The 72,089-nt window shown below is 45.9% G+C and overlaps 1 protein-coding gene across 2 annotated transcripts; it reads left to right on the top strand.

Annotated features, from left to right (window-relative positions):
• The first annotated feature begins 43,521 nt into the window (after window positions 1-43,521).
• Window positions 43,522-66,738, top strand: OCIAD2 (OCIA domain containing 2). 2 transcript variants are annotated; one of them, XM_073583514.1, is made up of 7 exons: window positions 43,522-43,717; window positions 54,786-54,873; window positions 56,433-56,486; window positions 56,937-56,984; window positions 57,108-57,258; window positions 58,596-58,693; window positions 66,651-66,738. In XM_073583514.1, exons 1-6 carry the CDS (start codon window positions 43,634-43,636, stop codon window positions 58,687-58,689), a joined length of 519 nt encoding a protein of 172 aa, XP_073439615.1. In that variant the 5' UTR covers window positions 43,522-43,633; the 3' UTR covers window positions 58,690-58,693; window positions 66,651-66,738. The 2 variants fall into 2 exon arrangements, with proteins under 2 accessions (XP_073439615.1, XP_073439616.1); XM_073583515.1 differs by lacking the exon at window positions 43,522-43,717 and adding an exon at window positions 47,814-47,947.
• Window positions 66,739-72,089: the final 5,351 nt, after the last annotated feature.

Here is a 72,089-nt window from a genome sequence, read left to right as displayed (position 1 = left end):
ACGCACAGAACACTTTTATTGGATGTTAAATTGCGTGAATTTTATTCCAAATCTCATTATTATTATTTCATTCAGTGTCTGAAATTTAGAATCAGCCAATTACTATGAAAAAGACACTCAATATTGCACAACCCCCGACTCACGAAGAATCATCCTCCAGCACTCAGGAGAGGAAAAACCCCCTGTGGTGGAAACCTCTAGGGACCATGGCTGGAGGACTGCCCTTCCCTTGGGCTTAGAAGGTTAATGCCAACATGTAACAGCAAATTGTACCAGAATTTGTACATTGTGTCATATTTGTTATGGAGAAGCCTCTCCAGGCCGTATACATAAAGGTGAAGGCGGCGAGTACCGGACGTGAGGGAGATCTGGCTGCAACATCTGTCACCCCATTGATCTGGCTGGCTAGGCGCTATGGCTGATCTGGCTGGCTAGGCGGTATGGCTGATCTGGCTGGCTAGGCGCTATGGCTGATCTGGCTGGCTAGGCGGTATGGCTGATCTGGCTGGCTAGGCGGTATGGCTGATCTGGCTGGCTAGGCGGTGTCCCCTTCCTCCCATTGTGGAGTGATGAAGCTCCAGGTCTCCAGACACATCAAGCACGGCTCCTCATACGGCTGAATGATCTGTGGTTCCGGAATCTTCTCCTGTAGTATAGATGTATGTGTTTATGACATCAGCACAGTTGCCTTAGTAACCACAGGTGTTTATTACTGATGTTTCATTGGCTAGAAGGTCCCTCTCAGTGTTCCAATGAATTAACCCTTGAATGACTGGCCCTGTGCCTTTCTCCAGAAGGCTGTAAAATATACAAGCTGTTATAAAAGCCAGAGGTGGTGCAACAAAATACTAGTGATGTGTTGGAGGGTTTTTTTGCTTGTTTGTTTTTCATGATTCCATAATTTTTTCCTCAGAATTGAGTGACTCCATAAGTTTTCCCCTATGCTTGGTTTAAAAAGTGACCATTACTGTCTACCACATTTTTTGTTTTAGATTTCTTTTAGTGTTTCTTAAAGCCAGAAAGTTGCCATTTGAAATGACTTTAGTTTTGTGCCATGTCTGTGATCTGCTTTTTTTCTACAAAATTAAACAACTGAATGAACATCCGCCAAGGCCGGTGATTCCATAATATTTGCCAGAGGCTGTACACAGTAGGTGCCGTCAGATCTTTGCAGAGAGCAGGGCTGCATATAATTACTTTTATGTACAAAGCTGTCCTCTAAATAACTACAGTTGTGGCCAAAAGTATTGACACCCCTGCAATTTTGTCAGATAATACTCAGTTTCTTCCTGAAAATGATTGCAAACACAAATTCTTTGGTATTATTATCTTCATTTAATTTGTCTTAAATGAAAAAACACAAAAGAGAATGAAGCAAAAAGCAAAACATTGATCATTTCACACAAAACTCCAAAAATGGGCCAGACAAAAGTATTGGCACCCTCAGCCTAATACTTGGTTGCACAATCTTTAGCCAAAATAACTGCAACCAACCGCAGTAACCATCAATGAGTTTCTTACAATGCTCTGCTGGAATTTTAGACCATTCTTCTTTGGCAAACTGCTCCAGGTCCCTGATATTAGAAGGGTGCCTTCTCCAAACTGCCATTTTTAGATCTCTCCCCAGGTATTCTATGGGATTCAGGTCTGGACTCATTGCTGGCCACCTTAGAAGTCTCCAGTGCTTTCTCTCAAACCATTTTCTAGTACTTTTTGAAGTGTGTTTTGGGTCATTGTCCTGCTGGAAGACCCATGACCTCTGAGGGAGACCCAGCTTTCTCACACTGGGCCCTACATTATGCTGCAAAATTTGTTGGTAGTCTTCAGACTTCATAATGCCATGCACACGGTCAAGCAGTCCAGTGCCAGAGGCAGCAACGCAACCCCAAAACATCAGGGAACCTCTGCCACGTTTGACTGTAGGGACCGTGTTTTTTTCTTTGAATGCCTCTTTTTTTCTCCTGTAAACTCTATGTTGATGCCTTTGCCCAAAAAGCTCTACTTTTGTCTCATCTGACCAGAGAACATTCTTCCAAAACGTTTTAGACTTTTTCAGGTAAGTTTTGGCAAACTCCAGCCTGGCTTTTTTATGTCTCGGGGTAAGAAGTGGGGTCTTCCTGGGTCTCCTACCATACAGTCCCTTTTCATTCAGATGCCGACGGATAGTACGGGTTGACACTGTTGTACCCTCGGACTGCAGGGCAGCTTGAACTTGTTTGGATGTTAGTCGAGGTTCTTTATCCAACATCCGCACAATCTTGCGTTGAAATCTCTTGTCAATTTTTCTTTTCCGTCCAAATCTAGGGAGGTTAGCCACAGTGCCATGGGCTTTAAACTTCTTGATGACACTGCGCACGGTAGACACAGGAACATACAGGTCTTTGGAGATGGACTTGTAGCCTTGAGATTGCTCATGCTTCCTCACAATTTGGTTTCTCAAGTCCTCAGACAGTTCTTTGGTCTTCTTTCTTTTCTCCATGCTCAATGTGGTACACACAAGGACACAGGACAGAGGTTGAGTCAACTTTAATCCATGTCAACTGGCTGCAAGTGTGATTTAGTTATTGCCAACACCTGTTAGGTGCCACAGGTAAGTTACAGGTGCTGTTAAATTATACAAATTAGAGAAGCATCACATGATTTTTCGAACAGTGCCAATACTTTTGTCCACCCTCTTTTTTATGTTTGGTGTGGAATTATATCCAATTTGGCTTCAGGAAAATTCTTTTTGTGTTTTTTCATTTAAGACAAATTAAATGAAGATAATAATACCAAAGAATTTGTGTTTGCAATCATTTTCAGGAAGAAACTGAGTATTATCTGACAAAATTGCAGGGGTGTCAATACTTTTGGCCACAACTGTAATTCCTCCCAAAATCACTGTTCTCTCAGTGACGTATTGAAAGTCTTAGAACAGGTGCCCTGTCTCTCCTTAAGTTCACTTACACATGCCATTTTAGTGGTTTTAGTCCCTGGCTGTCCTTTGTATGGTGGGTTATGCGACATAGTCTCTGGATGATGGGTGGGCACACAGCCTTAATCAGGATAATTACTAAATTTCAGTAGAAAAATTCCCATCAAAACTACCTCACTGTAGGGAAGAATCCAGTTAGTCACGTAACTTAAAGTGGGCCCAATGCAAAATTTACAATAGGGACCCCAAATATCACAGGTCTATAATAGTACTGACCTTCTCATATGGGCCAAAGGGACACTTTGGGCTCTTCTAGGCTCCAGGGCCATTGTGCAATTGCAACCCCAGCACCCACTAAAGTTACACCCTTGCATCCATGCTTGTGGCACACATGTCTTGGAGTGTGAGCAATAATTAGGTGCGCCAACAAGCAGTTGGAATGCTCAAAGGTTGATTCTGGGAGTTAGATATTAACATGAATCCTTTCATTTAAGTAATCATCAGGTGCCTGCTCCCATATGTACACGGATTCTCCTAGGCTGTAGCTTTGTGAATAGTCACATTGTGTTTGTAGCTTACGTTTGGCACAGGTGCCAGGAATTGCTACTTATTCAAACACTCCTTTAGACTTTCTTTTCCTTTTTTTGTGTGTAAAAAAATGCAGCTAAGGCTGGTTTCACATTTGCGTTTTTTAGCGCTGGAAAAAAACGCACACCTGCGCATGCGTTTTTTCCCCTATATTTAACATGGGTGCGCATACCTGCGCGCTGGTAAGCGCATGTATGCGATTTTCATGCGCTGCGTTTTTTTGGGGTGTGCGTTGGGATTTTCCAGACGCAGCATGTTGCATTTTTTGGCCCTGCAAAAAAGCGCATGCGCACATATGCGCATGTTTTGCGCTAAAAATGGCCATTATAGCCTATGGATGCGCATATGTGCGCACTGGCATGCTCATGTATGCGTTTTTTTGCATATGCGTTTTTTTTTTTAAACCATGGAATTTAGGGGTTTGGGTTAGAGTTAGGGTTAGTTAAGGGGGTTTAGGGTTAGGGTTATGGTCAGGGTCAGGGTTAGGGTTGGGGTTTGGGTCAGGGTTAGGGTTAAGTATGGTTTTGTTAAGGATTAGGGTCATGGTTAGGGTCAGGATTAGGGTTAAGTATGGTTTTGTTAAGGGTTAGGGTCAGGGTTAGGGTTAGGGTTAGGGTTAGGGTCAGGGTTAGGGTTAGGGTTAGGGTTAGGGTCAGGGTTAGGGTCAGGATTAGGGTTAAGTATGGTTTTGTTAAGGATTAGGGTCAGGGTTAGGGTCAGGATTAGGGTTAAGTATGGTTTTGTTAAGGGTTAGGGTCAGGGTTAGGGTTAGGGTCAGGGTTAGGGTCAGGATTAGGGATAAGTATGGTTTGGTTAAGGGTTAGGGTCAGGGTTAGGGTTAGGGTTAGGGTTAAGTATGGTTTTGTTAAGGGTTAGGGTCAGGGTTAGGGTTAGGGTTAGGGTTAGGGTCAGGGTTAGGGTTAGGGTTAGGGTTAGGGTTAGGGTCAGGGTTAGGGTTAGGGTCAGGGTTAGGGTTAGGGTTAGGGTTAGTTAGGGTTTAGGGTTTGGGTTAGGGTTAAGTATGATTTGGTTAAGGGTTAGGGTCAGGGTTAGGGTTAGGGTTAGGGTCAGGGTTAGGGTTAGGGTTAGGGTTAGTAAAGTCATGGTTTGGGTAGTGTGAGGGGCCACCTAAAAATGTTGGAAAAAAACGCAAACGCGGAAAAACGCGCTAAAAACGCATACAAACGCATAAAAACGCTGCGTTTTTTTCATGCATGCTCATAAAAATGCTTGAAAAAAACGCAGCAGTTGTATGCTTATGTATGCGTTTTTTCAATGCGTTTTTTTGCAGGAAAAACGCGCTGCAAAAAAAAGCAAGTGTGAAACTAGCCTAAAGCGGTTGGGCAAATGCAAATAAAACACATATTGTGGGAAATATTTATTTTAGAATGTAATTGTAAAAAAATTAGGTAACATACTCAAATACCGTATATGACATACATTTGTGTACATCAGAGTCATCAATCCGGTATATATTGTATGTCAAAAGCAAAAATTAAGTCAAATATTGCTTCATCATGCGGTGCATGAAAAATGAGCTCAGGATGCATCCTGTCCTGAGATTAGTAAAAAAAAAAAATACAAATTTGACTAAAGTCAGCCGAACCTGCTAATCTAATGTGTATGGGGCTGTCACAGTGTGACTATGGGTAGCTACTGTGCTCCTATACTGACCCTCAGGCTACGGGTCCCTAGCTATCCCTGTCCTAAGGATTACCCTGAAGGTGGGGATGCCTGGGCCTCGTTCCTGACTAGGCTCCTAAGTAGCACTAGTTTGAGAAGTCTATGGAGGATTACAAACAATACAGACAGGGTAAAACAGAAGCACAAACACACTGCACTCTCTCAGGGAAATACACTAAGGAATTAAAGTGTAAAGCCCGAGTGGCAACAAGGTAATATAAAGACTTCTTCGGAAAAAGGAAAGGGTTAACCAAACACTGCTTTCAGCAACCTACAAAATAACCACTAATATCCAAGATGTGTCCACCTCTCCAGAGCAGTATAGGTAAACTATTGCTGGCAGCTTAAATAGGGAAAGATAGTAAAAATATTAAAAAAAAATATAAAAACATATATTCATAAGTATAGTGGCTAGAAACATGTCAGTGTTTGTCTCCCCATCATTGTTTAATTAGTAGGTAGGTGGGTTACTATCTTATTCAACCTATAAAAGGATACAGAGTAGACATGAGCGAACCTTTCAAGGCTCAGTTTGGTTCGATTCACCAAACATGTTCGATGACCGTACCCGAACACCATGAGATTCAATGGGAAACTAAATGTATACAAAACACCTTAAGGGGGTGACAAAAAGCTTCCCAAACAGCTAATATTAGGGGTAGACACCATGAAAACTGGCATCAATTGACTCACAGTAGAAATTTGCAAATGGCATAGCAGCAGTCAGCCATGGGCCATGCGTGAGGTATCAGGGTATAGCCCAGCATTTACTGCTTGAAATTAAAATTTCAATGAGGACCGGGTGGTTAAGGGAGCAGTGTAAGCCTTCTTAGCTGGGAGAACTTCCATGAGGTTGAAGTCCATGCTGTTTGTGGTGGGGAAGGTAATACTCAGCTTCATCAGTCCCTTCCCGCCAACCATGGACAACAGAGAGCGGATCATTATCCTCTTCATCTCCTGATTGTTGCGCGTCCATCAATTCGTTTTCCTCCATTTGTTCCTCAGCTACTGCATTTTCACTAACAGTTTATCTGGTACCATGAGCCCCCCTTGATCGTTGTAAGCTACCCTCACATGGCACCCACCTGTGCGAAGACAGTCTGGAAATTTGAGATATTGTTACCCCTTTCGCATCCTCCTCTGCTTCCAACTCTTCCTCTGGGACCATTACCTCCTCACGCAGACTATTCAAAGTGTGCTTCAGCATGTACATGACCGTAATAGTGATGATGATGATGGCATTGTCAGCCCTAACCATCTTAGTAGCCATTTAAAAACTGTGCAGAAGGGTACAGAGGTTCTTTACCTGTGCCTACTCCACAAGCGTCATTTGTACTATGTCCAGACTGTGTTGGCCCAGGCTATGCAAAAGGACATACTGCACCTGGGCTGCTGCCACAGCCACTGCAACATGTGCAAAGAGGAACTCCACCGTGACGGAACATCGCTAATCAAATGGTTAGCCAGTAGGCCGAAAGACCTCTGTAGCGGTACAAGTCGATGACCTGCAGGGTGCGATTGTCAGAAGTGAGCACACAGCGAGTGTGCTTTCTGCAGCAGTGCATCTAGGCCGGTATAGTGGCGGAGAAAATTGCTGTACCACCAGGTTGAGGACATGAGCCATTCAAGGCACATGTTTGAGGTTGCCATAGCGTAGGGTCGCCACCAGGTTTGTACCTTTATCGCACACGGCCTTCCCTGGCTCCAGGTTTAGTGGACACAGCTATTGCTCTATCTCACCCTAGATACCTGCCCATAATTCTTGAGCTGTGTGACTGCGATCTCCAAGGCATATTAATTTAAACACTGCCTGATTGCAGTGAGCCATGACTGCGCAGTACGGAGGTGGGGAAGATTCTATCTGCACTGTTGGAATGTGTGTCTGATTAAGGGAGAGGTTGAGGGCACAGATGGAGACCCTAGAGGAGGAAGAGGAGGCACAAGCAGTGGAGAAACTGTTAGTTACAGAGGTTTGTGCTTCAAGCCTTGGGGATTCCTAAACTTGTGGAGCCGCTCCTTGACCGCCTGCCCCCACAGCCACCAGATTCACCCAGTGCCCAGTCAACGAGATGTAACGCCCCTGCCCAGGTTTGCTCGCCCAGGTGTCAGTGGTGAAATGCACCCTGTTAGACATAGATTTTTTCAGGGAGCGGGTGATATTGTCGGCGACATGTAGGTGTAGCGCAGGCACAGCTTTCTTAGAGAAGTAATGTAGTCTGGGCAACTGGTACCAGGGGACTGCGACAGCCATCAACTTTCTCAAACCGTCTGCATCTACCAGGCGGAAAGGCAGCATTTTAGATGGTGGAGTTCAAACTCTTAGCTTTGCAATGTGTAGGAGGAAACCAGTGGCGAAACTACAAAGTTATGAGCCCCAGTGCAAACTTTCAAATGGGGCCCCCCACTCCGGGCTGCCACTAGGAATTTCGGGGCCCCATACTGGCAAAATTTTTTGGGGCCCCTTGAGACCAGCCCAGGCTCCATCCCTCGAACTGTCCACAGTCCCACCGCTCCCATAACTCCACCCCCACATAGAGAATGAAAGGAGCAGAGTGCAGGTGTCTGACTTGCTACACCATAGAATATAATGTCGCCCCCCATATTATCTAACACAGCCTCCCCCATAGGATATAATGTACCCCCCATTGATACTAGACGCCTCGACACAGGCGGAGAGCTAAATAAGCCTAAAGCAAGAAAGGGGAAATCTAAACTGCCCCAAAGCAGACCCCAAAGGAATAGATAGCCCCCAAACATATATTGTCAGTGAGACAAGATGAAAACACAAACGCAGGTAGGAAAATAGACTGAGCAAACGATGGGGCCCACACTAACTAGGCAGGACAGGAAAGGAAAGACACTGTCTGCAATCACGCAAAAAAGCCTGCAAAAAATGTCCAACACGTCTGATAGAAAAATACTGAAGTCGCACGACTTCGCCCACTATATCAGCACTCTGGTATATTCTGAATGCAGAGCAAAAAGAGGCCAATCTAATAAGGGACAAAAACAAACTGGCACAAGCAGTAGCATATGGCTGGCAATTCAGCACAGCCCCAGCCGGAGCTGGCTGACCGCACAAAACTGAATTACACAAAACCAGATCAAATGTGAACAATATCCAAAGAACACTTAGATTCCAGCTCAGTCCCTGCATGCTCAGCTAAGACCTCAGGAGGCAGGAAAAAATCACCAGCAGGGATAGAGGGAGTCGGCTGTCTTAAATCCCAATCCGAAACCCCAGATCTTCAATTGTCCTCCTCATTATCAGGTGGCAAGCCTCTGTTAAATCAGATCAGCTCCATTACCTCCAATAAGCACCAGAGGGAGCCCAGAAAGAGAACTCGCGACCCCTCTGTCAATATAACCAGCTCCACTACCTTCACTAGTAACCAGAGGTAAGCCAGAAAGCGAATTCACAAAAGCCTCCTGTGACTGCCACAGTTTTTTCACAATCTACTTCGATGCTGAAAGATCGATTTCACACTGGACAGGATCCTATCTATTTAAGTGACAAGTTCACTTTCAGCAGCACTAACTCTGGCGCAGGAGTGACCTGTCTGCACTGTGACACTGAGCAGATGGTGCCAGCAAAACAAGATGTCCGCATTTTATATGGCTAGGGACATTTTACTTCAGCAGCGAATCACAGAAGACCTTGTGTCATGAGGTTTTGGATGGTTTATGTGCCCTTATTGGATGCCAGAATCAACACTCATTGAGCTAAGGGAAAAAAAAAAGTGACCATTCTCCTCTAACCTCTCCACACCCCCTCCCCTCATGAAACTCATCCCCCCGTCCACCCGCTCATCATACAGCACCACTATCCAAGCCAAAGTAATAACAAAGGCATGAGTGGAAACGCGATGATTTACCGGAACTGTGACTGAATTTTGCCGACTTTGAGTACAAATGCTTGTGAAAGCGAACACGAATCTGAATGTGCTATGTTAGTGCCGAATTTGAGATTGGACAAACGTTTTCCGAACACGTTCGCTTATCTCTAATATGGAGTATCCAAAAACAGCACTCATACAAATGTAAAAGTAAATACAAATTTATTGCAAAAAGAATAATGTTCAAAAACATGACCCATATAGTAACTGATACATGTTAGAGAATTAAAAGAGGGGAAATAAATCAAGAGTTGAAAAAAGGAGGTGGTAAGTGAGGTCAGATTATGAGTAACAGAAAAATATTTATAATTAGAGTTGAGTGATTTTGGTCGGATCGGGTTTCATGAAACCCGAATGAAACAAAATTTGAGTCAGATGAAACTGGTCCGACTAGGGCAAAAAAAGTCGGAGTTTCGTCCGAAACCCGACCCCAATGCAAGTCAATCTATAATAATAAATGCCCTAACCAGCTTCCAGTTGTAACAACTTCCGTCCAGTTGTAACCGGTGACGTCACCACACACACGCACATGTTAACCCTCAACACACCACACCGCCTCTCACCTTTCACCTCCACTCATGTCCACTCACTCTTTCACTCCACATACGTTCCTTTCTCTCACTCCGTTTCTCATACTCACACCGTCATCGTCGCTGCCCCGACATCTTCCTCCGCCGCCGCGATCCAGGATCCAGACGTTCTCCAGGCCGCCAACATGTTCTTGCGGGACGCCATCTTGGATTTCGTGAAATCCCGCGATATTAAAGATGGCGTCGCCGCAACAACATGTCGCTGGCGTGGACGACATCGGGATCCAAAAAGATGGCGTCGGCGAAATCTCGCGAGATTACGCCGACGCCATTTTGGATCCCGATGTCGCCATGCCAGCGACATGTTGTTGCGGCGACGCCATCTTGAATATCGCGGGACTTCACGAAATCCAAGATGGCGTCCCGCAAGAATATGTCGCTGGCGTGGGCGACATCGGGATCCAAAATGGCGTCGGCGTAATCGCGCGAGATTTCGCCGACGCCATCTTTTTGGATCCAGATGTCGTCCACGCCAGCGACATGTTGTTGCGGCGACGCCATCTTTAATATCGCGGGATTTCACGAAATCCAAGATGGCGTCCCGCAAGAACATGTCGGCGGCCTGGAGAACGTCTGGATCCTGGATCGCGGCGGCGGAGGAAGATGTCGGGGCAGCAACGATGACGGTGTGAGTATGAGAGATGGAGTGAGAGAGAAAGGGTCGTATGTGGAGTGAAAGAGTGAGTGGATGCGAGTGGAGATGGTGAAAGGTGAGAGGAGTGTGTGTGTTGAGGGTTAATATGGCAAGAGGTGTGATGCTATCGCATCCTCCCGATGCGATAGCATCGGGCCATTACCTAGTGGGGAATAAAAGTCAGCATTGAGTGGATGAATGTCATCCGCTCAATGCCGACTTTTATTTCCCATTGACTTGCATTGGGGTCGGGTTTCAGACGAATCTCCGACGGAACAGTTTCATCCGACTCAAATTTTGTTTCATTCGGGTTTCACGAAACCCGATCCGACCAAAGTCGCTCAACTCTATATATAATGTATTTGTTCAACAAAAGAGAACAGATCAAATTAAAAATTCATATAAAGTAAATGACCATCAGTTAAGCAAATCAGCTCAACGCACTCTGGATAAGGCCACATGCATACATTTAGTATTTGGTGAGTTTTTTACCCCAGTATTTGTAAGCCAAAACCAGGAATGGAGCAGTCAGAGAAAAAGCATAATAGAAATATTTGCGCCCCTTCTGCATTTATCACCCACTCCTGGTTTTGGCTTACTAATACTGGGGTAAAAAAATCACCAAATACTGAATGTGTGCATGTGGCCTTATCCAGAGTGCGTTGCGCAATTTCTCATTCACACAGTGCTTTTTTTCTTGCGTTTTTGACCTGGTGGTACATTTTTTTTTAAAAAGCAACATGTAAGTTGTTCAATTCGTTCAACATTTTTACTACAGTTTTATCCCAGTTCAAAATGGCTTAGCACTAAAATCCTGCATAATTTCTGTTGCATTTTTATAGCTAGAGAGGCAATAAAATGGTCCTCTTAAAAGGGATTGTCTTGTGACAAAACTTCTTTCTAAAGATCTGATGATTGCCCATCCATCTTTCATTTAAAAAGGTATTTGCCTCTATTAGACAGTGACAATTAAAGTACATAATACTTACAGTCAAGGCACCCATCAGGGCATTACTACCCTTACTGGTGTGTGGGGCCCGGTGAGCAGAAGCAACGAGGCGAGGGCCCGAACTGAGTGAGACACGCTGGCAGTTAACGGCCGCCAGCCAATCAGAGGTCGGCAGCTAATGTCTGTGCGCACATCGCAGGCCTATGACGTTACTACCATGAGCCAACGCATCTGCGCCACATATCAAAAAGGAAGAGGACGCCGCTGGACTTTGGCCAGGTAAGGAGAAACTTTTTTCTTTTCTAACTTGCTTGCACTGAAAATCCACAATATGATGAAGAGATAGATGGGAGCCAGAAATGAGACACATGGGGCCAGGAATGAGACACATGGGTGCCAGAAATGAGACACATTGGGGCCTGAAATGAGACGTGTGGGCCAGAAATGAGATACATGGGTGCTAGAAATGAGACACATAAGGAACAGGAATGACACACATCGGGGCCAAAAATCAGACACGTGGGGGCCAGGAATGAGAAACATGATGGCCAGGAATGAGACACATGGGGACCAGAAATTAGACATTTAGGGGCCAGAAATGAGACACAAGGGGGCCAAAAATGAGACACGTGGAGCCAGGATGTGGTACATTATTACCAAAAGTGGCAGGATGTGAGACATTATTACTATAGGGGCTAATTAAGGGATATTATTACTGCTGTGATGTATTTTATTTTTGAGGATAGTGTTTTCAATGAGGGAGGGGGTTTCTGTTACCGTGCAGAGCAGCACAATGTCGCATTTGTCTTCATCTGGTGTGGTGTAGAAATTGGAAAAAAGTGGGGAATGTGCTCTGGAAGCGGTGCTCTAGATCAGTGGTCCCCAACCTTTTTTGCACCAGGGACCGGTTTCAAGCAAGACCATTCTTCCATGGCCCGGCAGGGCGGGGATGGAGGTGTGGCAGGGGTGGGGCTTTGGTCATAAGGGGGCGGGGCTATGGACACGGTTGTAGTGTAGCAGTGCATACTTATAATTAAATAACATTTATAATGTGACTCAACTCACCATAGGTTTTGAATAAGTGCTCCATCACCCCCTTCTCCCCATCATTGCCTTCACCCCATCACTCCCTTCTCCCCATCATTGCCTTCACCCCATCACTCCCTTCTCCCCATCATTGCCTTCACCCCATCACTCCCTTCTCCCCATCATTGCCTTCACCCCATCACTCCCCTCTCCCCATCATTGCCTTCACCCCATCACTGCTGTCTCCCCATCATTGCCTTCACCCCATCACTCCCCTCTCCCCATCACTCCCTTCTCCCCATCATTGCCTTCACCCCATCACTCCCCTCTCCCCATCATTGCCTTCACCCCATCACTCCCTTCTCCCCATCATTGCCTTCACCCCATCACTCCCCTCTCCCCATCATTGCCTTCACCCCATCACTGCTGTCTCCCCATCATTGCCTTCACCCCATCACTGCTGTCTCCCCATCATTGCCTTCACCCCATCACTGCCTTCTCCCCATCACTGCCTTCTCCCCATCATTGCCTTCACCCCATCACTGCTGTCTCCCCATCATTGCCTTCACCCCATCACTCCCCTCTCCCCATCATTGCCTTCACCCCATCACTCCCTTCTCCCCATCACTGCCATCTCTTCATCATTGCCTTCACCCCATCACTGCTGTCTCCCCATCATTGCCTTCACCCCATCACTCCCCTCTCCCCATCACTGCCGTCTCTCCATCACTCCCCTCATGGCCTTCTCCTCATGTCCCCATCTCCTCCAGGGCCAGGCTACACAAACACAGACCAACGCACACACACACACACACACACACACGCACACACACAACACACACACACGCACACAACACACACGCACACATACACATACACACACACATTATACATACACACACAGACACCACCTCTCTCCTCTCACCTTCCCGCCGCCCGCGCTTCCTCGCTCTGACACAGCAGCCGCGCTCTCCTCTCTGTGTCAGTCAGAGACAGGAAGCGCGGGCGGCGGGCAGGAAGCTGGACGCAGTGGACGGGTCCTTGCAGCTCCGCTCCTGCTATTCCCTCTTGCAGGCAGCGGAGCTGCTTGGATCGCTCCCTGGCCGCCGCTAAGAACTGCTGCGCGCCGCCCCAGCCCCCGCTACGCCACTGACCGCCCCTGGCTCCCCTTGTGTCCGCGGACCGGCAAGGGCACTGCAGCGGCCCGGTGCTGGGCCGCGGACCGGCGGTTGGGGACCCCTGCTCTAGATAACTGTATGTTATTTTCTGCAGAGATGAGTCCTGGCTGGAAGAAGTGATGGTTATCTGCACTGGATAGAGAAGGAAAACGAAGATGAAAGACTTCAACTATAGGTATCACTGGTGAGTCAGTGTGTTACCTATACAGTGGCCCTATAAACTGTATACTATATGCAGAGCTCCTGTGTAGAGTTGATCGAAATGGGTCGGTCAAATTCAAAAGTCGCCGACTTTCGCTAATCGAAACCCGACCATAGCGTGAGGTCGGCCATGTGATCGCCGACCCGAGCGCCAAAGTCGCGTTTCCCATAATGCTTCCAGCGCCTTTTCTCAGCCAATGATCAAGGACGCACACTGTGGGCAACGCAATGACATGGGCAGCGGCCACCACCATCTAAGGCTAGTTTCACACTAGCGCTTTTGAGCGCAGCGACGGCCTGCGCACAGCCGCCGCTAAGCCCCGCTCCCTGCCACGCCTCCGCCGGTATCTCCGCCTACCGGCGCATGACGCTGCATGCGTCCCCTATCTTTATCACTGGGGGCGCAGGCCGTGCGCAGTATGCGTTTGGCGGCGCATGCGCCTTTTTGACGGTGCGCCGGCACAACCAAACTGCAGCAGGTTGCGTTTGGCGCAGGTCGGCGCACCGTCAAAAGGACGCATGCGCCGCCAAACGCATACTGCGCACGGCCTGCGCCCCCAGTGATAAAGATAGGGGACGCATGCAGCGTCATGCGCCGGTAGGCGGAGCTACCGGCGGAGGCGTGGCAGCCGTCGCTGCGCTCAAAAGCGCTAGTGTGAAACTAGCCTTAGAAAAGGGCATTCAAGTGATTGGTGTCAGGCGTCAAATTTCTGTCGCTGCGCAGCGAGAATCCCGAGCCTTACCTCTAGCGGTCTCCCATTCCTCTCCAGCTGCAGAGGAGGTTGCTCAGCAAACTCGTCGGTCCAGGCACTCTGCCCAGACCAGCTCCGTGGGTTTTCTTTCTGCTGCCACCTCTGGCACATCTATGGCAATACATGCTGCTCAGCAGCGAGATTCTCCAGGGACTAAGTCCCCATGTCAGGCCACTGAGCATGCCCGTGGAGTGATCCCCCATTGGAGATCGAATGTCACGTGCTCGGGTCCTGCTCATGTTCGGATTGGCCCATCCAAGAGGCCAGGAAGGTCCCGGACGCTCGTGGCTATAAAAGGTTTGCATGGCCGCTCGGCCATGCGCTAGGATAGACTGTATTTACAGACTATGTGGAGTGAGTGATGTATGCACTTATGAATGTCTCTGGTGAATGACTCATTAAGAAACCCCTACCCTTGATACGCATGTGTTGTGCAGCCTAGCCTGCTAGCGCCCAGGCTTAGGTGTAGGTAGGACAGAGGTTGAGTCAGGCATCAGTCCACCAGGGACTCAGCACACCTCCATGCACAAGCTCCACTTCAAAGCCAGCGTCTATAGCGGCGCTCGCGGCAGCGACACCGTGCGCTCAGTGGGCCTAGAGGGACTCTAACCCCGTGTCCTTGGGGTAGAGATCTGTGGCCATACACTGTGCGCTCTTTTGGCCGGGCTCTGTGAGCTAAACAGGCTCTGGCATTTACGTTCAGCGGTTGTGCGACTCTGTGCATTAACAGAGTCCGCTCCTGTTCACATTGGGTGACGTAACCCACGTGTGACTGTTTTTATGCAGCTCTATTCTTCCGCCATTACTTAGCAGCAGTGTACCACCTCTGCACGGTGGACCCCGGGCTGCGAACGCACCTACTATTATTTTATAATTTGGTAAGTTCCGCCAGCCCTAACAATTGGCTTGCTTTGTGTGGCATCACAGTGACTATAAAAGCCCTGACCGCCGACCGCCATTTTACTTCGGCCGATCTTAGCATAGGGAGAGGTTGCTGCCGCTCTTTCTCAATAGGGAGAGTGTTAGGCAGGAAAGAAAAAAAAAATCTGTGCTTCTGCTGATAGCGATTTTCACTGTACAGTTAGTGTGCATTGACAGGGGAGGATTTTTTTGTGTGCAGCAGCGCTGGTGGTTATTAGGCTGCCTTATTAGGCTACCTGATAGCTGCATTGCTGTGTGCACACTGCTGTGCAGACTGCTTTTTTCAAAGCACTCCTACTTTTATTCTTTTTTTCTGCACAGTTAGGCCTGTTTCACACTTCAGTTTTTGTCCATCAGTCAAGATCCGCCGTTTTGCAAAAAAAACGGATCCGCTATTTTGTTTGGCGGATTCGTTTTTTCCCATTGAGTTGCATTACCGGCGGATCTTGACGGACGGCCATCCATTGGATCTGCTTTTTTGCGAATGCGCCAGAATTTTGCCGTCCGCCGACATGCCCGAACGGAGCATGTAACGGGCAGCAGGATCCGCACTTCACAGTGCGCATGCCCGAAAGACTTCACTCAGCCTGAAATTTAACCCTAAAGTCTGTTCTGGTGCCTGGAAAAAAAGAAAACTCTCTCTCTCTCCCTCCTCCCCGGGCTGCGGTTCCTTTAAAATTCTTCATTCATCGGATCCCTCAAAAAACGGTCCGGTGGCATCCGTTCACATCAGTTAGCAATGGATCCGCTTTCCGCCATTTTGGCGGATTTTACCTGACACAGAAAAACTGAAGTGTGAAACAGGCCATACCGAGGGTTCATTTTTTCACACACTGTATAGAGGTGTGCGCTCCTCACACACTACCGTGTACCGGCTGATATCACGGACAAATACATGCTATCTGTGTGTGACTCCGGAAAAAAATAGACGGAGACTTACATTTTTCCATACATACACCGTATAGAGCTGTCCGCTTCTCAAACAGTATCATATATCTGCTGTTTGGATTACAGTCAAATCTATACAGAGACAACGTGTGTGTGTGAATCCGTAAATACATATACGGACATTACCATCTTTCCATACACCGTATAGAGCTGTCCGCTTCTCAAACAGTATCGTATATCTGCTATTTGGATTACGGTCAAATCTGTACAGAGACAGCATGTGTGAGTCCATAAATACATATACAGACATTTCCATTTTTCCATACACCGTATAGAGCTGTCCGCTTCTCAAACAGTATCGTATATCTGCTGTTTGGATTACGGTCAAATCTATACAGAGACAGCGTGTGTGTGAGTCCGTAAATACATATACGGACATTTCCATTTTTCCATACATACACCGTATAGAGCTATCTGCTTCTGATACAGTACCGTACACCTGCTGTTTAGATCACGGTAAAATCCATACTGAGACAGCGTCTGTGTGAGACTACGTAAAAAAATAGACGAAGATTTTCATTTTTACATACATACACCGTATAGAGCTGTACGCTCCTCACACACTACCGTGTACCGGCTGGTATCACGGACAAATACATGTTATCTGTGTGTGACTCCGGAAAAAAATAGACGCAGATTTTCATTTTTCCATACATACACCGTATAGAGCTGTCCGCTTCTGATACAGTACCGTATATCTGCTGGTTGGATTACAGTCAAATACATACTGGGAGAGCGCCTGTTTGTGACTCCGGAAACAAATATATGGAGATTGACATTTTCCCCACAAACGTATACAGCTGTACACTTCTGATACAATACCGTATATCTGCTGGTTGGATTACGGTAAAACACATACTGGGAGAGCGTCTTTGACTAAGGAAATATATACGGAGATTTAAATTTTTCCCTACAACTTATACAGCTGTACGCTCCTCATACAGTACCATATATCTGCTGGTATTTTTGGTACATTTTCCCAAACATGAGGAAGTATGGTGGAAGAGGCCGCGAACGTGGGCGGGGGGGCAGCTGTTACTGATGGTGGTGCATCTGCTGGTTAAGCCAAAAGCACAATAGCAGCTAAGGCAGGAGGTCTTGAGCCTGCGGCATCGTCTGGCAGAAGAAGGCCTGTAAGGTTCCCTTTTCTGGGAGTAGGTAAACCGCTTTTAAAGCCGGAGCATCAGGAAAAGGTTTTGGCTTACATTGCCAAAACAGCCTCCAGCTCTATTGCCTCCTCTTCTGAAGTCTCAAAAACTGCAAGCACTGAGTCGTCAGTGCAGGCTTCTGGTCAGGAACAACACCTTTCCTTGTGTCCTTCACCCCCACCAAAAGTGAAGGATGCGGCCGCCCACACTTCAAATTACTCCATGGAGCTCTTTTCACATACCATGCCTGGGTTATCAAGTCAAATCCTGAATTCCCCAGTCCAACATGAATCAGAGATGGAGTGCACTGATGCACAGCCACAGCTAGATGATTCTGCTTGATACATTCACCCACAGCACTACATTCCCCTCGCACTCTACAGAGCCAGAATCTGACCCTGATGAAACTCAGGTGCCCCTTCCCTCATACTATACCACCTTACACGGTGACACAGAGGAAGGTGCAGATGAAAGTGCCGGTCCCCTGAGCAGGTGGGGGGGCAAACTCGTGGGCAACTGCACTGGCACAGGGCCCTTCATAGTACGCAAAAGTGTCCCTGCCGGAGGGAGGTCCCACTCGCCGTCAGACACACCGGCATACTATGAGGGGCCCTGTGCCAGTGCCGTCGCCCACGAGTGGGCCCCCCTGCTTGCTCAGGGCCACAGCACTTGCAATACTTACCTCTCCCTGCTCCACTGCCGTGACGTCTTCCGTGTTTCCTGACAGTGACATTCAGGTCAGAGAGCGCAATGACATCACGTCTGTATGCCCTCTGCCTAAACAGTCCAAGTGCAGAGAGCTGGAAGATGGCGACGCTGAGGAGTCCAGAGTAGAGCAGTGCCTAGCGAGGAGAGGTATTTAATTTTTTTAAAGGTTGGGAGCAATTTTTGGGGAGCACTATACACTGAAGAATGATATATGGGGCCCATCATACACTGGAGCATCATCCATGAGGCCCATCATATACTGGAGCATTCCAAATGGGGGACATCAGACACTGGAGCAGCATTTATGGGGCCCATTATACACTGGAGCATTAGAAATGGGGCCCATTATATATGGAGCATTATTTGGGCCCATAAGACACTGGAGCATCATCCATGGGGCCCATCATATACTGGAGCATTCTTAATGGGGCACATCAGACACTGGAGCAGCATCTGTGGGGCCCATTAAACACTGGAGCATTAGAAATGGGGCCCATTATATATGGAGAATAATTTGGGCCCATAAGACACTGGAGCATCATCCATGGGGCCCATCATATACTGGAGCATTCTAAATGTGGCAGATTATATATGGAGCACTATTTGGGCCCATCATACACTGGAGCATCATCCATGAGGCCCATCATATACTGGATCATTCCAAATGGGGGATATCAGACACTGGAGCAGCATTTACGGGGCCCATTATACACTGGAGCATTAGAAATGGGGCCCATTATATATGGAGCATTATTTGGGCCCATAAGACACTAGAGCATCATCCATGGGGCCCATCATATACTGGAGCATTCTAAATGGGGCAGCTCAGACACTGAAGCAGCATCTATGGGGCCCATTATACACTGGAGCATTAGAAATGGGGCCCATTATATATGGAGCTGTCAGGGTCCTGACAGCGCTGGCGTACAGCCTCCGCTAAGCAGGGACTCACCCGCTCCGTAGGGACCCCTGGGGACAAGAACAGCCAGAAAATAAAGATGCACAGGACCTGAATGTAGAAGTTTAGCAAGCTGGCACAGGACCTACGGTCATGTGAACGGTCATGTGACTGCAAGAGGCGGGGCTTAGCATCCTGCTTTCAAAGAAGGTAGAAAACTCAAAGTCGGGCAAAGCGGGGGTCATGCACAGTACAGACAAGCGAGGTATAGGAGGGATAAACAGACGGGAGGTCAGACAAGCCAAAGGTCATACACAAGATATCAGTAAAATACCAGGGATGAGACAGAACGGATAGTCAGGGCCAAGCAGAGATCAAAACCAAACGGACACAGAAGGTACCAGGCAGAATCCAAAGCAATATCGAGAGAACAGACCGAGTCATACACAGATTATCAAGCAAGCAGAACACAGCACTAACACACTCAGGGGTCACCACACAATGCCAAGGGCGAAAGTATAACTGACGGGGGATGGGAGCTTCCTGAGGCTATAAGAAGCCTCCCCAGAACCAATGAGAGGCCACCATAATAGGTCCCAGGTGTGCAGGTGAGAGTCTGCACTGAGGTCAGAACATTAACCCCAGCAGTGCCGTTCACCCAGCACTGGTATCATGACAGGAGCATTATTTGGGCCCATAAGACACTGGAGCATCATCCATGGGGACCATCATATACTGTAGCATTATGTGGAGCTCATCATATACTGTATGGAACATTATATGGAACCAATTATTCTGTATGGAGAAATATATGGGGCTCATTATTCTGTATGGCACACTATGTGATGGCTATAATACTGTATGGAGTAATATACTGTCTGTTTTTTGAGCTATTGTAGAATTTAAAATAGATATCAGTCATGTCATGTAAGAAGTGAAGTATTTTTCATTGTACTATACCTATATTTCTGTGCCGTATCGGAGCATCATGAGTTGTTGTATGTGTTAAAGGGGCGCACTGACACTCTTTGGCCCATGGCAGACGAAAACCTGGAGCCAGCCCTCCCCCCCCCCCCACCACAACTTTAACCAAATCACCCCCAGTTTTCAATGCGTAACTATTGTTATAAAGTAAATTAAGGTTGACAAGCTTCAGTAATAAGAATTGATGTTGTTGGCATTGAAATGGGCACTGTAGGTGTGTTTACTGTCCTCCCCTCCCTGCCGACTTTGCTTCCCCATTGACTTGCATTGGGTTTCGTGTTTCAGTCGGACCTCTGACTTTTCCCTATAGTCAGCTGATTTCGTTCGACTCGACTTTTGAGAAAGTCGAGTTTCATGAAACCCGACTCGAGACTAAAAAAGGCAAAGTTGTTCATCTCTACTCCTGTGTATAATGTCACTTATGGTAATATTAGTATTGTATTTTTTCATTAATGATCAGTATTGTAGTATTCGGTCAATATGTGGTGGTAATATGTGGTCTGATCATGGTGTGGCAGTTTTTATTCCTTATATGTGGTATTATTCGGTCACTATGTGATGGCAATATGTGGTCCGGCCATGGTATTACAGTATTTGCCCCGTGTATGTGATATTATTGGTTATGTAAAAAAAAATGTATGTGATGCATTCCCTTAAAGAAAAATAAATAAAAAATATACCTAAAAATAGTATTGGATATTTTAAGAAATTTTTAACAGGTTAAAGTACAGTAGGGCCCTGCCAAGAGTCTACCTTGCTGAGGTGGCGGCTTAAAAAATCTTTTGGCCAAAACAAAAGCTGATAGCTATGTATGTGATATGGTGTTCAATGGGAACTGTTAATGTGTGATTGGTGAAGACGAGGTTCAGAAGTAGAGTTTTTCCAAGAGTGGGCAGTGGAAGGTTTCAGGGGTGGAGGCGTTGCTAGGGTGGAGCCCGCGGGGAGTCTCAAGGGGGCCTGAAAATTTTGGTGACAGCCCTAATTCTAGGAGACTGCAGACTTCTGAATTCTCACAGCTCGTGCACTGCACACTTTCAGGATTCTCCCATGCCGGTGGCAAGAGTAGACGGTCATGCGATCATGTTAGTACAAGTATCCGGTTTGCATACTTCCTCCTCACATTCCGACTAGACATGTCCAGCCTCACTCAGTTCGCTTGCATTGAGCGAAGCCATGCAAGTCTAGTCAGCACGTGACCACATGTAAGCAAACCATATACTTTGCAGTTACATAACCTTCCGCTCTCACCGCCAGCACAAGAGAATCCTGGCAGCGTGCAGTGTATACGATATGAGGATTCAGAAGCCTGCAGCCACCTAGACCGACTGCCTACTTTCATCACAAACTCGGACAACCTCTTTAATCAAAAATCCCACCATTGAGGGTGGCAAAAGGCAGCTCCCTGGGAGGCACTTCGGACCACCATATCAGGTGGTCCTGCCAGTTACACCAGGGGCAAGTGCCTTGCCAGCATCTACGTCAACATTACACATTTTCTCCTTTGGTTGTCAAAAGTCAGCAGTAGAAATAGAGTTGTAATCCACACAGAAGAAAAGGTCGCACTCTTCGGGTGGAAGAAATATCTCACAGGTTTATTGACACATAAAATACATGTCAAGCCGGGGGAGTGACATACAGGGTGCAGAAAAGGCTGACAGCCTTTTCTGCACCCTGTATGTCACTCCCCCGGTGTCAGCCTTTTCTGCACCCTGTATGTCACTCCCCCGGCTTGACATGTATTTTATGTGTCAATAAACCTGTGAGATATTTCTTCATCCCCAAGAGTGCGACCTTTTCTTCTGTGTGGATTCAAAGGATTGTCTATTTCCAGGTATGGCACCCGGGATTCCCAGCATTTGGTTCTCTGCATGCCGCATGCCACAGTGAATTACACGGTAACAGCGGTGCCGTCCGCGCTTTTTTCTATTACGAAGAAATAGAGTTGTGTTCATTACACATTTTGAGCTGCAGAAAAGCCGCATAGAACTCAACCTCCCTCCCCTCACTCCCACATCCTGCATATAAGCATGACTTGCACATTTGTCTTCTAGTTCTCTCAAATTCATGTGTGTACATGTTTGAATGCAAAACACGTGTCTCGAAGAGGTGAACGCCACAGATATTATTGTGCACCTTTATCTGTATAATTTTTGACTCCTGTGCCTCTGAATAATATAGTATTTTATTTTAATTTTTTTCCAAGCCAGATTTTAAGCAGCTTGGCTAACACCTTTACACCAAAATACTGGTGTAAAAAAATAAAAATTTCAATGCACAAAATATTGAGGCTTTTAGCAAGAGAATTGCATGGTTGGGGGCTCACATATGATTTACTCTGGAAACTGGCAAAAAATATAGCACAAAATCTACTTCAGATTATTGATAGTGTATTTTTTATGGAAACTTTTTTTTCTACAGTATATCACTAACTTTATTAAAAATAAAAACACAGAAATCTTTCAAATTTCACATCTGACCCCCTTAGACTAGCATTTCTTCTGTGGTGTTGCTATCAGTGTGTCAAGAGTGGGAGAAGAGGGTTGCATTGACAATCCAACACAATGGGCAGCACTTTGAACACATTTTATAAGTGGTCATAAAGTTGTAAAGAACTCATGAAAGAATAAAGTTACGTTAAAACCAAGCACACTATTGTTTTTCTTGTGAAATTCTCAATAAGTTTGATGTGTCACATGACCCTCTTCCCATTGGAAAAAATAAAGTTGGATCCAAAATGGCCAACTTCAAAATGGCCACCATGGTCACCACCCATCATGAAAAGTTTCCCCCTTCCATATACTGTGCCACAAAAAGGAAGTTGATATCACCTACTATTCCCAATTTATTTAGGTGTATCCATATATATGGTCCACCCTGTAAGATAAAAAATGATTTAAATGGAGTCTGTCAGTATAGATTGACTATTCAAACCAAGCACAGATGCACTATTGATGTGGCCAAACATTGAAGTGCACCTTGCCACCTTCCCTATATCCCCACCTCCTTCTTCTTTCATTGTCAGTTTTGGCCTCATAGAGCCAGAGAAGGGCGGAGATGGATGCAAACCAAGCAGGTGGGAAAGTGTATATAAAAGATTGGCCCCACCATGATGCACCCAGCACCTGTACTTGATTTAAACAATCATTTTGTGTTGACAGACTCCCTTTAAACAATAGGTCATGACTATTGATGGGTGAGCGTGCTCAGCACTGCTCGGGGCCTGCTTGATCATCTTGCTGCTTGACAAGCTAGGCACTCATTTGAGTATCCAAGTTCTTGGGCACCATGCTCGATTCCTCGCCCCACATGTTTGGTGCCTGATTTTCAGCCACTAAACATGTGGGGATTGCCTGGTGTGATGAAGGAGTTAACTGCTCCTACCCCCCCCCCCCGGGCCTGTAAGCATATTGAAGAAAGCAGGATTTAGTGCTCCAATGTTGAATAGCAAGGCCTTATAGTATGATAATGAGATAAGGCCCAAAACAGAACTTCAAAGCTTGAGTAGGAGCCATGCCATCATGTGGCAGGAAGGGGCGTGGGGGCTTCAATTAGAATATACCTGCCAACTGGACACAGAAATACACATCCATTGTCTCTCCCAGCATCTTCAACTCCATCCTAGGATCATAGATTATGAGCACACCTTTCGAGTTATAGACTCCTAAAAAATATCCGCGTGACCCTGAGGAAATCGCGCATCTGGCAGTGCGACTCCTGAGTCGGTGAGGGCTCTGGGACCTGAGATATAGAGATTGGCCCTCCACAGCGACCCAATGGGGCCATGTTTGCTCTCCACACGACAGGCAAAACAATCCGCATTCACTGGTACCTCTTGTGTCCTGATCCGATCATGTTGTAGAAAGTTACCCCCTTTCTTAGATATTGGGAATAAGTTCTGCAGGGAGCTAAAGGGTGGAGATTATTAGCCCACCCTCTGACACAGGGGGAGGGACCCAGCATGCTTGAGAACAGCAGCACATGGCAGAGACACACACTCTCTCACAGAAGAACCAAACGATGATGATCTAAGAAGAAACTGGGGACAGATCTGCCAAGGGGAGCAGCGGCCCGCGCTTTGGGGGTCTGTCCGGCAACTAAGATTCTTGTACCTGTGGACTGCAGAGCTCCTGGCACCCACATGCAACCTGGTAAATTGACCTCCAGCTTAATATCTCTAAGTCTTGTACCCTTATTGTTATACTTTACTCTGACTGCAAGTCCATTGTAATTCCATTGTATAGCTTACTGTATATTTCTGTAATTATCTAGTGCACCCTTAAGGCAATTAAACCATAAAATTAATCTTGGGCTGATGCTTTTACTGTGATTATGAATCTTAGAATACCCAGCGGGTAACAGGACATCCTCCCTGGCGGCCATTTACTCTAGGTGCAGTTTCCTTACTGACCTGAGAGACAAAGGGGGCGCCGGAGAGCTGTGCTTGTGTAGTTACGTCACATTGGTGACGTGGGAGGAACTGGGCCTTTCCTCCACACCTGGCAATCACAATAGTGCCATAGCAATGTTGACTACTGGCATTACTGTGATTGGCTGACTACATAGCTCCATCAGGTCTATATAAGTCGCTGTGCCGCCATGTTCCTTGCATTGCAAAAAAAAAAAGTTCTAAGTCTTATCCTCCTATATATTCAGACATAGCTTGGGGAAAGCATTTATGCAGGGGGCATTTATGCACACTTTATCGAAGTACAGTTTATCAAAGTACTGGCAGTTAGACAGGGCAGGAGACAGTTAAGACCTTTATATACATCTAATCCCTGTACCTTTGGAGTACAACAAATATATACCATATGCATTTGTGTAATTTATATCCTGGCCGCTGCATTCACACACATCCACCGCCCAGGCATTAATTCTCTACACTCCATCCATATCGGTCCCTCACTCCTTTCCTCTCCTATGTATAGCACTCACGCTCTTTTCACATTGCTACACAGCACAGATCCATTCAGTCTCACCATTCAACATAAGAAACGCTCTCACAAATCACTTAACCATCTGCTCACTCTTTCTATCCTCCTTCTCCTAGTCGCAGGAGACATTGCTCCCAACCCTGGTCCCCCATGTTATAGAAAGTCAAACCCCTCAACTGCTACACTCATAAACCCCTCTAATCTTATTAATATTCCCTGCATGCCATCTGTCTCTCTTGATTGTGCACTTTGGAATTCTCGCTCAGTGTGTAACAAACTCTCCTTCACTCATGACTTTTTCTTTTCTAATTCTCTTAATCTCCTGGCTCTTACTGAAACCTGGATCCAGCAGTCAGACACTACCTCCGCTGCTGCTCTTTGATACGGGGGACTACACTTCTCTCATACCCCGAGATCAGACAATAGAGCAGGTGGAGGCGTTGGTCTGCTCTATCACAAAAATGTACCTTTCAGGTTATCCCTCAATTACCCTCACTAGCCTTCCCTTCTTTTGAGGTCCATGCCATCAGACTCTACACCCCCTTCTCCATGCGAGTGGCGGTGGTGTATCGTCCTCCCAGCCCCTCCCATCAGTTCCTGGATCATTTTGCCACTTGGCTTCCACATTTTCTCTCCTGTGACATCCCTACCCTCATCATGGGAGATTTCAACATCCCCTTTGCTCTTCCCCTCTCCCCATCTGCTACTCACCTCTCCCCATCTGCTACTCACCTTTTATCTCTAACCTCCTCGTTTGGCCTTTCGCAGCTTACTAATTCTCCAACGCATGAAGACGGAAACTCCCTCGACTTGGTCTTCTCTCGGCTTTGTGCAGTGGATGATTTTGCAAACTCCCCTCTCCCGTTCTCTGACCACAACCTTCTTTCATTCTCTATCAAGAACTGCCAGGCTGCTCAGGTCACCCCCACTGTCCAGACTTATAGAAACATACAGGCCATTAACACCCAGAAACTTATGAAGAACTTGTAGTCTTCATTGGCCCCTATCTCCTCCCTCTCATGTCCTGATTCTGCATTGAAGCATTACAATTAAACACTTCAAAGTGCCCTGGATGAATTTGCACCCCCTATAAATAGAACACCACAACACAGACGGCGACAACCCTGGCACACCCTGCAAACACATTTCCTGCAGCGGTGCTCCAGGTGCGCCGAACATCTGTGGAGAAAATCCAATCTACACGAAGATTTCATCCATTATAAGTTTATGCTTCGAACATACAACACTGCCCTTCACCTCTCCAAACAAACCTATTTCAACACCCTCATCACCTCACTGTCCAATAACCTGAAACGTCTCTTTGACACTTTTCATTCTCTACTCAACCCAAGAGTACAGGCCCCAACCACGGAGCTCCGAAATGACGATCTGGCCAATTACTTCAAAGAAAAAATAGACCAGATTCGACAGGAAATTATCTCCCAATCACCTCATACCATGCACTGTCCTTCCTCCCCCACTGCATCTAGCTCACTCTCTGATTTTGAACCAGTCACAGAAGAAGAAGTAAGCAGGCTCCTTGCATCTTCTCGCCCAACCACTTGCACCAGTGACCCATTTCCGTCACATCTCCTCCAGTCCCTTTCCCCTGCTGTCACCCCTCACCTAACTAAAATATTTAACATCTCTCTCTCTTCTGGTATCTTTCCCTCCTCATTTAAGCATGCCATCATACATCCACTACTTAAAAAACCATCCCTCGACCAAAACTGGGCCGCTAACTATAGACCTGTCTCTAATCTTCACTTCATCTCTAAACTCCTGGAACGCCTGGTCCACTCCCGTCTTACCCGCCATCTCTTTGATAACTCTCTTCTCGACCCTCTCCAATCCGGTTTCCGCTCTTTACACTCTACTGAAACTGCCCTCACTAAAGTCTCTAATGATCTACTAACAGCTAAATCAAATGGTCATTACTCCATGCTAATTCTCTTGGATCAGCCTATCAGAGTATTAGATCAGCGAGCTGTCAGCATAAACTTGATGTCCCATTCTGTGACAATGCAAAAAAGTAAAAAGCAAAAATTGCAAAGAATTAAAAAAAAAATAAATCACAAAATAAAGAACAAAAAAAGCCAATAGATACAATTATTAATGTAAAAATGAGCAAAAAAAAGTACACATATTTGGTTATGCCACGTCTGGAACGACTCACCCTATAAAACTGTCCCACTAGTTAACCCCTTCAGTCAACACTGTGGAAAAAAATAAATAAAAAAAGGCAAAAAAACTATGTTTTATCATCATACTGCTGAACAAAACGTTAATAAAACGCGAACAAAAAAATGCAATAAAGCGCAATCAAAAAGACAAATGTAAATAAAAGTAGTATCTCTGAAAACGTCAGCTTGTCCCGCAAAAATCAAGCTCTGTGAGCGGAAAAAGCAATAATTCTTTTATCAATAAAATAGTTTTTATTGCGTAAAAGCGACAAAACAATAAAAAATTGTATGAATGTGGTATCACTATAATCGTACCGACCTGAAGAATAAAGTTGTCTTATCAATTTTACCACATGCGGAACAGCATTAAAAAAAAATAATTCCTGAATTGCTGTTTTTAGTTAATTCTGCCTCCCAAAAATTGGAATAGAAAGCGATCAAAAAATGTCATGTGAAAAATAAATAAAACCAATTCTTCGCCTGCTGTTGATTTTTTTCACTATCTCCCAAAGGTCACAGTAAGGCTTGGTTCACATTTATCCTGTGCTCTGCGCTGAGTGCTTACACTGAAATTTCCATGTAAATCACTGAAATAAGGGATTCAGATGGAACCCCTGACAGAAGACTCCCTATAATGAGGCAGATGGAGGCACTGTGGGCGCCATCTGACCTGTGATCCAGCGGCTCAGTTTTGTGCACTTCTGAAAAGGACAACAGTGAACAGAGGTCACACGGAGTCCACAGTAACTCTGCTGCCTCGTTATAGTGAATGGCTCCCTTGTGACTTTCATCTGAATTATGTCACTCGGAGATTTAGATGTAAAACCCCAATGTAAGTGCTCAGCTTAGAGCACCAGAAAAATGTGATACCAAATGTTATGTAAATTGATCCCAACAAAAGCTTTGACTCAATGTAGAAAAAAAACAATTCCCCACTCAGGTCCGTCATCTGTCAATGGAAATATAGGGAACTTCAATGTTGCTGATAGTACAAAGGTGTTAGCGTGGGTGGTCTGGAGCAGGAAACTCCAGGAGTGGACCCTCTGGACCGTGGCACCGAGGGACCCCGGGCGAGCTGCCAGGTGGAACCGACCCCTATACAGGGACCGTTAGGAGCAGGCCCAGGGGTTCGAGTACCACGGTAGCCGGTACCAAGAGCTGTGGCTCAGGATGGACCGGAGTAAGACTGAGACTGGAGTAGGATGGCAGGAACACTGGAGGCTGGACTGGAGTAGGACAGCAGGAACACTGGAGGCAGGACTGGAGTAGGATGGCAGGAACACTGAAGGCAGGACTGGAGTAGGACGGCAGGAACACTGAAGGCAGGACTGGAGTAGGACGGCAGGAACACTGAAGGCAGGACTGGAGTAGGACGGCAGGAACACTGAAGGCAGGACTGGAGTAGGATGGCAGGAACACTGAAGGCAGGACTGGAGTAGGATGGCAGGAATACTGAAGGCAGGACTGGAGTAGGACGGCAGGAACACTGAAGGCAGGACTGGAGCAGGACGGTAGGAACACTGGAGAGAGAACTGCGGAAGAGAACAAGGAACACGGGTAGCAGGACTGAGAAGCTGCTGCGAGGAGCAGCCGACACTGGAACTGCAGGAGCAGAGTGCACACGATGAAGCGAGGCCAGAGTGTTAGGAAACACAACGATCAGGCGCATCCCTCAGGGGGAAGCGGCTTGATATGGCCCCGTCTAGTCAGCCATTGGTCCAAAGGTGCTTCCGGGTCAGGGCACAGCCGGAGCATAAGAAGCAGGAAGGAGGCGTGGCCTATGGCGCATGCGCATAGCATGCAGGGAAGGCATCGGTCGCGAGCCCGTCTCAGGTGACTGCCGCAGCCGTCGGGTGGAGAGAGGCCGACTGCGGAGTGGGAGCTAAGGCCGGGTGAGTATGGCGGAGCGGTGTAATAGTACCCCCCCTAAGCCGCCCCCCCCGGTGGTTAGCAAGAAACTTCTTGAGGATACGGGGAGCATTGATATTCTCCCGAGGCTCCCAGGATCTCTCCTCAGGACCAAAGTCCTTCCAATCAACAAGAAAGAAAGTCCTACCTCTAACCCTCTTCACAGCGAGAATGTCCTGCACTTCAAAAACGTCATCGGCACCGACCGACTGAGGACCAGGATCAAGCGAGGAATGGAAACGATTCAGCACCACAGGCTTCAGGAGAGAGACGTGAAAGGTGTTCGGGATCTGGAGCGAAGCAGGCAACCTCAATTTGTAGGCGACTTCGTTAATACGTCCCAGAATTTCAAACGGACCGATGTAGCATGGGCCCAATTTGTAGGAGGGCAGTTTTAATCAGACGAATTTGGAGGAGAGCCAGACCTTGTCGCCAACACGATACGGAGGAGAATCCAACCTCTTTTTGTCTGCATAGTTCTTCATCTGCTCAGCGGATCTCTTGAGTGATGTGTTGATCTCAGCCCAAATCTTAGAAAATTCCGAGGACAAGGCGTTGGCCGCGGGTACCTCGGAGGCAGGAGTTATCAGAAGAGGAACACCAGGATGTCTGCCAAAAACAATGAAAAACGGAGACTTGGCTGAAGACTCACCAGCATGGTTGTTATAAGCGAACTCTGCCCAGGGGAGTAAGTTTACCCAATCGTTCTGGTGGGCGTTAGAGGTGACGTAAGTATCCCGTAAGTGTCTGGTTGGTACGCTCTACCTGTCCGTTGGACTGGGGATGGTAGGCCGAGGAGAAGTCGAGGGAAACGTTCATGAGCTTACAAAGTGAACGCCAGAACTTGGAGGTAAACTGAACCCCTCGGTCAGACACAATGCGTCGAGGTAGTCCGTGAAGTCTGAAGATTTGACGAATGAAGATTTTGGCCAGCTCCAGCGCTGAGGAAAGACCGGGCAGAGGAATGAAGTGCGCCATCTCGGAAAAACGATCCACCACCACCACCAGGATGACTGTGCAGCCCGCAGAGCAGGGTAGGTCGGTGATGAAATCCATGGCGATAATTTTCCCAAGGAACCGTAGGGACAGGCAATGGAAGCAACAAGCCGGACGGAGATCTCCGTGGCACTTTGTTTTTTGCACAGGATGGACAAGAAGCCACAAAGTCGAGTACATCTTGGCGAAGCGTGGGCCACCAGTAGTGACGCGTGATAAGGTCAAGGGTCTTCTTAGTTCCGGCATGGCTGGCCAGTTTGGAGGAGTGCCCCCATAGAAGAACCTTTCGCTTGAGATTCTCTGGCACAAGCGTCTTGCCAGGTGGGGGAGTAAGCCAGTTCACCGGAGCCACGGTGATGATCCTAGTGGGATCAATGATATGCAAAGGTTCCTCCGTGGATTCGTGTGGCTGGAAGACCCTGGACAGGGCGTCGGCTTTGGAATTCTTGTTGCCAGGACGGAATCGGAGCTCGAAATCAAATCGGGCGAAAATTAAGGACCATCTGGCCTGGCGAGGGTTAAGTCTCTGGGCAGACTGGAGATAGGCCAGATTCTTGTGGTCCGAGAAGATGACAAAAGGATGGACATCTCCTTCCAGGAGATGGCGCCATTCCTCCAAGGCCAACTTGATGGCCAAAAGTTCCTGGCCGCCGATCGAGTAGTTACACCCGGATGGAGAAAAGGCCTTCGAGAAGAAGCCACAAGGGTGCAGGCGACCGGAGGCGGTTCTCTGGGACAGTACCGCCCCGGCACCCGTCTAGGAAGCGTCCACCTCGAGTACAAAAGGTCGATCGCTCTCAGGGCGATGCAGGACCAGAGCCGTGGAGAAAGCCCGTTTTAGGGTCAGAAAGGCCTCCTCTGCCTCAGTAGACCAATCCTTGGAAGTAGACCCTTTACGGGTGAGCGCAGAAATGGGTCTTGTGATCGCGGAGAAGTGGGAGACAAATTGCCAGTAATAGTTGGTGAACCCGAGGAATCGTTGTATCGCCTTTAATCCGACGGGGCGAGGCCATTTGAGGATGGCAGACAACTTCTCGGGATCCATCTTTAGACCAGCGTCGGAGATAATGTATCCCAGGAATAGCAGAGAGGTCTGTTCGAAGAGACATTTCTCGATCTTCGCATACAGGCGGTTCTACCGAAGACACTGAAGCACCAGGCGGACACTCTTTCTGTTGGACGAGAGGTCCGGCGAGAAGACGAGGATATCGTCTAAGTACACGACCACACAGGAGTACAAGAGATCCCAGAAGATCTCATTGATGAACTCTTGAAAGACTGCAGGAGCATTGCAAAGACCGAAGGGCATGACCAGGTACTCGTAATGGCCATCTCGAGTATCTCCCCAGAAGACCAGTCGAGAACAGGCTGATGAGTCCTTAACCATGGAAGACTGAGTAGAATGGCGTGAGAGAGCTTAGGTAAAACGTGAAAGGCTATCTTGTCTCGATGTAAGGCTCCGACTTGCAACTCCACCTCTTCAGTGACCAAGGTGACGGTCACCTGTAGCGGTTTGCCATCCACAGTGGCAATCTGAATTGGGTTAGATAGAGTGACTACAGGAATTTGGTATTTGTCTACCTCTTCCGGCCGAATGAAGTTACCCGCTGAGCCCGAATCCACGTAGGCCACCTCGGAACCACGCCTCCCTCCTGAAACCAAAAGCACAGAAATCGTAAGGGGTTGAGAGGGATCATCATGACCTAGGAAGGCCTCTCTTACCTGACCTAGGTGGAGTCGTTTCCCTGTCTCTTAGGACAGGTGCAGATATAGTGTGACGAATCACCGCAATAGAGGCACAGACCTTGTGCCCGTCTCTCTCTCTGACGCAACTCGGCCAACCTAAGATGATCTATCTGCATGGGCTCACCCAAAGAGAAGGAAGAGGACCCGACCGAACGGGAGCTGGCAGACTGGGTGAAAGGAGAAACTGACCTGGAGAACCGCCTGTCTCTCGCTGACTCCCGAGCGCGCTCCAGGAAGCGCAGATCAATGCGGGTAGCCAGCGAGATAAGGTCCTCTAAGGTGGATGGGGTATCTCGACCTGCGAGTTCATCCTTTATTCTAGTAGAAAGACCGCGCCAGAATGCCCCCACCAAAGCCGCGTTATTCCAGCCGAGCTTGGAGGAGATAGTGCAAAACCGAATAGCGTACTGTCCGACCGTGAGAGAGCCCTGGTGTAAGTTAAAGAGTGACTCAGTGAGAGAGGCTAACCGACCCGGCTCATCGAAAACCTTATGAAACTTATCCAGGAAAACCGGGAGACTCGAGACGACCGGGTTGTCACGTTCCCAGAGCGGGTTTACCCAAGACAGGGCCTCTCCCTCCAGATGGGACATGATGAATGCCACTTTGGCCCGATCCGAGGGATATTGCTGCGGCAGCCATTCAAAGTGGAGACTACACTGATTTAAGAACCCCCTAGAGAGCTTGGGATCCCCGGTGAAACGAGGTGGCTTGGCGAGGTGGGGCGTCGGGAGAGCAGTAGACGCAGGAGGAGGAGTCGGCACTGCAGTGGCAGCCTGAAGGGCCGACAAGCAACTATCAAAGGAGGCCATGTAGGACAAAATGTGGGCTTGAGTATCTTGCTACTGACCCAGCTCCTGTTGGAGACTGGCCAGCTGAGTGGCATTTCCAGGATCGGCCACCTGTAAGGCCGACAAACGGGTGTCCATCGACTTCATGACTGACATAATGCGCCCCTGATTCTCCCGTAGGAATAGCAACTCTTTCTGGGTAGCAGCCGAGGTACTGGCGGAGTCCATGGCCTGATCGTACTGTTAGCGTGGGTGGTCTGGAGCAGGAAACTCCGGGAGTAGACCCCCTGGACCGTGGCACCGAGGGACCCCGGGCGAGCTGCCATATGGAACCGACCCCTATACAGGGACCGTTAGGAGCAGACCCAGGGGTTCGAGTACCACGGTAGCCGGTACCCAGAGGGGCGGCTCAGGATGGACCGGAGTAAGACTGAGACTGGAGTAGGATGGCAGGACCACTGGAGGCTGGACTGGAGTAGGACGGCAGGAACACTGAAGGCAGGACTGGAGTAGGATGACAGGAACACTAAAGGCAGGACTGGAGTAGGACGGCAGGAACACTGAAGGCAGGACTGGAGTAGGACGGCAGGAACACTGAAGGCAGGACTGGAGTAGGACGGCAGGAACACTGAAGGCAGGACTGGAGTAGGACGGCAGGAACACTGGAGAGAGAACTGCGGAAGAGAACAAGGAACACGGGTAGCAGGACTGAGAATCTGCTGCGAGGAGCAGCCGACACTGGAACTGCAGGAGCAGAGAGAGTGCACACGATGAAGCGAGGCCAGAGTGTTAGGAAACACAACGATCAGGTTCCTCCCTCAGGGGGAAGCGGCCTGATATGGCCCCGTCTGGTCAGCCATTGGTCCAAAGGTGCTTCCGGGTCAGGGCACAGCCGGAGCATAAGAAGCAGGAAGGAGGCGCGGCCGCAGCCTATGGCACATGCGCATAGCATGCAGGGAAGGCATCGGTCGCGAACCCGTCTCAGGTGACCGCCGCGGCCGTCGGGTGGAGAGAGGCTGCGGCGTTGGAGCGGAGGCCGACTGCGGCGTGGGAGCGGAGGCCGGGTGAGTATGGCGGAGAGGTGTAACAAAAGGCTTTGGAAAAGCGCTATAACTACTCGTCCCCTCAAAAGGCTATTCCACATGTTTGGCATTTCTATAGCTATGAGAGCCCGGCTAATTTACAGTTGTGTCTCCATAAGCATGAGTTGGTCAATACAACGTACTGGTCATCATAATGTACTAGGCACCACAACGTACTGGTTACTACAACGTACTGTGCACTGTAATGTACAGGCAGTACAATAGCAAATTTGCAATTTTCACTCAGCAGCATCCACTGCTGCTTGTTTCTGAAAAATACCCATGGAGCCCAAATCGTCACTACACATGTAGATAAACTCCAAAAAGGCTTATAATTTCCAAAATGGGGTCACTTGAGGGGGTATAGAGCTCTTCTAGCACTTAAGGGCTGTGTATATGAAGTCAAACTATTCTGGCAAAATTTGAGCTTCAGGAGGCAAATAGCGCTCCATCCCTCCCGAGTCTCACCGTATGGCGAAGCAGTACTGTACAGCCACATATGGGGTATTTCCACATTCAGTAAGAATTGTATGATACATTTGATGACATTTTACCCATTTCCCAGTGTGAAAATGTAATAACTGACGCTAAAACAAAATTTTGGTGGTAAACATGTTATTTTTTCTTCACTGCCCAATGGTTTAAAATTCTGTGACACACCTGTGGTGTCAATATGATCACTGCACACCTAGAGGAGTTCAGTGAGCGGTGTAGTTTTAAAATGAGGTCACTTATGGGAGTTTCTGCTGTTCTGGCACCTCAGGGACTGTGCCAATGTGAGATGGCACACTCAAACCAGTCCAGCAAAATGTTAACTCCAATATGGCGCTCCTTCACTTCTGAGCTTTGAACTGTGCCTCCAAAATAGTTTTCAACCTCATATGGGATCTTGGTGTACTCAATTTTTGGTGTCCATTTTCTCCTGTTACCCTTGCCAAAATGCAAAATTTGAGGCTAGAAGGACATTTTTGTGGAAAAATTTTATTTTTTTGTTATTTTCGTGGCTCAACATTATAACCTCGGGGTTCAAGGTGCACACCAAACATCTAGATCAATTCTTGGAGTGGTCTAGTTTCCAAAATGGGGTAATTTGTGGGGGTTTACACTGTTTAGGCACATCAGGGGCTCTCCAAACGCAATATCTGCGAATCCATCAAAATCTGCATTCCAAAACGTCACTTCATCCTTTCTGAGCCCTGCCATGTGTACAATCAGTAGTTTTCCCCCCACATATGGGGCATGGGCGTACTCAGGAAATATTGCAAAACAAATTTCATGGTGCATTTTCTCTTGTTACCCTTGTGAAAAGAGAAAAATTGGAGCTAAAAACATTTTTGTGAGGAAAATGTGATTTATTTATTTTTTAATGCTCAACGTGATAAACTTCTCTGAAGCACCTGGGGGATCAAGGTGCTCACCACACATCTAGTTACAGTGGGTACGGAAAGTATTCAGACCCCTTTAAATTTTTCACTCTTTGTTTTATTGCAGCCATTTGGTAAATTCAAAAAAGTTCATTTTTTTTCTCATTAATGTACACTCTGCATCCCATCTTGACTGAAAAAAAAACAAATGTAGAAATTTTTGCAAATTTATTAAAAAAGAAAAACTGAAATATCACATGATCATAAGTATTCAGACCCTTTGCTTAGTAATGAGTAGAAGCACACTTTTGAGCTAGTACAGCCATGAGTCTTATTGGGAATGATGCCATAAGTTTTTCACACCTGGATTTGGAGATCCTCTGCCATTCTTCCTTGCAGATCCTCTCCAGTTCTGACAGGTTGGATGGTGAACATTGGTGGACTGCCATTTTCACGTCTCTCCAGAGATGCTTAATTGGGTTTAGGTCAGGGCTCTGGCTGGGTCAGTCAAGAATGGTCATCTTCAGCCAAGTCTGAGGTCCAGAGCACTCTGGAAGAGGTTTTCATCCAGGATATCTCTATACTTGGCCGCATTCGTTTCCTTCAATTGCAACCAGTTGTCCTGTCCCTGCAGCTGAAAAACACCCCATAGCATGATGCTGACACCACCATGGTTCACTGTTGTGATTGTATCGGCCAGTAGATGAACAGTGCCTGGTTTTCTCCACACATACCACTTAGAATTATCAACAAAAAGTTCTATCTTCATCTCATCAGACCAGAGAATCTTATTTCTCATAGTCTAGGAGTCCTTCATGTGTTTTTTAGCAAACGCTATGCGGGATTTCATATGTCTTGCACTGAGGAGAGGCTTCTGTTGGGCCACTCTGCCATAAAGGCCCGACTGGTGGAGGGCTGCAGTGATAGTTGACTTTGTGAAACTTTCTCCCACCTCCCTACTGCATCTGTGGAGCTCAGCCACAGTTCTTCTTTACCTCTCTCACCAAGGGTTTTCTCCCGCAATTGCTCAGTTTGGCTGGACGGCCAGGTCTAGGAAGACTTCTGGTGGTTCCAAACTTCCTCCATTTAAGGATTATGGAGGCCACTATGCTCTTAAGAACCTTGAGTACTGCAGAAATTCTTTTGTAACCTTGGCCAGATCTGTGCCTTGCCACAATTCTGTCTCAGTGCTCCTTGGCCAGTTCCTATAGCTTGCCAAATAAGCGGGGAACCAAAGATACTCGCTCAACTCTCAAAATTACACTGGTCAGAATTGTACAATTTGGCCTGGTCATGAAGGTGAAACCAGGCTAAAGGGTGAAGGGATTAATAAGGGTAAAAAAGGGTTACAATTACATTTACCGGTAAATGTTTTTTTCACTATTTAAAGCAATGAGAAAGAAAAAACGCTATTTGTGAACATAGCCTAAAGGGGTCTAGGAGGTTTTTTTTTCTGTCTTTTTAATTTTTCCTATATACCGGGTGAGTCATAAAGGACGGATGTATTTGAAGTGGCTATAACTCACCACCAGGTGGAGGTAGAGATGTGCGGGAGGCGGGGTTATGTTTGTGAGGTGAAAGCATTGTTTTTATTTCAGTTTCAGTTTAAGCTATGGTGCCGTGGACGATAGAACATCGCGTTTTTGCGTACGACAGTTTTGTCAAGAATAATGAGTGTATCACAGCCGTTCAGCGTGAGTTTCGGCGTCATTTCAATACTCACAGAAATCAAGCTGTTCCCGCTCGTAACACTATCCTACGTTGGGTTGAAGCACTCCGTACACGAGGTACACTAATGAACAAACGACCACCGGGGGCTCCACGAACGGCACGTACCCCTGAAAATGTGGAACGCGTCAGGCAAGCCATGCTGCGTAGTCCGAGTCGATCTGCTCGGAAACATTCTTTAGAACTTGCCCTCAGTAATCGTACAGTAAGGCGTATTTTGCATTTAGACCTGCATTTCCACCCCTATAAATTGGCCATTGTGCAACAGTTGGAGCGCGGGGATTACGCAGCGCGACTGAAGTTCGCACATGAGATGGAAGCAATTATTGAGCAAAACGACAACCTTATTTTATTCATGAGTGATGAAGCTCATTTCCATGTCAATGGCATGGTTAATCAGCAGAACTGCCGTTATTGGGCCTATGAAAATCCGAAAGAATTACATGAACGACCGCTGCACAGCCCTAAGGTAACGGTGTGGTGCGCTATGGGCAAATATGGCGTGATCGGTCCGTACTTTTTCGAAGGCGATAATGGCAATACTGTTACCGTGAACTCACAACGTTATATCGCCATGATAAATAACTTCTTTGTTCCTGAGTTACGACGGCAACATATCCCCATCTCTAGTGTGTGGTTTCAACACAGTATACGTAACCAAATCTGTGAATACATTTATATTTAATAAATATTTAACGATTTTATGATTAGTTTAAAAACGTCCGTCCTTTATGACTCACCCGGTATATATATATATATTTTTTTTTTTATTTCTATAGCGCCAACATATTCCGCAGCACTTTACATTATAGAGGGGACTTCTACAGACAATAGACATTACAACATAGCAATAAACACATAGATCAAAACAGATGCCAAGAGGAATGAGGGTCCTGCTCGCAAGATTACAATCTATAAGGAAAAAGGGGAGACACGAAAGGTGGATAGTAACAATTGCTTTTATTGTTTTTATTGTTTGGACCATCCCTAGTCTAAGAATTGGGTGTTCCTGTTGCTGCATGAACCAGTTAACAGTCTAAACATGTAACAGTACAGACACAGAGGGCTATTAAATGCAAAAAGCATGTGAGAACATTATGCGAGGAACCTGGTTATGGTGAAAAAATGCAACTGTTAGGCTATGTTCACACGTGCGGAATTGCCACGGAAATTTCGGTGGCAATTCCGCAACTCCCTGCTGCGGGAAATTCAAGGGAAATCCGCATTCGGAATTCCAGTGAAAAACTAGCGTTTTGCAAGCATAATTAGCTTGCAGAATGCTAGCGTTTTCCAAGCGATCTGTAGCATCGCTTGGAAAACTGATTGACAGGTTGGTCACACTAGTCAAACATAGTGTTTGACAAGTGTGACCAACTTTTAACTATTGAGGCTGCCTATGCGGCATCAGTAGTAGAAGATATAATGTTAAAAATAATAAAAAAAAATAAAAAAAATTGTGATATTCTCACCTTCCGGCAGCCCCCGTAGCGTTCCCAAGCCTCAGCAATTCTCCCGGCAAGTCCCGTTCCCAGTGATACCTTGCAACAATGACCCCAGATGACATAGCATCACGCGAGACTACTATGTCATTACAGGTCATTGTCGCAAGCCATCACACTGGAAATGGGACTTGCCGGGAGCATCGCTGAGGCCTGGGGACGCTGCGGGGGACACCGAAAGGTGAGAATATCACAATTTTTTATTTTAATTCTATTTTTTACAGGGATATTGTACCAATGGCCTCGAGGACAGTCTCCTCTCCTCCAGACCCTGCGTACTATCCGCACATTTTCCGCTTACTTTGCGCATGGTGGGCAATGCAAAGAATGAGCATGCTGCGTATTTTTCCGCGATGCGATTCCGCAGCGGAAAAATACGCAGCATTAGCACAGCATGTGCGGAATGCCATTGAATGCTATGGGTTGCTTTTTGTATGCGTTTTCGCAGCATTTTTGTGGTAAAAAAGTATAAAATCTGCAACGTGTGCACATAGCCTTAAGGTGCGCCACCATATTTATAATCAGGGTTACATGGTTAGAGGCCCACTCAGACGTTTCCCCTACTCTCTCCCTAGCTGCGCCTGACACCTTGCTGGCTGTTGCCTCAGAGCTGTAATCATTGTTTGCTGCTGGATTGCTATTACAGGGCTTTTCTGTGGGTGAAAAGTCTTCCCATATAAAAAGTGATGCAATAAGAGTTTCTCAGTGTTACAAGTACCTGACAGCACATTCAGCTATTGATCCTCCAGCAAGAGATCATGTGTAGCAATTCGCCTGATGAAAACTTGCTCTGCAGATCTCATTCTCACGATCTGCACCCTCCCTCCTCTCTTGTATTGTTTTCAAGGAACATCCACACCAGGCCCTGACTCCTGACGTAGGAACTCTTTCCATTGATTGCATCATATACGGTAGATTCCGTTACACCAGATTTTCATTCAGAATATTGCAGTGTGCTACTACGTGACCTAAGATCTATCATTTTACTTTTAGGTCCAAATTTATGCTGATTAATTACATAATACTGTATATATTCATGTCTAACAAAAACAAAAAAACTGAACTGGAGTAGACTTGAATGACATGCATGATGTAAAAGCATGTTCACACTGGCCATGAAAGCAAGCAAAACCAAAGGAAAAAAAAATGTGTGTATATACCCTAATGAAAATAAATAAGTAAAAAGGCAAGTGCATTAAATAAATAACATAGGGTACTTGGTAACCACTGTTTTGATCAAAAAAGTATAAAGCTGTCCCACCATGACAAGGTGTACCCATTTGAGATAGTAACTACACTAACGGTAAAGCTTACATAGTGTGAATAGTGGCAGAAAGTCTCTGGGTCCCAAAGAGGCTTTAGACGGCAATTGTGGCTATTCTGTACATGCCATATTCCTCAATGAATGTGCACCATGTTATGACCTGTGCCACACTGTAATTCTTTACATAGTGAAATACCCCAGGTATTGGCCAAACCATGTGCTGGAGACTCTATAGAGGATGAAGCGCTACGCAATGCTCCATGAGGTGCCATGGGGAAGTACACCTTTGTAATGTGGTGGCTGATGGACAAGGCAACATTTTTTACTGAATATTACAAAAAAATGAAATCAGAAACAAAGGGAGGTAAGGGCTCCATAGAACTTTTTAGGTTCCCTTGTACGGCTCCACGCACAGAGCTTGTTAGTATGCCGCGTACACAAGTCCTGATACCCCCTTAGTCCTCATTCACATGGCATTATTAATACCTTTTTATAGTGACATGCTCCATAAGATTTAATTTATATGAGGTGATATCCACACAAAAAAAACGGGAATCGTTTTCTGGAGGGGGCACTTGTAGTACGGGCTTCTGTCACTAGGTGAATGTTTGGAAAAAAGGAAACTTATGTTAGGCCGAGGTCACACTTGCATGTGTAATGCGAGAAACTCCCACAAGTCTCTCGCCTCAATACCCGACATTGCCGCCGGCGGTTCAGACCGGAGTGTGCGGCTGCATAGAAAGATATGCAGCCGCACACTCCGGTCCCAAGTGACGGCGGCACTTTCTGGAGGCAAAAAGTGGCATTAATATTTTCTAGAGGGCAATTTTATCATCTAGAGGGCACAAAGAAGACATTTTACTTTATAAGGGGCACAATGGTGAGCATTATTATGTGGAGTAACACAAGGAGTATTGTTATTGTGGCAAGCATCAGGTGCAGTAATAGGGACACATATTGCAGCAGAGTCACAGCATTGGGGTAACAGCTGAATGAGGCATTTGTACAGGTTGGGGATAGATGGGTGCAGTGCTGGAAATTTAAGAAGTCGATTGTGTATTGTAAACTCTGCAGCAGAAGTTGTCATGTCGGTCTGGGCCAGATGGAAGAAACAGGAAAAGTGAACGACTGAAGAACGGAAAGAGAGGCAGCTCGCCGCAGCAAATTTTAGGCCACGCCCCAACCACACCCATTTCACAACTTGTCACACCCATGTCCACGTCTAACCACACCCATTTAGCACTGCTGATCACACTGACTGGTACTGAGGGCACAGTGGCTGGCATTATGGGCACAGTGACTGGTACTGTGGGCACACTGACAGGTACTAAGGAAAAGAAAGAAAGAAAACAGAGAGAGAGAGAGAAAATAAAACAGACAGAGAGAAAGAAAGGAGAGCGATAGAGAAAGGAAGAACAGAGAGAGAAAAAAGGACAGAGAAAGAAGAAAGAACAGAGAGAGAAAGAAAGAGGGGAAAGAACAGAGAGCGAAAGAAAGAACAGAGAGAGAGAAAGAAAGGGGAAAGAAAGAAAGAACAGAGAGAAAGAAAGAGGGGAAAGAAAGAGCAGAGAAAAAAAGAAAGAACACAGAGAGAAAGAAAGAGGGGACAGAAAGAGGGGACAGAAAAAGAACAGAGAGAGAAAGAGAAAGAACAGAAAGAAAGAAAAGAAAGAAAGAAAGAAATACGGGAAAGAAAAAAAAGATCAGAGAGAGAAAGAAAGAACAGAGAGAGAAAGAAAGAGGGGACAGAAAAAAACAACAGAAGAGTGAAAGAAAGAAAGAACAGAGAGAGAAAGAAAGAGGGGAAAGAAAGAAAGAAGAAAGAGAAAGAAAGAAGTAAAGAAAGAAAGAGAAAGAACAGACAGAAAGAAAGAGGGGAAAGAAAAAGAAAGAAAGAGAGGAGAGAAAGAAAGAAAGAACATAGAAAAAGAAAGAAAGAGAAAGAAAGAACACAGAGAGGAAGAAAGAGAGGACAGAAAAAAAAGAACAGACGGAGAGCGAAAGAAAGAGGGGAAAGAAAGAAGGAACATAGAGAGAAAGAAAGGGGAAAGAAAGAAAGAAAGAATAGAGAGAGAAAGAAAGAAGGAAAGAAAGAACAGAGCGATCGAGAGAAAGAAAGAGGGGAAAGAAAAAGAAAGAAAGAGGGGAGAGAAAGAAAGAACATAGAAAAAGAAAGAAAGAGAAAGAACACAGAGAGGAAGAAAGAGAGAACAGAAAAAAAAGAACAGACGGAGAGCGAAAGAAAGAGGGGAAAGAAAGAAGGAACATAGAGAGAAAGAAAGGGGAAAGAAAGAAAGAATAGAGAGAGAAAGAAGGAAAGAAAGAACAGAGCAATCGAGAGAAAGAAAGAGGGGAAAGAAGGAACAGAGAGAGAAAGAGAAAAAAAGAAAGAAAGAACAGAGAGAGAAAAAAAGAAAGAGGGGAAGAAAGAACAGAGAGAGAGAAAGAAAGGGGAAAGAAAGAAAGAACAGAGAGAAAGAAAGAGGGGAAAGAAAGAACAGAGAAAAAAGAAAGAACACAGAGAGAAAGAAAGAGGGGACAGAAAAAAGAACAGAGAGAGAAAGAAAGAACAGAGAGATAGAGAGAAAGAAAGAGGGGAAAGAAAGAACAGAGAGACAGAGAAAGAACAGAGAGAGAGAAAGAAAGAAGTAAAGAAAGAGAAAGAACAGAGAGAAAGAAAGGGGGAAAGAAAAAGAGAAGGAAAGAAAGAAAGAAAGAAAGAAACAGCAGAACAGAGAGAGAGAAAGAAAGATTAGAGAGAGAAAGAAAGAACAGAGGGAGAGAAAGAAAAAGAGAGGAAAAGAAAGAACAGAGAGAGAAAGAAACAGAGAGAGAAGGAAAGAACAGAGAAAGAAACAGAGAGAGAGAGAAAGAAATAAAGAAAGATTCTATAACGGTACTATAACAGCTCGGCTCCCATTGTAATGCCCACCTGAGCCTCCCAATGCAGGACATATCATGATCTGCTCACATGGCCGGCATCCCCGATTCCAAAGTGATCCCGCTGTCCGCACTCTCGAAGGAGGACATGGTGATGGATCTGAAGCATTTCCTGAAGTGCCTCCATGGTTCCGTCACAATCTCCTCCCGAAATTACCTCATTTTGAAATTACCTTAACGGGGCAGTCGGGTCACATGATCAGAGGCCCCTGATCATGTGACCCCTGACTTCCCCCCTCCTGTGACCTCATCACAGGTCCTGTGTGCACAGAGAATCCCAGCGACGTCATTGCTGGGATTCATCAGTGAGGGGCTGCAGTGGCCGGTGGGTCTCTGGGTGGGCGAGGATGGGTCGGTGCATGGGGGGGCATGGCGGCTCAGTGCAGTGCGGGAAAAATAGAGTCGCTGGTGGGGGGGTCAAAAACGGGACTGTCTCGCGAGAATTGGGACAGTTGGGAGCTATGATATCAGTGTTCGTCTTTGCATAGAGATAACTTTTAGTAATCGTGCGGTCATCTGCTGAGGTTCGCCTACACCCACTATTAGGCTGGGGTCACACTTGCGAGAAACTCTCATGAGTCTCACGTCTCAATACCCGGCACTGCCGCCGGCATTCGGGACCGGAGTGTGCGGCTGCATGTATTTCTATGCAGCTGAGCACTCCGGTCCAAGTGCCAGCGGCACTGCCGGGTATTGAGACGTGAGACTCGTGAGAGTTTCTCGCAAGTGTGACTCCGGGCCTTAGGGTGTGCCACCATAGTTGTAATCAGGGTTACCTAGTCAGGGGCTCAATCTGATGTTTCGCCCCCCTGAGCTGAGCCCCTAACCACGCCTCTGGCTACATGGAAACATGCCCTTACAAAGTACCAACTTAGCAGCAGAGGGCTAATCAAGGACATAAGATTTTTTTAACTTTTTTTTTTTACTATTGCATAGTACGGCTACCCTTGTAGGGTCTGTATTTAGGTGGGAATGATTTTAGGCACACTCTGCTCAATGTATGTATTTAGAGTGAGTGATTCCCTCTCCAGGCCCTCTAGACATTCTCACGTCATCTAGTATTGGGAGTGTCCTGGTAATCTCTTCCGCCCTCCTAACTGCAGGACATAACAGCAGCCTGCTCCAGCTCAAGCTCATTGTGCAGGGGACCTTCATTCTCTGCTATCTACTGACAGAAAATATGGCTACAGACCCTCAACAAGCTCCAGACACCCAACAAGCTCCAGACCAGGGCACTAGCCCTGCTCCAGAAAAGAAAAATCTAGTAAGTCATTATTATATTGACTCGGTGATCTCCAACTTGTGGTTCTTCAACTGCTGCAAAACTACAACTCCCAGCATGCAAAGAGTTGTAGTGTTGCTATAATTGGAAATCACTGATTTCTATCTGTGTGCAGAGATGTGTATAGAGAATATGAATGTTCGCATATAGTGATGTTTATGTATTGTACTAGATATGTGGCAACGCAGTTGAGCGTATTCCTATTATCTTCATATTCACACCTATCATTCGTAAGGCGTGTAGATGCGTGTGATGGCGCACGGCGGAGAAGTGTTTATATATCCTCAATTGTTCACTAACTTTTTCTGTTACATCGAGCGCTTTCTACATGAGTAATGCAAGGCTTTAGTATACAGATCCCACCACGCAGGGAATCGAAAGATATACAACCAAAAGAAAACCTACATATATAGTGACGTCCTTATCAACACGTACGACATATTGTCTGTACAGATTGGTTTTGCTGAACAGAAAGAACTGACCATTTTGTGCCGTATGTCAGATAAAACTAGTACCAAATATTCTGAATTATCGGACTTGGGCTAGGTTATTTTTAATACTTTTTCATTATATTATACTAGCTGAAAAGCTTGGCGCTGCCCGGGCATAGTAACTAACTATGGTTAGTTATAACAAACTATAATGATTATATCTATATATAAAGCTGAGTGTAGAGCCCCGCCCACTCCGCGTAGCCACATTCACTATAATATCCCACATCGTCCTGTCAGCCAGAGCCACCGGATTACTACTCCTAATATCCCCCATCATCCCGTCAGCCAGAGCCACCGGACTACTACCCCTAATATCCCACATCATCCCGTCAGCCAGAGCTACCGGACTACTACCCCTAATATCCCCCATCATCCCGTCAGCCAGAGCCACCGGACTACTAACCCTAATATCCCACATCATCCCGTCAGCCAGAGCCACCGGACTACTACCCCTAATATCCCACATCATCTCGTCAGCCAGAGCTACCGGACTACTACCACTAATATCCCACATCATCTCGTCAGCCAGAGCCACCGGACTACTACCCCTAATATCCCCCATCATCCCGTCAGCCTGGGGTCAGAACCAGAGTGCTGAGTGGATTTGCCATCACTTCCATACCGGGGATCCCTTTAAGAGAGGCCTGGCGTCAGAACCAGAGCCCTGACTTCCATACCGGGGATCACTTTAAGAGGGGCCTGGGGTCAGAACCAGAGTGCTGAGTGGATTTGCCCTGACTTCCATACCAATGATCCTTTAAATAGAATCCTGGGGTCAGATTCAGAGCGCTGAGGGATTTGCCCTAACTTCCATACAGGAGATCCCTTTAAGAGAGCCCGAGGTCAGTACCAGAGCATTTGAAGGCAATGGCCCTGACTTTCATACCAGAGATCCCTTTAAGAGAGCCTGGGTTCAGAACCAGAACGCTGAGTGGAATTGCCCTAACTTCCATACCGGGGATCCCCTTAAGAGAGGCCTGGGGACAGAACCAGTGCGCTGGATGGATTTGCCCTGACTTCAAAACCAATGATCCCTTTAATAGAAGCCTGGAATCAGAGCGCAGAGCGGATTTGCCCTCACTTCCGTACCGGGGATCCCTTTAAGAGGGGCCTGGGGTCAGAACCAGAGCGCTTAGTGTAATTGCCCTAACTTCCATACCAATGATACCTTTAAGAGACCCTGGGTCAGAACCAGAGCGCTTAGTGGAATTGCCCTAACTTCCATACCAATGATACCTTTAAGAGACCCTGGGGTCAAAACCAAAGCGCTGGATGGATTTGCCCTGACTTCCATACCAATGATCCCTTTAATAGAAGCCTGGTGTCAGTATCAGAGCGCTGAGGGATTTGCCCTAACTTCCATACCGGAGATCCCCTTAAGAGGGAAGATGTGCCTGTGGGATGGAGGATGTGTGATGGGTATATGAGCAGGAAGGGGGGATTCATTTTTGTCATGTGCTCTGTGCTCCTTTCTGGGGGGCAGACAATGGCTAGGAGCTTATATTCCCGGGGATGCTAGATTTCTCCCACCCAGTCAGTGTGTACTGAGGTGTTTTCTGGAGTGGGAAAACTGTTGCTCATAGCAACTAATCACAGCTCAGCTTCTTTTAAACAGCTCTGGTGAAATGAAAGATGCTTTGTGATTGGTTGGTGACACACACACACAATTTTATATAGATAGCATCAGGCCTCCATCTAATCTATCACATCGGGAGGGCGGTAGTGTCATAACGGGGGCAGGCTTTGCAGCGTTAAGAATCCCCCCCCCCCATGTGCTCACCCACCTATCCACTCTCTCTTTCCCCAGGTGCTGACTTCTCCCGTCTGTGCTCTCTTCTTTGACCTGTCTACCCCATGTGCTGTCCCCCTTGTCTGTCTCCCCCATCTGCTGTCTTCCCCTCTTATGTCATCTCTTCTTTGACCTGTGTACCCCATGTGCTGGCAGGGGAGGAAGCAAAAGACAATACTGACATTACAGTAGGGGATTGCAGAGGATACATTTTGTGAGGTAAAATATCGTTTAAAAACAGTCAGTGAGATATTTTATCTCACAAAATGAATTCTCTGTGATCCCCTACTGTAATGTCAGTATTGTCTTTTGCGACCTCCCCTGCCCAGGAGATGTGGTATGATCCGTACATGGTCAGGTACAGACAATTTTTAAAATGAACTTTCGTTCGTGGGAAAACCCCTTTAATGTGACCGGCTTCCTCTGCCTGTCGACACGTCGCACATCTGCCGCCAGGATCAGCCGAATGATTCACTGCGCCTGCGCGTAATTTGCTCAGGCGCAGTAAATCAGACCGCCGTACGGCGTATACAGTATTGCAATGCATTATCAACTAGGATTTTTTTTTTTTTTTAAGGTGAAGCATGTTCAAATTAGGGTGTGTTCACACACAGAATATTTGCAACAGAGTTTTTTTGCTGCAGAAACCAGAGTGTTGACAAAGTAAAAAAAAATCTTAAAGAATTGACTGCAAATTTTGTAAAAACGATTTTGAAAATTCAAATCTGCAAAGAAAAAGTCCAGTAATCTGCATGTGCACGAGGCTTCAGAAATCTCACTCACTTTGCTGGAACTGTGAAACGCTGCATTATTTTTTTCATGGTAAAAAAAAACTAGGCCAAAACTCTTCACCTGTAAAAGCCATGTTTTCCAAAAACATGATTGTAGAATTGTATGTATTTTTGGTGCGATTACTAACGTGGTTTTGATCATGTAGTCAAAAAGGTGTCATGTAAATGTATGAGAACAGTGTTTCTCACAGATACGAAATATTCCCATTATAGACTATGGGGCTGTTCACTTGTCCGTGTTTTTTCACAAACCGTGTGTCCATGCAAAACTCAGGAAGACGCCTGCTTTTTTGTTTTTTTTTCTGGCAGCGTGGATGAAAAGTGCTGATTGAACCCATAGACTTCTATCCATGTACCATCCTTGTGCTGTGGATGTTTAAAATTGCGAAGGATAGGAGAAGATTTACAATTTATTTATCCATATGGGAAAAATACTGATGACATCCATAGCATTTTTTTTCTGTAGGTGAAAAATACCGACTTCTGAATGAGGCCATAGTATAAAGCCGCACAATCTTTGTGTAACGCCATACACATTTAGTTGGACTCCATATGTACTGATATAGTCGTAATAAAAAATTTAATGGGGTTGTCACTACTTGTACAATCCGTTCTCAATCCCTATGTTTATCACTTATAAAAGAATAACACACATACTCACCTGCGATGCTGGCGCCGTTCCTGCAGTGTTGGCACTGGCTCTCCCAGGGATCACATGACACTTTTATGTTGTGCTATCCCTGCAGCCAGTCATTGCTGGCTTCACTCTCTTCTCCTTCAAACGTTATTGACATCCGAAGGAAATGAGAGGCCAACATCCACTCTCAGGCCAGGATCACACATGCGAGAAACTCAGACGAGTCTCAGATCTTAATACTCGACACTGACGCCATCACTCGGGAGCAGAGCATGTAGAAATACATGCAGCCGCACGCTCCGCTCACGAGTGCCGGGTATTAAGATGCGAGACTCGTCCGATTTTCTCACATGTGTGATTCTGGCCTTAATCTGCAAGTATGTGATCTGTCCAAAGGCACGAAGAGTGAAGCCAGAGCTGATTGGCTGCAGGGATTGCTTGGCATAAAAGTATCACATGATCCCCGGGAGAGCCAGTGACACCGCCGAAACAGCATCAGAGGTGAGTATGTGTGTTTTCATATTACAAGGGGGACCCATAAGGATTGAGATTGGGTTGTTCAAGTAGTGAACAACCCCTTTAACGTATACTTGCAGCAATGCTTATTCATACATCTGTACATGCAGAGTCTTATGCAACATGGCGGAATTTGTAGTTTCAGTTGTATTCATACAGGATAGAGAAGAAGGAGCCCTTGTGTGCAGTACAGGACTTGTGCCACTTTATTTCAGCCCTATTATCAGCGTTATAATATAGCCATGAGCACAGACACCATCAGGCACCATCCCTCTAGGGCCTCATTCACATGGCAGTTTATCACAAGTGTTCCATCTGTGTTTTTCTCGGAGCAAGCTCAGGAGACTCGTACATTTTTTATCCGCGTTACGGATCAAACTCGCCAATGAAAGTTAATGGGTCAGTGGGAAAAAAGGATAGCCATCCGTGTAACATCTGCTCACTATTTGGGGCCATGTCCCCTTTGTCTTCATTTTTTTTTTGTTTGTTTTGTTTTCCCCACTGCATTTTTCTTTATATAGAAAAATTCACTGCTTTTAGCAGTCTGAACATAGTGGATGTGATTTCATGAAATAATATGCCCGCTGGCTTTCAAAGATGGTGTGGGAGGGGGGCAAGAAGGGAGTTCGTGTTTTTTTTGTTTGTTTTTTTAGGACATACAGTTGCAATTGCATATTGATATTTTTCTACATAAGAAAATATGCCGAAACAAAAACACACTCAAAATTTAGGGAAAATGTATAAAAAAAAAATAAAATAAACGTAAACACAGTAAATTGCAGTTGTGTATTTCAGTGCAGGCACTTGCGGAAAACATGCAGGAAAAAAAAGCAGCATCTCCACTATGTAGGAACTAGGAGAAATTTGGCTTTTTATTTTTTTTTGTTCATATGAGAAATATGGAAACACGGAGCAAATATAGTTGAGAATCATATCCCACACACTGAATTAATACGGCTTCATTTTTTTTGTTTGTTTGTTTTTTATTTCCCAGAGGCAAAAAGGAAAAAACAAACAAACCATAATGAGACCTTATACCGAGCAGCTCAAAAGACGTATTCCAGATTCTTGGATTTCCACAAGCTCCATCTAGATGAATAGAGCAGTCATAGAAATTTCTGCATCAAATCTCTCATTTGTAAACTTGTCCCAGTTTTTTCTTTTTTAATTAATTTTCCTGTGGCTTAAACAAAATCAACATATGTGAATTCAATGATTGCTTCCATGGCTCTAGACTTGTAATTCTAGGTTACCTTTCACTTATTTCCACCCTCCATGGCTCTAGACTTGTAATTCTAGGTTACCTTTCACTTACTTCCACCCCCCATTATAGTAAGGGCGTGTACTTTACCCGACAGGCACTCCCCGCACACATTCGCCCGTGTAGCGCTCCTCTTTGTCCTTCTTATTTCACTGTACACATTTCCTTCTGGCTGCACACTAATGTGAACTATATTCCCTGTAACCCTACATAACATAATGGCGCATTTCACTAGGCCATAGCTAACCATATGACCATGTTTTATAAAAATATCTTCTCAAAAGGCAAAAAGTTTTAGGGATGGAAAGAAAAGTGTACATATTTAAGGGCAAATATGACGCAAGAGAGGTTGGTTGGGTTGGCAACAATTTCGATAGAATCTGAAGTTGCTAAACAAATTAATCTCGGTGACTTAGTGTCATCCTTTTAAAAAAAAAAAAAAGGCAAGGAAACAAAAATTTTAATTACCTATGGTCGTTTTTGTTTTGTGTTATTGATTACTTTGTATATATTTGTCCTATACAACTTCTCAGAAGATTAAAGAGTTAGGAGAGAGTTAATTAATCATTGTTGTTGTGGTTTATTTTGCTCCTAAATTTATATCCAAAGTTTTCATCTACTGCCAAGAATAGTAGGGGCGCAACAAAATAGTTTCGCCTAGGGCGCCGTAATCTCTCGGGCCGGCCCTGTGTTCACACATGCACAAACACTGAGTTTTTTTTTTTTCTTGCACCCCAAAAATGCAATAGTTTTTCATTTTTTATTGCAGGTTGTTGTTTTTATGCTTTGTTTGACACAACGGTTTGGAATGCCTTTTTTTCATGTAGAAAAACCTCAGTTATGCACTTAAACAAAAGAATTCTGATTTTACATGAGCTTTTTCAGGATGCAGTAGGAGTCTATAGTGAAAAATGTCCCAGAAACATACAATTCCCGGTGTCTATATAAATGCAGCAGGCACACGATTTCTTGAAATCACATCCACTTAAAACTTTTAAGTGCTGCAGATTTTCCACATAAAAAAGATGCAGCAGAAAAAGCGCAGCCTTTATGCTACGTGGGAACATGCACGAAGGGCATAGTCAGACGACAATTTTTCAGGTACTCGCTCTATCCATGTATTTCAATGATAGAACTTGTATCCATGATGGTTTATTGGACTCTTCATATGTCAGTGGATTTTTGGGGGCCGAGCTCAAACTTGCCAATTCAAGTCTATGACTTTGTGAAAAAAATAACTGATAGAACTTTGATCCCATGCTTGTTGCGTCCTCGCTCTGTCCGTTTTTTCATGTTTTGATAGAAACTTGATAAACTTCTCCAAAAAACAAAAGAACTAAAACTGCTGTTAAAATCTTACAGGGAAAGGAAGAAATGTTCCAGCTTCTGGTAAAATTATCAGAGCATTCTTTATTCCATCAAAAAACAATTAAAAAAAATAGTGGACAGGAGCAAGAGCAAGCAACGCGTCGCTTGAAACGTTTGAAGCGCGTCGCTTGCTCCTGTTCCTGTCCACTATTTTTTTTAAATTGTTTTTTGATGGAATAAAGATTTCCGTACTCTGAAAATTATACCAGAAGTTGGAACATTTCTTCCTTTTCCTGCAATTGCTATGCATGAGTGGTCGGCTCGTGGTTCCGTGCGCGCAGGATTCCTACAAACTTCCACTGTGAGCTGGCATTATCCTTCTCTGTTTTCTGCGATAAAATCTTACACAGATCAAACACTGATAAAAATCTGATCAAGAACAATGATTGAAAATCAGTCTCTTTTTTTATTGTGAATGAATCACTGACATTTGGATGAGACCTCCTTCACAAGTCCATGTTTCCAGTACGGGTGGTATCCATTTTTTTTTTTCACGGATACAGCACGTACCCATTATAATCTATGCTACTGTTCACATGTCCGTTTTTTTTCCGACAGCCATGATGACAGGGGCCAATACAAGTCTATGGGTCGTTGTAAAACTCGTACAGCTCACAGATGACGTCCATGTTTTAACATTACAAAGTATAGGAGAAGATTTGTAATTTCATTTGTACCGGAAAACCACTGATTACACTTATGGGGAAAAATGGCCACACGGACCGTACACTGATGGGAAAAATGGCCACACGGACAGTACACTGATGGGAAAAATGGCCACACGGACCGTACACTGATGAGGGGGAAAACGGACACACGGACCGTACACTGATGAGAGGGAAACGGACACACGGACCGTACACTGATGAGGGGGAAACGGACACAAGGACCTACACTGATGAGGGGGAAACGGACACACGGACTGTACACTGATGAGGGGGAAAACACACTCACGGACCGTACACTGATAAGGGGGGAAATGGACACACGGATCGTACACTGATGAGGGGGAAAACAGACACACGGACCGTACACTGATGAGGGGGAAACGGACACACGGACCGTACACTGATGAGGGGTGAAACGGACCGTACACACTGATAAGGGGGAAACGGACACACGGATCGTACACTGATGAGGGGGAAAACGGACACACGGACCGTACACTGATGAGGGGGAAACGGACACACGGACCGTACACTGATGAGGGGGAAAACGCACTCCCGGACCATACACTGATGAGGGGGGAAACGGACACACGGACCGTACACTGATGAGGGGTGAAACGGACCGTACACACTGATAAGGGGGAAACGGACACACGGACCGTACACTGATGAGGGGGAAAACTGACACACGGACCGTACACTGATGAGGGGGAAACGGACACACGGACCGTACACTGATGAGGGGGAAACGGACACACGGACCGTACACTGATGAGGGGGAAAACGCACTCACGGACCGTACACTGATGAGGGGGAAACGGACACACGGACCGTACACTGATGAGGGGGAAAACGCACTCCCGGACCATACACTGATGAGGGGGGAAACGGACACACGGACCGTACACTGATGAGGGGTGAAACGGACCGTACACACTGATAAGGGGGAAACGGACACACGGACCGTACACTGATGAGGGGGAAAACGGACACACGGACCGTACACTGATGAGGGGGAAACGGACACACGGACCGTACACTGATGAGGGGGAAAACGCACTCACGGACCGTACACTGATGAGGGGGAAAACGCACTCACGGACCATACACTGATGAGGGGGGAAATGGACACACGGACCGTACACTGATGAGGGGGAAAGTGGACACACGGACCATACACTGATGCGAAACACTGATGACACCGGTAGCAGTTTTTCACATACGTGTGAAGGAGGCCTATCATGGTTACTGTCACATGCAGCAGATTTGTGACAGAAATTTCTGCAACTGAAAATCTATTTTTTGCCATTTTAATGTTTCTGTAGCATGAAATTTTCTATAAGCTGTAACCGGAAGATTGGGAGGGTCGCAGAGATCCTGTAACACATTTTTCTATGCATAAACATAGCCTAAAACATCTGCTTCTTAGACCTCAATCAGTATTTTTCATGTACACAAATTTTTTTTTAATTTTTTTTTGTGTCATCAGTGTTTGATTTGTGTGTTTCTTACATCAGTACTTGTTACTTATAGATAAATAAATGAATAGATCTGGGGATTTATTCTGACGGAATATAGGCTGAACTGGATGGACAAATGTCTTTTTTTGGCCTTGCTAACTGTTACTATGTTCTCGGTCCATAATCCTGTTAATCACAGACTGCAATACGATGCCATCTGTGTGCTGTGCCTATAAAAAAAATAAAATAAATGTGAACAGTCCCATAGATTATAATGGGTACTTGTTCAATATATGAAAAACGTAGAACACAGAGGTCTGAATGAGGCCTTAGGCCAGTGTTTGGGCACCTCAATGTACTGTTGCTATAGCTGTACATGAGTGCCTATTCACCATCAGCTGTTACCTACATGACCCGTAAAATCAGGTATTTACTGTATATCTCGCGATGGACGGTGTAAAAAAAAAAAGTTTATTTTGTGCTCCTATGTGTCATTGATAATATAACCAATTGCCAGACAAATTAAGTGACTGAATGTATGTGTAAATAAAATTACTATGTTAGGCTATGTTCACATGGTGTGTTTTTGCTGCGGTTTTTTTCTGCAGGCTAAACCTGCTTTCTTGGCAGTAAAGAATCTGCTTACAAAAAGCGGGTTTTGCTATGTTTTTCATGTGTTTTTCAGGATCCCAAAGTTCAGCTTTGCTTATACCACAGAAGTATGAACACAGGCCACCAATGCAGTACATATGTGAAACCATAAAAACAATTTTATGAAAAAATGGCAATTTGATCAGATTATTTAGTGGAAAAATATTTTTCTGTCTGAAAAAATAATAGTGACTATTCTGAACGAAAAAGTTACAAATGTAACAGTGACGGGAGGTGAATTGGTCAGGAATAGTTTACTTAAGAAATTGGCAGTGCATTAAGTTTGTAGGACATGGTTTACTTTAACACATTGGTCAGCCCTTGAGTTGGTCAGGTATTGTTCAATGTCACACGTTGGTTGGCCAATGCTTATTTTGCACACATCACTTATTCAATTAAACTGCGCTAATCCCTACTGCCATTCTCAGGGGAGGAGACCAAGACATTATGGTTGACACTTGGGAAAATCACAAAAATAAATGGGTTTCATATCCTGCTGTACATGCTTTTCTCACAGAAAACTCAGCAAAGCCTGATATCTGCGTTTTTGCACTTGGGGTCCCGTTACACTAAACGACGCACCAGCGATCCCGACAACGATACAACCTGGTCAGGATCGCTGGTGCGTCGCTACATGAACGCTGGTGAGCTGTCAAACAGGCAGATCTCGCCAGCGATCAGGACTAAGCGCGGCGCTTAGTTACCCGCTGTTTACCTTGGATACCAGCTTCCAGCGCGAGCATGCTGATATCCAAGGTACACAGCAGGTAACTAAGCACGCGCGGCGCTTAATTGCCAGCTGTTTACCTTGGATACCAGCTCCCAGCGTCTGCTTACAGCGCTGGGTGCTCGCTGATCGTTGGTGTCCCGCTGCCACACACAGCGATGCCTGCTGGCCAGCGGGAGACCAATGATCAAATAATGGCCCAGGAATTCCTGCACAATCAGTGATACCCAGTGGGGGGGGCAGTCGCTGATGCGTGCCACACACAGCGACATCGCTGGCGAGATCGCTGATGCGTCTCAAAATCAGTGACTCATCCGCGATCTCGCTTAGTGTGAAGTACCCCTTACTCATTGCTTTCTATGGCTGAAAAAACGCTGAAAGCAGTTTTCCAAGTCAGTCAGGGAGAAAACAATGTTTGCATGAGATTTCTGAAATCTCCTAGCTTGGTACTGTAAAACGCAGCTTAAAATTTGTATTAAAAAGGCAACAAAAACGAAACGTGAGCATAGCCTTTTGCCAGTCATGAGAAATCTAGTGTAGAAGCCATATGCAAAGCAAACAAAGTGCACTGTGGGTGTGGCCATGCACTTTAAAGAAGCACTAATTTTGCACTGACACGCCCCCAGTGCACTTCCATCCAATAGAGTCCAGAGGAATCTGTAAAATATGTGTATTTCTTTCTTTATAGATGCATTGCCCTATTACTTCCCATGGACACAGAGACGAATTTGGTAAAATCATAAAGGAATGTAAAGAGGAGAGTTTTTGGTACAGAGGTAATCAATATAATCACTATCATATGTTGTCAGGCTATAACAATACTCTCTGGACTTGGCTTCATTATTTGGTATACACTTTCTGTGCTGGAAATAGACTGTGTGTTAGAGTGTGGGATGAGCAGGTTCGGGAATGCTGGGGGGGATGCAGGCCTCACCCACAATCCAGGACATTCCCATGATAACTGGGACAATTGTGAGGCCGACCCGTACATGACCCGTACATTCTAGGTTCCATCCCTGGGGCTCATGCACATTATTGGCACAGAGCCTGTATGGCTCCTTTAGTACAGAGCGGTATGGCTCTGTGCACCATCATACAAACTCCAAAGGACTGTGTGTATGGAAATATTCACCCTAGAAGCAATTTCAGGGAGAATTTCTCTGAATATACACAATCCACTGGATCTTTTTTTCCTCTTGAGATCTTAAAGCACCCCCTTTTAGCATGGTTTTTTTTTCTTTAATTTCACTGCAGGAATGGCGCCATTAATGTCTGTTTCCTACCGCTAATAATATACTTACCATCCGCCGTCTATTGCTCTGTCTGGCGCCGCTCCGGTCCTGTGCCACCATCTTGCGACTGCAACTTCTGACTGATGGGAAGTCACAGGTAACGGTCACCAGCTCTCAGTGCAAGTCTATGAGGCTCGTTCTGGCCTTGCTCTGGCTCTCACAGACTTATATTGAGAAGTGAGGTTCGGCTCGACCAGTAGACACTGGAGAGATCCGGCAGGACACACACTGCTGATGACTGACCGGAGCGTCGCCGAGAACAGATGAAGAGTGCGGCTGGTAAGAATAATACTACAGGCAGGGAACGTACATTAGTGATATCAGTGAAACGGTTAAAACAAAAACACCTGAGTGGCGCTTTAAGGTTCATTTACATGGTTCAAATTCTCTCTATAGATGAGGACCAAATGAGTATATACAAGACAACCAGCACCCATTCAAGGCCCTGGTCACATGGGCCATCAAATCTGTATAACACAATAGTTCTGTCCCCATACAATATGTGTGTTGTCAGCAGCACATCCTCTGTATACATGGGCAATGTGCTGCCGACAGCAATGATTGAATTGGTGACAAACAATTCAATCAGACAACGAACGAGCCCCTTGACATTATCAGCCCTTGTAAATGGGCTTATAGGCAGTCTATATATTGCATGTTTTGCTTGTAACGGTTGAGGCTCCACTCCTGGTTTTAACTTGTAGCACCACTCCAGTGTTTTTCGCTCGAGTGTTTTCAGGATGAGCCGGAAGTCACATGTAAGTATCTTATATTAGAATACACTTACATTGAGAACTTGTGACTGTCAGAAGCTGTGTTCACAAGATGAGGGCGCAAGACCAGAGTGGCATACTAGAGGCAGGGAGCAGACATTAGTGACACCACTCCAGCAAAAAAATAAAATCTTGCTGGAATGGTGCTTTAAAAAACAAACCTTGAAACAATAAAAAAAAAAAAAATAAAACAAATCTGAGTGCCCCTTATGCTTGTCTGCAGCCGTATCCGAATATGTTAATAATTATTTGTGGTTTTGGTTCTTGCAGCTCTGCCTCTGTCCCTTACCAGCATGCTAGCCACACAAGTCCTCATCCACCAAGGTAAGTGATCACATGTATACAGTTGTTTTAACGCAAGATACATCATAATGTATTATTACTACACTGTGATGATCAGTGCACATGGGCAGTTTATACAAAATGTTTCATGAGAAAGAAGGATTGAAAAATGAGTACAGAATCTCTGGCTGTTATGACCTGATTCATCAACAGACAGCAGTTCTGGCAGTAGTTCTTGATGAATCTTGGCACATTGCTCATTGACAATTGTCCCCCGCTCACTATTCATCATGGGCTGTCAATCAAGGACCTTGCATAAAGAAGGAAAAAGAGACAAAGGCATTCTCTTCACATCACATATAGACCTTTTAGGTTTGACTTGAATTGTGCTTTAAGCATGAATGGATACATTCTTTTTGGGTTCGATTTCCCCCCTACATATAAATGTTAGAAATAACTTGTAGCTCATTAGATTTATTTTTTCCCCCACAGGATATCTCTCTGCAAACAAACGGTTTGGTTCCTTGCCAAAGCTAGCATGTAAGTGTGAGGATTATCATGGTGCAGATGTTGTGTGTGTATCGTACCAATAGCAGCCTTTTCTGGGTGCAAAAAAAGGGAACAAAAGTAAAGTAACAACTAATGTTCTTTTGCGTGACTCAGTGGCCGGGTTCCTGGGGTTCACCATTGGAAAGATTTCCTATTTTGGAACATGCCAGAAAAAGTTTGAGAAACTGGGAGTGCAGAATCCATTTGAAGCTGGATTTACCCCTGGTATTGCTGGTCCGTTTGGTCCCGGATTTTTCAATCGCAAGTATGTGCCATAAATTGTAAAAGATTTATTCCCAAATGTCATATTCTTTTTACTATTCAAGTTCACAAATAGGATTCTCTTACAGAGAAGACATCTTTGTATACGTGCACATTATATAGGGGGGAGTCCCTGCTTGTAACCCACCCCCACCTTCCCTCTTCAATGTCTTAAAGGGAGTCTGTCAGCAGGTTTTTGCTATGAAATCTGAGAGCAGCAGGATATAGGGGCAGAAACCTGATTCCAGTAAGGTATCACTTAAGGCCCCGTCACACACAGCGAGATTGCTGATTTTGTGATGCAACAGCGATCTCGCGATATCGCTTTGTGTGGCACGCCCCCCGCCGGGTATCACTGATCGTGCTCTAATGTCCCGGGCCATTTTTTGATTGTTCGTCTCCCATTGGCCAGCGTGCATCGCTGCGTGTGGCAGCGGGAGAGCAACGATCAGCGAGCTCCCAGCGCTGTAAGCAGACGCTGGGAGCTGGTATCCAAGGTAAATATCGGGTAACTAAGCGAGCGTGTCACTTAGTTACCCGCTGTGTACCTTGGATACCTGCATGCTGGCATTGGGAGCTGGTTTCCAAGGTAAACAGCGGGTAACTAAGTGACGTGCGCGCTTAGTTACCCGATATTTACCTTGGATACCAGCGCCAGCACACAGGTATCCAAGGTACACAGCGGGTAACTAAGTGACGCGCGCGCTTAGTTACCTGATATTTACCTTGGATACCAGCTCCCAGCGCCAGCACGCAGGTATCCAAGGTACACAGTGGGTAACTAAGTGATGCGCTCGCTTAGTTACCTGATATTTACCTTGGATACCAGCGTCCTCACTGGTGTCTGCCTGTTTGGCAGCTCACCAGCGATCATGTAGCGAGGCACCAGCGATTCTGACAAGGTCGCATCGTTGTCGGGATCGCTGGTGCATTGTTTAGTGTAACGGGATCCTTACTGGACTGATTGGAGTTGATGGACTCCCTGTTTTCTTTTCTGTAGATGTAGCAGTGGTCAGAATGCGGAGCCCTGTATAACCCCGCACACCCTATTTGTGGGGGCGGGGTTACACAGATTGGCCTGACTGGTTTGCTGGTGAAACCTAGTCCTGCTGTGATGATCTCCTGCTGATTAAACACTGATTGTAGAAGCCTCAGTGTACTGACCACAAACTGAAGTTTAATTTTGATGGTAGTTTTGGCACAAACGACATTTTCTGGTAAATCGCCAAAGTGAAGAGGAGTCTTGTTAAAGTGTAAAAATTTCAATGTGTATTTTTTTATTGAATTTGGTGTCTGCTGAATTGTGAACCACCAAGTATTAATGATATTTCTGTACCTCAGGCACTGTCACCAAACCTGTGAGGAATGTAAGAAGAAATGTGAGAAGGACAAGGGCAAAGAACAGAGCGTCCAGCCCCCCACTGACTCCTCCTGAGCCTGTAAGTATCATCTTCTCTACCAGGCAAAGAACTGAAGATACGCATAAATGTGGAAAAGTGTAAGGCGGCTAAAAATGGACATCTCTTTAAATCTAAGGCTAAGTTCACACGTACCGGAACTCTCGCGGAAATTACCGCGAGAATTCCGGAATTCCATTCCGCGGGAAAATCGCATTTTAAATTCCCGCGATTTTCCCGCGGAAAAACTAGCATTTTGCAAGTGTAATTAGCTTGCAGAATGCTAGCATTTTCCAAGCGATCTGTAGCATCGCTTGGAGAACTGATTGACAGGTTGGTCACACTCGTCAAACATAGTGCTTGACAAGTGTGACCAAGATGAAATGTAAAAAAAAAAATAAAAATGGTGTTATTCTTACCTTCCGACGTCCCGCGCAGCCATTCCCAGTAATCCTTTGCGAAAATGCCCGCGATGACGAACGTTCTCGCGGGATCGCGACGTCTCGCGAATGACCGCGAGACTTCGCGATCCCACGAGAACAAATGCCATCGCGGGCATTTTCGCAAAGGATTACTGGGAACGAGAGCGTGGAGAGAGGCGGGAAGGCTGCGCGGGACATCGGAAGATAAGAATAACAATATTTTTTTATTTTAAATTCTATTTTTTACAGGGATATGGTACCCAGAGCCCGGAGGAGAGTCTCCTCTCCTCCGGACCGTGGGTACCATCCGCAACTGTTCTGCTTATTTTCCGCATGGTGTGCACAGCCACATGCGGGAAATAAGCGGAACAATGCATTCCTATGGGTGCGGGATCGCCGCGATTCCGCAAAATTAATGAGCATGCTGCGGTTTTTATCGCAAAGCGATTCCGCCGCGGTAAAAACCGCAGCATTAGCACAGCATTGCGGAATCCCATAGGAATGCATGGAATGCTTATTTTTCGCGGCAAAATCGCGCGGTTAAAACCGCCACGGAAACGCAAAAAAAATGCAACGTGTGAACTCAGCCTAAAATGTTCATATATAATATAGCAACGCTGAGCTGTGCAAAGCTGGAGGTCAATGCCTATACATCTCTATGGGGTCCTACTGTACCCCTCTATGCCTATAACTTCATACTGGCTGGATTTTCTGGCTGCAAAAATTGCCCCATGTTTTGTTAGACACCTTATTTAAAAATCACAATCCCTAGAAGGCCTGCTTTTATGGAAGGATATCTACATACTATAATGCTCTAAGGCAGTATGCTGTGTGCCTTCATACATCCTCTAGATATCTAATATATCTTACCACACCATTACTAACTTTTGTGACATTAGAAAGTGGCAGCACTTCAAGGTAGCAAAAATAATAAGTTCCGTATATTAAAGGGGTTTTCTCAAGATGCAGCTATCTCAAGAGCTTCCCGCTCCCAGCCACGGTTTCCTGCTATGTCAGACAAAGTGCTCTCCTGAAGATGGACACTTTGGATTACCATCATGGTCATGTCCCTGGCTCAATCTTTCCAAGGCTGCTAGAGGAGACATTTTTGTCTTTGTAGAATGGAAATGCATAAACAATGAGGATGGTGGGATCCAGTGATCCGGCCACCTTTAGAGTGGCGCGAGCAAGCTGTAAAGCATAAAGCCTGCTTCTGTCACGTGCTAAGTAACTGGCTAGGCTGGGATTGCAGGGTGGCCAGTAATCTAGGTAAACAGCTGTACACTTGAGAATGAAGGGAAAGTATTAAGTTATGTACCGGTAACGGTATTTTTCGGAAGCCCATGACAGCACCATGAGAGAGAGGATCCGCCCTTCAGGAACAGGAAACCTACAGATACAAAAGGGCGGAACCTCTCCCACGCATCAGTTGGATTACAGAGCTTGAGAGGCTACCATGGTTAATGGCACAGAATATATACACACTGATATATCACTGTACTGATACACACTTAACATTATGGCTGGTCCATACAATCAGGGCAACTTTTACCACCCACCTTTCGTGTCTCCCTTTTTTTCCTCATGGATTGTAAGCTTGCGAGCAGGGCCCTCATTCCTCTTGGTATTTGTTTTAATCTATGTGATTATTCTTATGCTGTAATGTCTATTGTCTGTACAAATCCCCTCCGAAATGTAAAGTGCTGCGGAATATGTCGGCGCTATAGAAATAAAATTTATTATTATACAATCTATATATCCTATTTACAAATTATATACCATCTCCCACATAAGGTAAATCCGTGAAACAATCTTCTAAAGGGAGTGCACCCCTATATGTGAACAAGGGAGGGAACTAAGGGTGCTGTCATGGGCTTCCGAAAAATACCGTTACCGGTACGTAACTTAATACTTTATTCGGACTCCCATGACAGCACCACGAGAGAATTACAGAGATGTAAACTAACTTAGGGAGGGACTACAGCCTGCAGTACTGTTAGCCCAAAGGTGAGATTCGAGGAGGCACCCATATCTAACCGATAGTGGTTAAAAAAGGTGGAAGGAGATGACCAGGTGGCCGCCTTACATATCTGGTCAATTGACACTCAGATCTCTCTGCCCAAGATGACGCCATGGCACGAGTGGAATGCGCCCTCAGATTCTGTGGAGCCGGACCACCACCTGCTGTGTAGGCAAGAGAGAGAGCCTCCCTAATCCACTTTGCTAACATGCGTCTTGATACCCTAAACCCTTTCTTAGGACCTTGGAAGGATAAAAACAACGCGTTCTCTTTCTTCCAAGGATCAGTGGCTGCTATATATTTTAGTAGGCATCTTTTAACATCTAACAAATGAAGCTTCTGCTCTTTAGGGTTGGTAGTATTAGGGAGGAAGGAAGGGAGAACTATCTCTTGCGTCCTGTGAAAGTGTGACGCTACCTTGGGCAAGTATGCCGGGTCCGGTTTTAGGATTACTCTATCCTGTAAGAACTCTGTATAAGGGGGCAACCTGGAAAGTGCCTGTATATCACTTATTCTACGTGCGGATGTTATTGCTACCAAAAAAGCTGTCTTAAGGGATATAACCTTTAGCGATGCCGAATCTAGAGGCTCGAATGGCTTCTCTGTCATAGCTGTAAGGATCAAATTTAAGTCCCATGGTATACATTTATCCCTGTGTATAGGTCTAGAACTAGTAGCCGCTTTGATGAATCTGGCCACCCAATAGTTGCTGGCAATATCACAGGTAAATAGGGCCCCCAAGGCTGAAACCTGTACTTTTAAGGTACTTGTGGAAAGACCCAATTCGAGACCTCTCTGGAGGAATTCTAGAATCTGCTTTGTGGGTATTCCATCCCTGATATTAAACTCAGAGGTGGACAGGAATCGCATCCAGGTTCTAACATAGATATTTGTAGTAGTTTGCTTCCTGCTTTTCAGGAGGGTGTCAATTAAATTTTTGGAGAAACATCTATTCTTTAACAGTGCCCTCTCAAACACCACGCCGTCAAATGAAGTGCCGCTACTTGTGGGTGGTTGACTGGCCCCTGGTAGAGAAGATTCGGAAGGTTCGGCAGTACCCAGGGATCGCATACTGACATGGTCCTCAACCTTGTGAACTAGGTCCTTCTGGGCCAGAATGGGGCAATTAATATGACCCTTGCTCGATCTTCCCTGATCTTTCTTACTACCAGAGGTAAGAGGCTTAATGGTGGAAAGGCATATGCCAGAGAGAAGTCCCATTTTATTAGGAAGGCGTCCACTGCCAGTGGATTTTCCCTGGGGTTCAGAGAGCAGAATGTTTTTTCCTTTCTGTTTTCTTTGGTGGCAAAGAGGTCTACCTCCGACTGACCCCATTTGCGGACAATCAGGTTGTGAACGTCCGTGTTTAAAGCCCATTCTCCATGCCTTAGGGCCCTGCGGCTTAGAAAGTCTGCCTTCATGTTGTCTTTACCTCTGATGTGGAGCGCAGTTAAAGATTGAAAATTTTCCTCGGCTATCTGAAAAAGACATTCCGTTATCCGCATCAGGGCCTTGGAGCGTGTTCCCCATTGGTGGTTGACATAGGCTACTGCTACCTGGTTGTCCGAGGGGATCTCACATGATGACCCTGTAGGTACATAATGAGTTTTTTAACTGCCAACTCAATCGCCAACAGTTCCCTCTGGTTAGATGAGGTTTCAGTTCCAGAATCCCAATGTCCCTGTACCACTATTTCCCCCATATGGGGACCCCAAACCCAAGGGGCTAGCATCTGTGGTTATTATGCGGGTTATCTGCGTCACCCAGGGGGGCACCCCTGAGGATAAGTTATTGTCATCAAGCCACCATCTAAGAGATGTAAGAGTCAAAGGGCTTAAAGATACCTGGCCCTGTAGAGACCCCTCTATGGCCCTGCTACTAACTAGGACGTCTCTCTGAAGGGATCTAGTGTGAAATTGTGCCCACTTTACTGCTGGGATACATGAGGTTAGAGAGCCTAACAGAGACATGGCTTGCCTGAGGGTCATGGAGGGTTTATTCATTGCCCGAAGTACCTGCTGTTTTATATGTTCTAACTTATCTGATGGCAGAAGACACTGCTGAGTTTCTGAATTTAATTTAACAGTAAGCCTAGGAACTTTTGGACTCTTAAGGGCTCAAATCGGGATTTCTCGTAATTTATTATCCATCCGAAGCTCTCTAGTCTGGATCTAGCTTTCTCTATTTGGGATAGACAATGATCCACCGAATTCCCTACAATCAAAAAATCGTCTAGATACGGGACAATTAAGATATCAGCTTCCCACTAATGAGCCATGACTTCGGCCACTATCTTCGTAAATACGCGGGGCGCTGCTGAAAGACCAAAAGGAAGAGCTCTAAACTGAAAATGACAGATTAGACTGCCCATTGAACCGCCACTCTCAGGAACTGCTGGAAGTCTGCGTGGATAGGCACATGATAGTACGCGTCTTTCAAATCCACGACTGCCATAAAACACCCTTCAAACAACATCTTTATTGCTGAATTGATGGATTCCATCTTAAAGGTGCGATTAACTAAAAACTAATTGAGGGAACGTAAATTAATAATGGTTCTAAATGATTTGTCCGGTTTTTGGATCAGGAACAAGGGAGAGTAGAAGCTTCTATCTCTCTCTGATTCCGGAACCTCTACCAGGACCTTTTTCAAGCACAGGCTCAAGATTGCTGCTTCTAAAGCAGCTTGTTCAAGAGGCGAAGATCTTAAGGGAGTTGGTTTAAAGGTATCCCGTGGAACATAATTAAACTCCAACTTGAGTCCGATGGATATTACGTTCCGCACCCAGTCACTATTGGTGATCTACAACCATGCTGGGAGGAAGGCTGACAGTCTACCCCCCACAGGAATTGCTAGTCATTGGCCTGGTTTCTTTCGCTCTCTTGACGAACGCCTGAACATGAAGCCCGTGCCTCTTCTCCTTCTATCCTCCCATCTGGGACGGTCTCTATTAGGTGAAGGATTGCGCCTTCTACCCTGACCGAATCTCCTTCTATTGAACAGACGTCGGTAGGATGTGGACCATAGATTAGGGAACTTTTTCTTATCGTCCCCGGCTTTCTCAAGCAACTCATCCAGGACTGCTCCAAACAAATATTCCCCTTCACATGGGATAGTGTAGAGCTTTGACCTGGATGTTATGTCTCCCTGCTAGCACTTTAGCCACAGGGCTCTACGAGCCGCATTAGAGAGTCCTGCTGCCCTGGCGGCCATTCTCACCGCATCAGCAGAGGAGTCCGCTAGGAAGGCTGCAGCCTCCTGGATTACTGGTAGGGCCCCAAGAATTGTCTGTCTAGGTGTCCCTTGTTTCTACTGAGACGCCAACTGGTCCAACCAGATCATCATGGACCTGGCAGTACATGTTGAGGCTACTGCTGGTCTTAAAGAACCGGCTGCCATCTCCCAGGTACCTTTAAGGAAGGTATCTGCCTTCCTATCTAAAGTATCGTCAAGGGTCCGCATGTCCTCGAAAGGTAGTGAGGATTTTTTTGATGTCTTTGCGATTGCCGCATCTAATTTAGGGGCCTTGTCCCAAGTGTTCACCGCCGGATCATCGAAGGGGTATCTACGTTTGAGGGTTGGTGGTAGCGAACCTCTCATCTGGTTTCTTCCATTCTCTACGGATTAAATCTTGAATCTTTTCATTCAAGGGGAAGACCCTTCGCATTCTCTGCTCCAGCCCCCCGAACATGACATCCTGCATGGATAATTGAGGTTTCGGCTCCTCCACTTCCATTGTTCCTCTCACCGCCTTTACCAGCTTGTCCACCCGGTCAAGCGGCAGACAAAACCAGCCAGAATCCTCTTCCTCTGAGGAGGATGAGACATGGGAGTGCTTACTTCTCCATTCTACCGCGGAATCTGACTCCACAGGGTCCCCACCCGTTAAGCTCTCCGGTTGGGACAGGGATTTCAGGGTTTCCCTCATCTCTGCCCTGACTATGTCCTTTAAGCTTGCAGCTATTACAGGCGATTCTTCCGCCACTGTCTGCTGGATACAGGGGGGACACAACCTCTTGGAGCATGAGTCCGGTAATGGGCATGCACAAAGTGCGCATTCTCTGTGCTTTGTTTTACTCGTGGATTTCGTTCCCTGCAGTAAAACATAGAGGGGGGCCCCGTCACTGAGTGAACATTCACGTAGATCACTTACCAGTACAGCAATCAAATACCGGAGAATGAGGGGGATCTTTCTCAGCCGATGCTCCTGTCTAGAGGAGCTTTTATGACTGGATTGGTCACTTTGTCCCTCACGCTCCTGTCACGGGACTCCTTTTTCTTTTGTTTGACCTGATGAAGGTCCTCTAGGGGCGGCAGTGATGATTGTCGCTGCTGCCGCCGCCCTCGTTCGCTCTCCATTACTGCGTGCAATAATGTGGCCAAAAGCATGGAACCCATTTTGGGCCCTGCTTATACACCCCTCCTCCGGACAGCAGACATGCCCCCCTTGATTGGGCACCCCCCCAGCTGGTGCTGCTATTGGCCGGTGACCCGGTGCTTACCGGCGCCTATTCCGATGGGCGCCGCCATCTTGGATTCTTTGTGCCTGCGCAGTGGCGCCGCCCTGACGTCACTGCGACCCCGCATACGCCTCCTGCATAACCCGGAAGTCACGCGGGACGCTCGGGTGTTCCTTACACAGCGGTCACCGGCACCATGCAGCTGCGCCGCCCCCGACCACAGCCACCACACGCCGCCGGAGCAGGGAGACCCCGGGGGCATACTCTCCGGCGGCGACTTTTTTTTTTTTTCCCCTTGAAGGCGGACATCCTCCGGACACCGCTCCCTGCTGTTCACGCCACCGCCGTACAGCCCATCCAGGACCACCCCGTGGCGTCTTCCAGGAGCTCCGCACCTGGCCGAGGTAGAACCCCCAACCCCCCCGCTTCCTGTACCGACCGGTCGGCCTGGGATCCATCCAGATCAGGAAACCAACTGATACAAAAGGGCGGCACCTCTCCCACGCATCAGTTGGTTTCCTGTTCCTGAAGGGCGGATCCCCTCTCTTGTGGTGCTGTCATGGGAGTCTGTAAAAACATTAAAATTTATTCGAACAATTTTACCCATTTTATGAACTTGAGAAAACCCCCGTGCACAAAATACATTTAAAGCAAGTTACTACTTATGGACTCTGAGAGCTTCATCTGGGTCCGGCACATTATATACATTGTACTACAATAATGGCATGCACCCTCCCTCACCCATCATGACTCATGTTGGCACAGGTGAAGAGCAAGACAGAACGTGTAATACTGTATTTTGGCTCCTTGTAGCGCCTCGATAATCAGTGCAAGCACTTCACCTATACAGTTGTGTAACACCATGTAGATTGGATGAATCCTCAGCCAATGTCACAGATCAGCAAAAAGTCATAATGGCTGAGCAAAGTGGCCGGTTTAACTGGAGGGTGTTGACGCATTGCATTCTTTTCTAGACTCCTCTGTCATACCATGATCTGCCAATAATGAAAATTTACACGTTTATTGACATTATTAAACATGTGATGTGTTGCAGCGCTGCATTGTGCTGACAATCTTCATTTTTATTGTTTCCTTAGGTTACCGTCATGAATGTGAAAGCAGAGCTTGGACTTAATATGTAAATATTAATTTGTTGCATATAATAAAACTTTTATTTTTCTCAAATATGGTATCTTGTCCCAAGTGGTTTGACGAATGTACATTTGTGATGAACACTGCCATATGCTACACGCATGACTCGGATGTGACGGTAAAGGAGCGCTGCGGCTCTCACACTCAAGATATCCCTAATGAGATAAGGCGCTCCACAACCAGTTCACACAACACCACCGCACTTTTTGCTGCCATAACCAATTTTGTTAGTCCAGCAGGACACCTGCCATAAATAATCCACTAACACAACCAGAATATATGTTACATCTTCAGGGTTATGGGTACGTTTACAGCAGTAAGGCACAAACTTAATACATTTTACATTTAATAAATCTAAAATAAAAAGGGATTAATACAGAAATGTCTTATGGATTGGATCTGTGAACGCTTCTAGTGGAGATGACTACAAAAAAAATAGTGCAGAGATCTGCAATAAATGTTGTTTTTCCTTTTCTCTTGATGAGGCGTTATATAGGGTCTTATCCAGACAGGAACCTCCTAGTGGAATAGTATGACCACCTTGTTTTCCAAGAATATTTTTACTATCCACACCAAACATGGCTGATATATTCATAAATCAGGGAATATTGCATTTGCCACCGCTTGAGAAACATTGCATCTGCAGCTACAGAACCAGTTAGGTTCCCCGAACATCGGCATATCCATGGACATATCATTGGTTTAGCCTGTGCAGCCAAACAAGGGCTCAAAAGGTAAGGGGGCTTATTTTCACCTTAAAAGCAGGTGGGATTGGGCGTTATTTGACCGCAGAGGGCCCATATACTGTTCTTACACAGGTGCCCCTCTTCTGTATGTGTCCTCCAGTGTCATGGATGGTTTTTACATCGGATATTATAGATATGGAATAGAAAATATTGCATTTCCATTTGTGCCATGTGAGGTCTGAATGGGAGGTGTTTCTCTGATGAGGGAAAAAAAAAAAGCTTCTACGTTCTCTCAGTCCATGAAAATTGGACAAGGATGTCAGCCATGTGCGTTCCATTTTTCTTTCACAGACCCAGACTTTGATCCAACACTGGGATCAAAACTGGATGCTTTTCAAAAAAAAAAAAAAAGAGAAAATCATTCATGTCAAGCGCCCTACTGTGATTGTTGCAGGAATTACTCAGTTACTCTTTTTTTCAACTGGAAAGATCCTACAATATTTACTACAGAGCACCCAGTAGCTTTTGGTTTTTAATTAAAAATATTTAAAAGCAATGTTCTGGGTGTGCTTACTTTTGCAACAGGAAGGGAGCTCGGCCATGTACATGAGCAACAGGTATTGTACACGTCCTGAATAGAACGTGTACATGATATGTTTTCACATGCGGCCCGCCGTGATAAACGACCACGCTATAAGGTGCTAAACTGTTTCAGGAAAAGTAAGCGTTCATCTACAAGACTTCCTTCACACACTACTGTAATAGTGCATTTAGTTGGGTTTTTTTTTGCTAGACAGTTGTCAATTTTTAAATGCATTTTTCAAGCCCTATATCAGGGAAAGAACAGGTAGGAAAAAAAAAGACCATCTAGCCACCATATTTTTAAGCGTGCTTTAAAAACACATCACTTTAGACAGGCCTATCAACTCACCAACCTAACTCTACCCTGTTCCCTCCTTCTACATGTTAAATATAATTTGCTCCCTCCTTTTCATCTGCCTCCATATTCTTCATGACCCAATGGCACATGGGGGTGAAGACTCAGCGTCAGAGAAAAATCCGTCCCCTTGTGCAAGGTGAACTATCCTTAGTTACATCAAACATACTATTCCTTTGTTCAGCAAGTCAAGGGCCATGAGTCTTGGTATCATGTAAAGGGGGCTTTACACATAGCGATATCGCTAGCAATATCACTAAAGCGACCAGCTCACCAGCGACCATTTAGCGATGCACCAGCGATCCTGACCGGGTCGTATCATTGTCGGGATCGCTGGTGCAACGCTAAATGTAAAGGGGGCTTAAGACTGCCCAGTGTCCCTTTTCGTATGCCAATTTGTGGAATTCCCGTTGATTACCGATTGCATCAGCCCTATGCGGTGTATTAGTCTATCATTTGGAGGGCAATTTTGCAGTCTAATTGAACAATGAAGGAACAGCCATGATTATCCCCCCAATTCTGTGGGGCACAATGTCCTGAAATAAGAGTTCAAGGACATAAAAAAGGAGCCTGTTCCTGTCACCAGTGTGATTCTATGGGACTAAGGACCATGGTTCCAGCTGGCCGATTACAGAACTTGTCTATGGCCCAATACTGAGCCTACAAATTTGTTTGGATAACCCAGGTTAAGACAATCCAGTCACTTGACCACATACCTCACAGTGCTTGGTCAGTTCTTAAGTTTGCCACTACCTCCTCTCAGTTGCCCAGCAAAAGTGGGGTGCTGCTGATTGGGGAAGTTAGCCCTGGATGACCCGAAGGTGCGACGGTTCTAATCCCTGGGGAGACAGCGGAAAGGTGAGACGGTCACTTGTACCATCTTGCTGGGAATGTACTATGTGCAGATACCTGTTGGTGTTCTAAAAGTCTTACCCTGTGATCAGACGCCGGAGTCTTCACATAGAACACACCTCTGGTTATATTATAGATAAGGGTTTTTCATATAAAGCTGCCTGATCAGTTCATCAGCCAATATCTAAGTGCAGTTACCGTTGTGGAGACACGGGGGGTTAGTGGGTGCACTTGTCCGTTGACCTGGCTGTCTTTAGAAAGGCATTCCACTGGTTGCCTGTATTCCTTCACCGTGGGCAGGACAGTACTCAGGACAACACAGGGTAAGACTGTTTATAACAGCTGACATGTCGCAGCTTTGAGGTGGGCTCACATACTATCCCGTCAGCAGTCAGTAAGGCCTCTTTCACACTTCAGTTTTTTGCATCAGTTCAAATCCGCCAAAAAGTCAAGCGGATCCGTTCTCAACTGATGTGAACGGATGGCACAGGATCCGTTTTGAGACGGATCCTGAAAATGAGGAAATTTAAAGGAACCGCTGGCCGAGAGAGAGAGAGATTTTTTTTGTCCGGCACCCAGAAAGAATTTCTGGTTAAATCAGTGTCTGGAGGATCCGCCAGAGAAAAAAACGTTACAAGCTCCGTGTTGAAATCTTTGAGGATGGTGACGGACAGCAACTTTTGGCGGATCCTCAAAAAAAACGGATGCAACGGACAGCAATCCGTCACAATCCACCATTAATGGAAATAAATGGGGGAAAAAAAACGGATCCTCAAAAGAAAGTTGAGGATCCGTTTTTTTCAAAACCTGGCGAATTGTGACTGATTGTAAAAAACTGAAGTGTGAAAGAGGCCTGAGGGGTTAAAACAAAGTTAATCGATTTCAGTTCTTCAATACAAAAAGTGAAACTCATTATATAGAGTCATTACAAACAGAGTGATCTATTTCAAGTGTTTATTTCTGTTAATGTTGATGATTATGGCTTACAGCCAATGAAAACCCAAAAGGCATTATCTCAGTAAATTAGAATCATTAACAAAAAACACCTGCTAAGGCTTCCAAAACATTTACAAAGGTCCCTTAATCTGTTTCAGTAGGCTCCACAATCATGGGGAAGACTGCTGACTTGACTGATGTCCAGAAGGCAGTCATTGTCACACTCCACAAGGAGGGTAAGCCACAAAAGGTCATTGCTAAAGAAGCTGGCTGTTCACAGAGTGCTGTATCCAAGCATATTAATGGAAAGTTGTGTGGCAGGATAAACTGTGGTAGAAAAAGGTGCACAAGAAACCACAATAACAATCCTTTCATGGCTGTGGTTAAGAAAAGGCCATTCAAAAATTTGGGGGAGATTCACAAGGAGTGGACTGCTGCTGGAGTCATTGCTTCAAGAGCCACCACACACAGACGTATCCAGGACATGGGCTACAAGTGTTGCATTCCTTGTGTCAAGCCACTCATGACCAATGGACAATGCCAGAAGCGTCTTAAGCTACTTTGACTTGCGTTAGGAGGCGCAGCGCAGGGCCGCCGCTAAGCACCGCCCCTCGGCCGCACCTCCTCCGGTCAGCTCCTCCTTGGGCGCATGACGCTGCATGCGATCAGCGTACCCTATATTTAGCGTTGGGTACGCTGGCCGTGCACTGGTATGATTTTGCCGGCGCGTGCGCTGACATGCACCAAACGCAGTTGTGTTTTTGTGCGCTCGGCGCAGCGCCAAAAGGGCACACGCGCCGGCAAAATCATAACCGCACAGGGCCAGCGTACCCAATGCTAAATATAAGGTATGCTGATCGCATGCAGCGTCATGCATCCATAGGAGGAGCTGACTGGAGGAGGCGCGGCTGGGGGCGGAGCAGAGCGGCGGGCCTGCGCTGCGCCTCCTAATGCAAGTCTGAAAGTAGCCTTACCTGGGCCAAGGAGAAAAAGAACTGGACTGTTGCCTAAGGTCCCAGAGTCTGGAGGAAGAGTGGAGAGACAGACAATCCAAGCTTCTTGAGGTCTAGTGTGAAGTTTCCACAGTCAGTGATGGTTTGGGGAGCCATGTCATCTGCTGGTGTAGGTCCACTGTGTTTTATGAACACCAGTGTCAGCCCAGCCATCTACCAGGAAATTTTAGAGCACTTCATGCTTCTCTCTGCTGACAAGCTTTTTGGAGATGGAAATTTAATTCTCCAACAAGACTTGGCACCTGTCCACACTGCCAAAAGTACCAATACCTGGTTTAAAAACAACAGTATCATTGTGCTTGATTGGCCAGAAATCTCGCCTGACCTTAACCCCATAGAGAATCTATGATGTATTGTCAAGAGGAAGATGAGAGACACCAGATCCAACAATGCAGACAAGCTGAAGGCTGCTAGCAAAGCAACCTGGGCTTCCATAACACCTCAGCAGTGCCACAGGTTGATCGCCTCCATGCCACACCGCATTGATGCAGTAATTGATGCAAAAGGAGCCCCGACCAAGTATTGAGTGCATTTACTGATCATACATTTCAGTAGGCCAGCATTTCGGATTTTAAAATCACTTTTCAAGCTAATTTACTGAGAGAATGACTTTTGGGCTATTATTGGCTGTAAGCCATAATCAACATTAACAGAAATAAACACTTGAAATAGATCACTCTGCTTGTAATGACTCTATATAATATACAAGTTTCACTTTTTGTATTGAAGAACTGAAATAATTAATGTTTTGATGATATTCTAATATTGTGAGAAGCACCTGTATTATATGGAATTGGTGTTTATAAAGGTATATGTAGGTCTTGAGAACAAACTGCTAGTAAAATTGAAAAGTGCTTTTAAATATATAGCTTGCAGTCCATATACCTGCATGAGAAACTATAACAATGAGCAAGTGAGTAATAAAAGGCAATCATTGTGTGAATTACCACAGCTAGAGAT

Source organism: Dendrobates tinctorius, unplaced genomic scaffold, assembly GCF_039654945.1.
Source record: "Dendrobates tinctorius isolate UK_male_01 unplaced genomic scaffold, ASM3965494v1 ptg000079l, whole genome shotgun sequence".
NCBI classification, from domain to species: Eukaryota; Metazoa; Chordata; class Amphibia; order Anura; family Dendrobatidae; genus Dendrobates; species Dendrobates tinctorius.
Note: the sequence above shows the minus strand (reverse complement) of the source record. Positions and strands in the feature narration are given on the sequence as shown.

What these genes read in the sequence shown, in the direction of transcription:
- OCIAD2 (XM_073583514.1), top strand. Translation starts at nt 43,634, where the DNA reads ATGGCTACAGACCCTCAACAAGCTCCAGACACCCAACAAGCTCCAGAC. An exon ending in CTCCAGAAAAGAAAAATCTA is followed by an intron (nt 43,718 to 54,785) that starts GTAAGTCATTAT and finishes CTTTCTTTATAG; the next exon opens with ATGCATTGCCCTATTACTTC. An exon ending in TTCCTTGCCAAAGCTAGCAT is followed by an intron (nt 56,985 to 57,107) that starts GTAAGTGTGAGG and finishes TGCGTGACTCAG; the next exon opens with TGGCCGGGTTCCTGGGGTTC.